This window comes from Gigantopelta aegis, chromosome 3 (assembly GCF_016097555.1).
Source record: "Gigantopelta aegis isolate Gae_Host chromosome 3, Gae_host_genome, whole genome shotgun sequence".
NCBI classification, from domain to species: Eukaryota; Metazoa; Mollusca; class Gastropoda; order Neomphalida; family Peltospiridae; genus Gigantopelta; species Gigantopelta aegis.
The window spans coordinates 14,133,314-14,205,402 of record NC_054701.1 but is presented as its reverse complement, the minus strand read 5'-3'; the positions used below and the strand labels follow the sequence as shown (position 1 = coordinate 14,205,402).

The 72,089-nt window shown below is 37.1% G+C and overlaps 2 protein-coding genes across 3 annotated transcripts in view; one reads left to right on the top strand and one right to left on the bottom strand.

The window, feature by feature from the left end:
- The window catches only part of LOC121368507, a 16,595-nt gene extending 10,521 nt beyond the window's left edge, over nucleotides 1-6,074 (top strand). The window contains exons 10-13 of the mRNA XM_041493244.1: nucleotides 1-69; nucleotides 947-1,038; nucleotides 5,249-5,369; nucleotides 6,025-6,074. The exon at nucleotides 1-69 is cut by the window's left edge and continues 30 nt beyond it. Coding sequence (XP_041349178.1) covers nucleotides 1-69; nucleotides 947-1,038; nucleotides 5,249-5,369; nucleotides 6,025-6,074 — 332 coding nt within the window. The remainder of the gene's footprint in view (nucleotides 70-946; nucleotides 1,039-5,248; nucleotides 5,370-6,024) is intronic.
- Nucleotides 6,075-17,908: 11,834 nt separating this feature from the next.
- Nucleotides 17,909-65,170, bottom strand: LOC121367556. Of its 2 annotated transcripts, none has more exons than XM_041491807.1 (10): nucleotides 65,060-65,170; nucleotides 36,931-37,561; nucleotides 36,144-36,222; nucleotides 34,478-34,619; nucleotides 33,912-34,024; nucleotides 32,036-32,138; nucleotides 31,570-31,662; nucleotides 28,539-28,687; nucleotides 22,804-22,944; nucleotides 17,909-18,414 (listed from the first exon to the last, which is right to left on the bottom strand). In XM_041491807.1, exons 2-10 carry the CDS (start codon nucleotides 37,542-37,544, stop codon nucleotides 18,289-18,291), a joined length of 1,560 nt encoding a protein of 519 aa, XP_041347741.1. In that variant the 5' UTR covers nucleotides 37,545-37,561; nucleotides 65,060-65,170; the 3' UTR covers nucleotides 17,909-18,288. The 2 variants fall into 2 exon arrangements, with proteins under 2 accessions (XP_041347741.1, XP_041347740.1); XM_041491806.1 differs by lacking the exon at nucleotides 65,060-65,170 and adding an exon at nucleotides 38,949-39,079.
- Nucleotides 65,171-72,089: the final 6,919 nt, after the last annotated feature.

Sequence of the window (72,089 nt, the reverse complement as noted above, 5' to 3'; positions counted from 1 at the left end):
AAATGCCGAGATACTGTCTGTTCGGAGAAACCATCAGCATTGCTGCCAAGATGGAGTCATTGGGCAAACGTATGTACTTTTTTTTTCTTTCCAGTATAATTTTAAAAATTAGAAACGTTCCATTTACACCTAAAAATATATTAGGTTCATATATGTTTCAAGTCTGTAATGTGAAGCTTAACAAGTCCATTCTACTTTTGTATTTAAACAGGGTCTAGTGGACAATTATTTTCTGTGAACTATCTTCCCATCATATGACAGTTTCCACTGTATCGCAATATTTATATTTTGGTTAAGACCAATACGGACACACCACATGGCAGCAACTTAAATTATATAAAACTGATGACAAATGGTACGTTGCCGTATCAATGAAAACAAATGAAATGATATCTATATTTTTGTTAAAAATCGCAGTTCCAACCAATGAGTTTGGTTCATCTACAATCATGTAATACATTTGAATAAAGTTACTACAGAGTGAAACAAAAGTCTGTGAGTTTGGAACGGGGAAATACCCTTAAAACTAGACTAGAGCTCGTCTCTATAACCGTTACGTCTCAGAGGTACATGCATTTAAAAAAAAAAAAAAAAAAAAAAAAAAAAAATATATATATATATATATAAAAATGCATTTCGCTGTATTGGAAACACCAGGATGACCAGAAACACTTCGGATACCGTAAACATTTCAAACAATACACCGTAGTGTTTAAAAATTAGTGTACGTCATTTTAATGAAATCATTTCTTTACTGTTTTTCATAAAATTATCAACAGTTTCTCGTACTTTCATATTATTGTCTCAAAATATCAAGTTATTAACTCTACATTTCAAACTATTAACTCTAAATTACGACTTAATGACAAGAAAACTGCCATTTATTTTGTTCGTTGGCGAGGCTCCTCCTTACACCAGTTACCATGGTTACCACTGTTTGTTGTAGCTGGCAAGATTCACATCACTGAGAAGACGTACGAAGGCCTACGACAATCAGACGGCTTCATAATCGAGGAACGTTTAGAAGATATTGTCAAAGTGAGTAGCTTTAGTATCCATATGTTACTGAGAGGCGTTACTAGGCGACCTGGCGTGATAATCAGCCCACTATGAGACCGCGGTCACTATGGTATTATATGACATGATAATAGATTGCTGTCAATTCTTAAACATATATGAATGTACTGAACTCGATTTAAAACGTCTAGTTGTGAAAAGGATAAGAGAAGACAACAAAACCCAATATATACTCTTAAAGAAAAGTAGGGGAACTCTAATAAGAATTTACAATTGCCAAAATTGTAAGGTGTATTAATTGTGGGAAATGGTTATATGATAATAGTGAATTAATTGGGCAAACATTAAAACCGGTAGTTCAGTATTACAGTAGGTTTTATGACCACCAAAGATCTTGAAGGACGATTGGGGTTAGACGTACAATTTGAAAGTTGACGTTGTTTCTCAGTAAATCGCAAATTCAAACAATAAATATGACTAAGAACAAAACAATAACAACTGTATGATCAACAGAATGAACAAGATTGACAGAAATAATGTTCCACAGTGATTAATGGACCTTCCTGGGAATTGTCAAAATCGAGAATGACACCCCACGCACGTGTACGGGGCAACTGCGTGATGCATGTGCAAACTATGGAGTATGTTTCAGTGTGTTGATAAACAGACCTGAACGTTCTTTACTAGGATATATGTGGTCAAAATGTATGTTTTAATATTTCAGGTTCCCCTACTGTTTTTAAAGAGTATATAACTGACTTTGTATAGATGTTTGTATTTTGGTAGGCCATAAAACACCGTAAGAATGGTTTAGGCCTATTTCGTGCTTGTATAGCATCCTCATACATGCGATAGCAATGGCAACTCAAAATTGGGCGGTGCATTGTAAATGGAGTTTTGTATATATATACTTAACAATACTGAAAGTCGTATTTAGCATATTACAATACTGAAAATTGTATTTAGCATATTACAATACTGAAAGTTGTATTTAGCATATTACAATACTGAAAGTAGTATTTAGCCAATTACATTACTGAAAGTAGTATTTAGCCTATTACAATACTGAAAGTAGTATTTAGCCCATTACAATACTGAAAGTAGTATTTAGCCTATTACAATACTCAAAGTAGTATTTAGCCTATTACAATACTGAAAGTAGTATTTAGCCCATTACAATACTGAAAGTAGTATTTAGCCAATTACAATACTGAAAGTAGTATTTAGCCTATTACAATACTGAAAGTAGTACTTAGCCCATTACAATACTGAAAGCCGTATTTAGCCTATTAAAATACTGAAAGCCGTATTTAGCCTATTACCATGCTGAAAGTAATAGCCTATTACAATACTGAAAGCCGTATTTAGCCTATTACAATACTGAAAGCCGTATTTAGCTTATTACAATACTGAAAGCCGTATTTAGCCTATTACCATGCTGAAAGTAGTAGCCTATTACAATACTGAAAGACGTATTTAGCCTATTACAATACTGAAAGTAGTGTTTAGCCTATTACAGTACTGAAAGTAGTATTTAGCCTGTAACAATACTGAAAGCCGCATTTAGCCTGTTACAATACTGAAAGCCGTATTTAGCCTATTACCATGCTGAAAGCCGTATTTAGCCTATTACCATGCTGAAAGTGGTATTTAGCCTATTACCATGCTGAAAGTAGTATTTAGCCTATTACCATGCTGAAAGTAGTATTTAGCCTATTACAATACTGAAAGCAGTATTTAGCCTATTACAATACTGAAAGCAGTATTTAGCCTATTACACTACTGAAAGTAGTATTTAGCCTATTACAGTACGGGAAGTAGTATTTAGTCTATTACAATACTGAAAGTAGTATTTAGCCTATTACAATACTGAAAGTAGTATTTAGCCAATTACAATACTGAAAGTAGTATTTAGCCAATTACAATACTGAAAGTAGTATTTAGCTTATTACAGTACTGAAAGTAGTATTTATCCCATTACAATGCTGAAACTATTATTTAGCCTATTACCATGCTGAAAGTAGTAGCCTATTACAATACTGAAAGCCGTATTTAGCCTATTACAATACTGAAAGCCTTATTTAGCCTATTACAATACTGAAAGACGTATTTGGCCTATTACAATACTGAAAGCCGTATTTAGCCTATTACAGTACTGAAAGTAGTAGCCTATTACAATACTGAAAGACGTATTTAGCCTATTACAATACTGAAAGCCGTATTTAGCCTATTACCATGCTGAAAGTAGTATTTAGCCTATTACAATACTGAACGCCGTATTTAGCCTATTACAATACTGAACGCCGTATTTAGCCTATTACAGTACTGAAAGCCATATTTAGCCTGTTACAATACTGAAAGCCGTATTTAGCCAATTACCATGCTGAAAGTGGTAGTTAGCCTATTACCATGCTGAAAGTAGTATTTAGCCTATTACCATGCTGAAAGTAGTATTTTGCCTATTACAATACTGAAAGTAGTATTTAGTCTATTACAATACTGAAAGTAGTATTTAGCCCATTACAATACTGAAAGTAGTACTTAGCCTATTACAATACTGAAAGCCGTATTTAGCCTATTACCATGCTGAAAGTAGTATTTAGCCTATTACAATACTGAACGCCGTATTTAGCCTATTACAATACTGAACGCCGTATTTAGCCTATTACAGTACTGAAAGCCATATTTAGCCTGTTACAATACTGAAAGCCGTATTTAGCCAATTACCATGCTGAAAGTGGTAGTTAGCCTATTACCATGCTGAAAGTAGTATTTAGCCTATTACCATGCTGAAAGTAGTATTTTGCCTATTACAATACTGAAAGTAGTATTTAGTCTATTACAATACTGAAAGTAGTATTTAGCCCATTACAATACTGAAAGTAGTACTTAGCCTATTACAATACTGAAAGCCGTATTTAGCCTATTACAATACTGAAAGCCTTATTTAGCCTATTACAATACTGAAAGAGGTATTTAGCCTATTACAATACTGAAAGCCGTATTTAGCCTATTACAATACCGAAAGCCGTATTTAGCCTATTACCATGCTGAAAGTAGTAGCCTATTACAATACTGAAAGCCGTATTTAGCTTATTACAGTACTGAAAGACGTATTTTCCCTATTACAATACTGAAAGAGGTATTTAGCCTATTACCATGCTGAAAGTAGTAGCCTATTACAATACTGAAAGACGTATTTAGCCTATTACAATACTGAAAGCCGTATTTAGCCTATTACAATACTGAAACCCGTATTTGGCCTATTACAATACTGAAAGTTGTATTTAGCCTATTACAATACTGAAAGCCGTATTTAGCCTATTACATTACTAAAAGCCGTATTTAGCCTATTACAATACTGAAAGTAGTATTTAGCCTATTACAATACTGAAAGTAGTATTTAGCCTATTACCATGCTGTAAGTAGTATTTAGCCTATTACCATGCTGTAAGTAGTATTTAGCCTATTACCATGCTGAAAGTAGTATTTAGCCTACTACAATACTGAAAGCCGCATTTAGCCAGTCTAATTAAAATTAGCTCCACTATACCACGTAGGGCTAATTTTAATCAGATTGGTATTTAGCCTATTACAATGGTAAAAGCCGTATTTAGCCTATTACAATACTGAAAGTAGTATTTAGCCCATTACAATACTAAAAGTAGTATTTAGCCTATTACAATACTGAAAGTAGTATTTAGCCTATTACAATACTGAAAGCCGTATTTAGTCTATTACAATACTGAAAGTAGTATTGGAACCAGAGTTCATTTGTTGAAACGTGAAGTTAACTTAACTATTGGTTAACGTAATTTGTCAAAACCATTGACTAAACGAAGAATAATAATAAATGAAAACATAATGTGGAGACTTGGTTTGAAAGAATCAAACGATCAATACAAGATCAAATGAAATGTTTATTTTGTATTTATGAAAACATAATTAAAACGAAAACCAACCCAGGTTTAATTTAATTATGATTTGAACAACTGGAACTAGTGAAAGCAAATATCGGAGCAAAATAATGAAGTCTTCTACAGTAGGTCAAAACAGAATACTTTTAAACTAGCAGACATGTTTGTGTCTGGATACATTGATATTTTAATTATAATACATTCATTGCAAGCAGTTAACAGTGACATTTTCATTAAAGTGTGTTTTAATAGATTGTATTTGTAATACCGGTACATTTATTATTAATGGTTTTACACTTGTTTCCAACACGAAGTATGAGCTGGGTGTTTTTCACACGGGGGCACTGAAGACCTACTGGATACACAAGCCGAGTGACTCGGACGTGGAGACTCAGCCAGAGGCACATGACAATTCAGTGGACAGTGATGACGAAGGTACATCATTTATTTGACGTGTTCATGATCGAAAGTGAGGATGTACACAGTTCTGTGTGTAAGATAGTGATGTAACAGAGGATGCAGGCTGTGTTAATGAAACTCTGCACCTTTCAATCGACTTTGGATTATAAAGTCTGTTCATATATCTATAATGAAGTTAGAAATTATTAGAACTTAAATCAATTTTACCAAGATAGACAGTACAAATTTCGCAAAAAAAAAGAAAAGAAAAGAAAGAAGTTTTTATTCAATATCTTATTAACGAAAATCCAACAGATTTCACATATATTTTATTCACATTTAGACAATTACAGTTAATATATTTTCATTAGAATCGATTAAGAATTTCAATTTTACTAATGCAACGAAGTATCAATCTATAGTTGTTCCTTTTCAACCTGTTTGCAACAATAAGTAATGTAAGCTGTCCTCTTTGCGAGAAGGTACATACCAAGTCTGACCAAGACAGTTATTCCAAATAATATCTCAGCACGAGGCATCTAGTCACAAGAAAGTTCTCACAAGGTCATGACAGAAGGCATTTTAACTAGAATTAGAATGTTCTTCTTTGAATTTGTTTAATTATTTTATGGGTACGAATGTTGTTGTGTATGAACGCATTTAGTAATTAATTTTCATTCCTGTTTTGCAGATGACCCGGATGACGTGCACGTGCGAGGGAAATCCACGGCTATCATGTGAATAGTGATAAAATGCTATCAGATGCGAGTTTGCCATAACATGTTTTCTTATCCTGGGGAAGTTCATAAAACCATTCGAACACTTGTTGGTGGCTAAACTGCGTTCAAATTCTGCCCTCTCTCCAGTCCTGATGGTTGCAAGCATCAACACCTTGCTAAATTTAGAGTTGATCAGAGAAATCTCTAAGCGATTAACACGATGTTACATAATTTGATTGTGGAAGATATTGTTCGTCTATTACCTATACTGTTCCACTTTAAAGACGCATATTGGAGTTGTATTTGTTTTCGTTTGCATTAGATGTCCGCCAATTAATGTGGTCAAATTAATGGTGTGTAAAAGAAACTATTGAAAATGTGTTGTTTTCTGGGGTCCCTGTTCAAACTGTTGCTACTCGGTGGAAAAATCACCGAAACACATGTTTTGACGATCATTCCTTATGCAATGATTCTCAAGAACATATTAGTCGACTGTTTCAACCACACCACACTGTGTCCGTAACATGCGATGATAACACCTCATTGGTAGGATGCGATCATCGGCTACGATGTCTGATAGATGATTTGACGAATTGGAAAGACTGAGACAGATCAGAGAAGACGTTTACAGTGGGAGAAATGAACGTTTTAGAACGTGTGTTTCTACGTCATCATCATTTTGGTCGTGGCAGCCTTGTGGTGTGGCGATCCACCAATGCTCATTTTCGGGGTGAACTTGTTTTCATTACCCATCTTACTTACGTTGACGGTGTTCCGAGGAAAATCTACAGCCACTCCTTCAACATTGCCAACGCTCACTTGACAATTATACAGCATGACAATACTGACGGAGCAGCCCTTATTATGTGTATCACTACAACTCAACGCCACGCCATTCCGATGTATGCGCCAGATAAAATAGTGACCAAGAGATACTGACCTTACTGACAGTGTCCCCCAACAGGCACAACGGAAGTAGATATATATTGGATAGGAGGGGGAGGGCTGACTGAGATCGAGAGCGCAAAGCAAAGTTTCTATGCTGTTCGGAGGAATGCTTCCCCGTAAAATGTTGAAAACTAGATGAAATGCAATTCTTTGCATTCTACCAGTAACATTCATCTCTGCCTTACGATTTACTACCAATAATATTTTTGATTTAGAATTATTGGGGAGGGGGAAGGAGGGGGGGGGGGTCTCCCCTGCTCCGCCATGACTGCCAAACATGCCGCTCATAGATCAGTATTGACGGATTTCATTTTTTGTTTGACATCGAATATTAAATACTGATGTCACCCCATGACATTACAACGAAAAACGGTTGAAATGAAAGGCGATATTCATTTTGAAAGTGGGTCAGGATACTACAGTATTTCTGTGGAATGTCAGCATTGTCTTTCTGAAACTCGTCATCTGATTCTCCAATAGAATTATTAAGCATTCTACCTTTCTTTTGGGTATATTTAATTGAGAAGCTATCACTGACGTTGACAAAGTGTGCTAATTTCTGATCCAATAAATGGGGAGGGGGTATATCTCCACCCCAACACATTTACTCCCCTCTGTAGTAAAATAATAGAAAAGCTGAACGTATAGGCCAAAAATACAAAATGACAATGCTAATAAACGTATAGTTACAAAATATGTTGCTGCTGACTATTTCCTTTAATGTATAGCCTGTATCACTATTGCTGTTCGTTATTCCAATAGTTCATTGTATTAACGATAACAAACAGTTTTCATATGTTTTATGCTGATGATGGTGATTTCCAAACTGATAATTATTGTGCTATACTTTTAACTACATTAAAGTAAACAAAACAATTACGAATTTCATCCTACAAAACACAGAAACGTATAAATATATTTGTTATTTTTCACAAATGAATCTGTTATTAAGTCCAGAATATTATTGTTTACATAAGCACGTGGAGTTATATATTTTACAACTAGACAGGGAAGATATTTCTGTATAGTATGTAAACTGGATATCCTGAACTGTACTGAAAGTTTTGTTGTATGGCTATGAAGTTTAGGTTGGGTTGGGGTTTTATTATTATTATTATTATTATTTATTTATTTATTTATTTATTTATTAGATTTATTTATTTTATTTATTTGTTTATTTGTTTGTTTTATTTGTTTATTATTATTATTATTATCATTTAAATATCTTACGTTGAAAGTTTACAAATCAATGAATACAATTGCTGACAAGTGGTATATAGAATGGTATATGTAGGACCGGTGTGTTGCCCAATTTATCTTTCAGAAGTTGACCAAATTCTAGTTATTGTTATGTCAGCTACTATTAAGTGATTATGTAAATGGAATATACGAGTATGAACACACAATGGTTAATGTTTATACAGTGTATTGTAGATGACGTTCACTGGTAAGATTTATAAAAGCTATTTTGGATGAGGCTGAATATGGTTAGCTATTGACGTAATAAGAAATGCACGCTTGTCAAAACAATTTCTACAAAAGCGGAAGTTTATAAATTCAAATGTAGCCTCGTTGCAAACGGTTTAACACGAATATTGTGTGTACTGTTGTAATTATTATTATTATCGTGCTGGGTATTGTTAAACATTCAATTATCCCTTCATAATAACTATAATTTCCATTACTGTTATTGTTATAGTTTTTGTTTTGTTTTTGTTAATGTTATTAATTTCTGAATACATTAAGAAATAATAGTGCACACATTTGGATACACCACAGACATATTGGACAATGAATTTAATATTTAGGATTTAAAAGGTATTAATTCCATACATACTGGTATGTTTTAGTAAAATTATGAAAACTTTCAGGATAATTTTGATTTCAGTAAATATGAATCTTTCTAAACGTGTTGTGTGAAATCATTTAAGCGTTCCACTGTAACAATAAGTGTATTCATATCAGTGTTCTTCTAAAATAGCTGTTGTTGTCGCTGCTGTTGTGTGAATACATATAAATATAGTGTTGTGAATAGATATAATTGTGATTATTGTGAATACATACAACTGTTATTATTGAAAATAAATACAACTGAATCCTTTTTTAATAAATATTGAATCAGATTAGTATTGTGTATGTATCTAAACTGTCATATGCGAGGATCTTTGTTTTACCTTATTGATATAAATGTATAAACCGTCAAGTCGTGTCTTGCAATATTAACTTTAATTGAACGTTTACTTGTACTTCAGTTTTGGTAATACAAATAGTGGTTTAATGATGGAAAAGCGTTAGGTTAAGATTGTTTTCATAAAAAAAAAACATTTAAAGAGAAAGACTTCCATTTGGATGCGGTTTTACAATAATGCAATCACTTTACGCACATATTCCACCATTCTGTCAACTTGCTTATTGTCTAGACTACTGAACTTCACTTTTTCATCAGTTACTGTGAAATCCTTTATTTTCGTGGGCTTAACTTTTCGTGGTTTTGCTCTAAAACACATTTCGTTGGCTATATAAATTCGTGGATCGAAACGGTAGTATTATAAAGCAGTATACATGCATTATTAGTTTCATCGTGTTCTTACATTCTTTGACTGCACTAGTCCACAAATTACACGAACTTTGAACCACCACGAATAAAAAAGATTTCACAGTAATATAATTTTAAGTCACATTTATAATTATTATTTTACTACTCTGTGATTTGTATTGTCCATCGTGTATGATATCTATATTGCTGTTTTAACATTTCATCCTACTTTGTGTTGCGTTCATATTAGTGTAATAAATCTACTATTTACAATATGCAGTTGGCCGTCATATATTCATGGTACATAACATCCTAAAAGTACTAAATTAAAAAAGGGATAGTAGGCCTAATACATCATTATCAACAGCACTTCAAAATCTTAAACTAAACTGATCCTTTTACAACGTTGTATTTTATTTCTGTTTAAAGTATAGTGTTAAAGACACATTTAATAAAAAAATTTACCTGATTAATGGTTTTCACGACAATTTGATATATTTTATACATGTCCGAAACATATTCTTCATTCAGATCGTCATTTATTCACATCTATATATATTGGGTACCACCAGTGGGGCAGGATATGCGTATATTCTTCATTCAGATCGTCATTTATTCACATCTATATGTATTGGGTACCACCAGTGGGGCAGGATATGCGTATATTCTTCATTCAGATCGTCATTTATTCACATCTATATATATTGGGTACCACCAGCGGGGCAGGATATACTTATATTCTTCATTCAGATCGTCATTTATTCACATCTATATATATTGGGTACCACCAGTGGGGCAGGATATGCTTATATTCTTCATTCAGATCGTCATTTATTCACATCTATATATATTGGGTACCACCAGTGGGGCAGGATATGCGTATATTTCGCGAACACCTGATACCGTTACTACTGTTTTACTTTTTACTGTGCTCGTTTGATTTTAGTAAACTAATCTTAGGTGGCAGTCCTCTTTGCGGCGGTCAAAAGGATGTTCCAATAAAGCATCTTTTCGGGAGTGGCTGTCCTCCTATAGACGAGGCACCAGATAGAGATTAAAAGAATCAACCATTATTTTTCAAAATTCCCCATTCGATTCTATATTGTGCAGATATGGTCTCAATCCAAAATGTTCAAATATAGCTGATTACGAATGAATGAATGAATGAATGAATGAATGTTTAACGACACCCCAGCACGAAAAATACATCGGCTATTGGGTGTGAAACTATGGTAATGCAAACAAATAAAGTGATAATCAACATCAATATAAAAATTCATGATTTAAATAAAAACAGTGTAAAGAACTGTGCAAAAATACAAATATCACAGACAGATACCGACTTTTACTCAAAATTTCAATTGTATCTCGAAGAAAACAAGGGGATTTGTGCTGTATTGGCCATTCTCAAAGAGAATGTTACACCCCTGCACCACGGTGAGGTTACAGCACGCGCAAGGGTAGCTGATTACGAGTGCTGGTACTCATTTGCACTAATTGTCACAGTCCCTTACAATTTAATACTGACCGAAGTGGTCGGTGTGTACAGGTCGCTCCCCTAACCGAGGTTCAAAACAATACTTTTTCTTGTCCTACTATATATCTATCATACTATATAAAAAGAAAAATGGTTTGCTTATTCCTCCATTGTAGCATATGCACCTCCCTCACCATTTCATATATCGTTCCTACGGCAAATCGTACGTACAAACCCCCATTCAAAAACCAGTTCAAGAGTGTGCATCTAAATTATGTGCGCACCACACAATCACGCCAAGACAAATTAAGGAAGAAACTGGTTTAAAAAGATACAAAGAAATACTTTATTTAACGACAAACTCAACAGATTTTAATTTACAGTTAAATGGAGTCTCACATGTGAGAAATGGAACCCGTTGCCACGTGCTACTCTTTTCGATTAGCAACAATGGCTCTGTTATCCGCACCATCCCACAGATAGAACTGTACTGTAAAACCACTGCCATGCTTACACCAGTTGTTGATTACTGGCTGGAAAGATAAATAACCCAATACACCCAATGACGAGGATCGATCTTAGATCACTCACGCACCAGGCGATCGCTTAACCATTGGGATGTATCCCGCCCAGACAAACATTAGGCCACCCTAGAATACACCAGCTGAAGAGAAATGAATATTCTAAAAACTTTCTACTTTAGCACTTGTTAGAAGTGTTCAGGGGAATGCTTCCCTGAAACAAATTGAATTTCAGATGCTAAAAGACGGCATTACCAGCCTTCTGAGCAGAGTAAGAGGAAAAAGTTGGGGGTGTGGTGGACAGGAATTATACCTCCATACACGGACAATCTGAAACATACTGTATGCAATCGATAAGTTTAGGTACATTGTTATAACTGGCAGATGTCATTACACCCGTTCAAGTATAATGATAGCAATATAACTGTTGGCGTTTTAACACGGCTTCATCTTCAGTTATATTTCTGTGTCTAGACATCTGGCACTGCAAGCTCTTTTACCCACACAACATATGAATTCTAGTGATGCTTAAAATTCTCAAATCCCTTCTGTTTTCTTGTTTCTATGGAGACTGTCTGATTCTGCCAAATGTGTCCACACTGTCGGTATATCTTCAGAGGCTTGACCTTCCTGTGAACAACACTATGTTCAAGTTGCCGTGCACTAAATGAGAGACATCTGTGTAATAAGAAATGTACAGCTACATATTTACCCAGTAAGTCAACTGCAACTGTGATTTTAATAATATGCCACAGAGTTTTAATATTTTGTGCAAATATGTTCATAAATTAATTAATATACTCTCAGTGTAAATGTGTTATTTAATGTAAATTAAGGTTGAAACGAGTTTAGGATACATAAACATTATTATTTAGAAATGAGGGTTGCCAAAAACAGCATTGATTAAATATCTTAAATTCTATGACACACCATATTTTCCTGTAGGTAGATTTAAACAAGGGGTGGGAATTAGTGAACTGTAAATAAAAGGAAATCCAGAGGGGTCCGGGGTTGTGAACTGTAAGAAAAGAGGAAATCTAGAGGGGTCGGGGAGCAAGGACGATTAAAATGCGAGGAAAAGCAATGTTCCATGAGAGGAAAATCGCGGATCCGAGGAGAATTCCCACCCCTGTTAAATAGGTAGATTTTAAAATATGTACTCAGGCGTGGATCCTGAACATTTGAAAAGGGTGCAACTGGTTTTCAGTATCAATGAGATCCCTCTTCCCTCACAGATAAAATGAAACTCTGAAGCTATACATAGTCAATTTCTGGTACACATAAAACGTTTTACTAGTAACGAAGATGGGTGCATGATTGTTCACATCTTCCTTATGAGCATATAATTTGGCGGAAAGTAACTTTGTTTATGGGAAACCAATCAATTCCCGATATAGAAGCAAATATACTTGCATGTACTTCCGAAGTTTAGATATGAAAATGAAAGAAAATGTTTTTCAACATAACGAATAGCTCAACACAAATGAAGAGGCCAATTGACCACAATTAATATCGTACACAATATCATAAAGTTTTTCACAATTTTTGTTTAAAAAATACGGTTATTTCCTTTTACGTTAAACCAACGTAAAATTATTTTAAAACAAACTCTTAGTGGACCCTGGGGTGGGCTATACACAATCTGATTAAAATTAGCTCTACTGGTCTAGTAATTAACCAGTGGAGCTAATTTTGATTAGATTGGGCTATACAATGTTTCCATTCCAGAATGTTTTTCGGAAATGTTGACATTCTACATTAAATACATTCTGGGTGGGATGTAGCCAAGTGGTAAAGCGCTCACTTGATGCGCGGTTGGTTTAGGATCGATTTCCGTCGGTAGGCCCATTGGGCTATTTCTTGTTCCAGTCAGTCAGTGCACCACGACTGGTATATTAAAGGCTGTGGTATGTGATATCCTGTCTGGGGTATGGTTTATATAAAAATCCCTTGCTGCTAATGAAAAAGTCGCGGGTTTCCTCTGTCAAAATTTCTAAATGTTTCACATCCAATAACCGATGATTAATAAATAAATGTGCTCTAGTGGTGTCGTTAAACAAAACAAACTTTCTTTAAAGACATTCTTTAACATGGTTTGACAACCCCGAAGACTCGGTGTAAAACGAACAACAAACAAATATGTTTGAGCAAGATGTATTTCTTGTAGCACTACAATAATCAATCACAAATGAAGAGACATCAGAATCAACACGTAATAAACAGAATCTTTTCATGTATTTTATTTTTGTAAATAACCAAGTATTGCAGTTTGGGGTAAAAAAGTTTAAGAAATGTTACATAATAAAACATTTTTATGTATGCCAGTAACAAAATAAATGAACAATATTTACAAATGTAGAAAAATGCAAAACTATAAAACTCATGATGCATATAAATAAAGGTAAACTATTTAACAACTGGATGAATCTTATTAAACAAACAGGGAATGTATTTAAGGACACAGTGCCACTAAGGTGTGTAAATAGGTCATCTGATTAAATGTTTAAAAAATAATCATATAAAACTACCATAATAAAGTGTAAAGCTCATTGAAGGGAATATACCAGCAAATCCAATCACACAGACAACAGTAGTAACTTATGTGGCTGAAACAACTGCATGCATCATTGCAATCCACATACACATAACGGATGCAAATACTATACCATCCCTCATTCTTAGTGTGAATAGGAATAAACTGGAGGTTAAGGTGCTTGTTTTAGACATAATGGGAAGCACCGTTGAATTCTCCAGTTCTACATAAAAATAGACATCCTGTTTTCTTAGTAAGGACCCACATATTTTTCAGCACTAGTTCATACTAAATTACAGGAATTTACTGTCCAGAAAACAACATTTTGTGACAACAAACACCATCACATTTATTACCAATGGCAGGATCGGTAGTGTTAACTGTCAAATGAAACATTGGATGTACTTTGAGCTTTTAAATAGTATTTGGTGTATTGCTACCTGAAATGGATGTATGACGTTCATTATGCAGTAGAACAATGTGCCTGCAATATTCTCTAACGGAAAGAAAAGAAAGAAATGTTTTTATTTAACGACGCACTCAACGCATTTTATTTACAGTTATTTGGCATCAGATATATGGTTAAGGACCATACCGATATTGAGAGATGAAACCTGCTGTTGCCACTTCATGAGCTACTCTTTTCGATTAGCAGCAAGTGATCTTTTATATGCACCATCCCACAGACAGGGTAGTACATACCACAGCCTTTGATATACTAGTCATGGTGCACTGTACCACTGGGCTACGTCCCGCCCCCTTTCTGTAAAGGTACCTAAAGCAAACTACCAAGCAATTATTCCTGCCAAATTTGATATTGGATTTGTTTTCTTTCTTCACATCCTCTACCTCCCCTGCAGACACCCATGTTAGAAATAATGATTGGTGTTTAATATTCTGACACTGTGTTGTTTGCCAGTTTATAAACAACTTTCTAAGACTGTTAATGCCAATTAAATTATAAATATATATTAAAATATTTCTCACAACCTTGCAATTAGGCTTTCCACTAAATATACAGATAATACAACCATAGGATTAGACAATACATGTACAAATATATAAAATAGTAGGATTGAAAGAATGAAATTGATGGCAAGTCATAATATAAATATTGCAACATAATTATGAAACAGATAAATATGATAAATAGTTTTAATTAAGCTGTGTTTTGGGTCAGCACCAAACAGTGTAGGATCTAAAACTGTGGGAATCAATTGCAGTCATCACTTATGAACCAAGATCTCTTAACAAATTCCATACAAAATCTAACTAGCAATGTTTAAAAACAAAACTTTTGTGTAACACATGCACAGCGGTTTGGTAGTGGGTTGCTGAATGGCAAGCATTTTTTACTTTTACTTTTCATATACATTAAATAAAAACTAAAGAATTTTTTTAAAATAAAATAACACAAAACAAAACAAAAACAAACATTGTGAAAATAAAATATTGGAATTTGTTAAAATCAATTAACACTACAAAATACATGATTCACAACCTTGGGATTATATAAAATACAGGTGTAACAAAACTTGGGTATGCTAATATTAAATATAAAATCATTCACAACCAGGGGATTACAAAACAGCACATGGACATTGAATGTAAACTACAACTGTATAGATAAATACATGTAGATTACATCTTGCGAATACATAAAAGAAATTAACAATAAAAATAAAAACATTTACATATTCTATCAGTGTAAGGAATATCGTACAGAATTATATTCAGTGTATAAGACTGACACAGTAAATGGTACACACATTATACTAATGCAGGCCTCGAAACTTGACTGAGACAGTAAATGGTACACACATTATACTAACGCAGGCCTCGAAACTTGACTGAGACAGTAAATGGTACACACATTATACTAACGCAGGCCTCGAAACTTGACTGAGACAGTAAATGGTACACACATTATACTAACGCAGGCCTCGAAACTTGACTGAGACAGTAAATGGTACACACATTATACTAACGCAGGCCTCGAAACTTGACTGAGACAGTAAATGGTACACACATTATACTAACGCAGGCCTCGAAACTCACGTTATCCTGTAACGGCACTTTAATGCAGATAACAACAAAGTAAATAGCCAATAATGATAAAAATGACCTTGCAGATCAATTTTACAAGTTTTTTTGCAGTGACACTGCTGGTTGCCATTGGGAATTTCAAGGGCTGCTAATTTATCACTTATTGCAATAAAAGTTTTGATTTAGAACTGTTTTAATTATTGAATGAGAGAGCTTTCAAAGAGGTATGAAAGTCTCAATACACAAAGAAGAAACAGAAAACAAAAATAACATTAAAAATTATTTTAAATTATCTAAATAGCAAACTCATCAACCCATGGCATATTTAACGAGCATGTAAGATGACTGTCTTTAGGAGATCTGCCACAAGTTTGACAGATCTCAACTACAAAGCTGCATATCTGTACAAGACAGAGCTCAGAGAATATCTAGTTTACTAGACAGTACATGTATTACAACAGTTTACAACTAATTGTAAGTTACAAAGTATTGTATTTATCAATTTTACAACATATGTTTTTCTAGATTTTACAGCTTAATTTATTATATTGTACATTGTATAACTTACTGCATTTTACAATGTTGGATGTTTTTGGATTTTATAACATATTGCAATTTACAACTTATCCAATTTCTAATAATTTATTATATTGTATAACTTAATGCACTTTACAATGTTGGATGTTTTTAGATTTCATAACATATTGCAATTTACAAATTATCCAATTTCTAATAATTTATTATAGTGCATAACTTACTGCACTTTACAATGTTGGATGTTTTTGGATTTTATAACATATTGCAATTTACAACTTATCCAATTTCTAAATTTAAAAGATTCGACTAAATCTCAAAATTATATAGCTGGTTTTTATGTTGGGGTTTTTTCTTCAAGTTCAAATGTATTTTTTGATTTTTTAACATACATGTATTTAACAAGAACAATAAATGGTAAAAAATATACATTTTCATGAATTTGTTTTATTTCAAATAGCTAAAGGGACAGACCTAGTTTTTAAACATTACAGCATATTTTCCACTATTAGAGCGGCTTATGATCACTGAAATCAAACAGTACTTATATTTTATTCTTTAGATTATCCATTTCCGTACAACCGAAAGTGTTTCTGGTCATCCTGGTGTTTGTAGTACCAAACAATTGCATTTTTCATATTTAAAAAAACAGTAGTGATTTGTTGATTCGAGTTCTAGTCTATATTTAAGGATATTTCCTGTTTTAACGTCACACACTCTTCTTTCACTCTACTGTAACTTTATCCAAATGAGTTACAGGTTTGTAAAGTAACTAAACTTAGTGTGCATTTTTTACGGGTTAAAACTAAGGTCTTTAAAATAGTTTGACTGTAATGTATAAATTTATAAAAAGGTTTATAACAAAATGCTGGTTAGCATCAGATGAACAATGAAAAACAAACAGCGAGCAATTACATGCACTTGTAAAACCCTTCTGTCAAACATATTTATGATGTGTAAACACTTTAAAGGGACATTCCTGAGTTTGCTCCACTTTTTAAGATGTTATCGACTAACAGATACTTTTTAACGAATGTAATTACATATCAAATATATTTTTCTGCATAAAATATTAGTGGCTGTATATTAAACATGTGTTTGATTGTTCTAATATTTGTACTAGGTTAAATTTAATTTTATTTCCTAAAATATCTATTTTTCGTACGTACAAAATTAATTGAAGACAAAACCTAGTTTGGGCTTGTTACAAATATTAAGACGACCAGAAACACATTGAATATACAGATACTGATATTCTAAACAAGAAAATATATTTAATATGTAAGTTTAATCGTAGACATATTTTATTAGTCGGAAGCATCTTACAATGCAACAAACTCAGGAATGTCCCTTTAAAGTATAAAATGTATGGTTTCTATAAAAAGGAAACTTACATGGATTTGGAATTACAAAATCACAAAAATGCACCACATATACACATATAACTGTATAATTTACCAATAACTTTACTATAAAAAAATAGAAGTCTGAATTTATCGTAATATAAAATGTATGAAACATTCATTTTTTAAATTGTAAAATATTAAAATAATAATAAATATTTTAATGTCTCAGCAACATACATGTACGAATGTGCATAAAATGATGAATAAATAAAAGATAACTGATTTTGTATCCAGTCTATAACTGATGGAATTCGTCCAACTTCCGTTGAGTAATCTGTACAGCAGAGTGATCTCCCATCTGTATCTGACAGTTACGAAGGTAAATCAGGAAAGCCTTTTCATTGGGTTTCAACTCAAAACCCTGCAAAAATAATTGTAATTTTAAGCCCAGGATCCAGGTTTCATAATTTTATATCCATTCTGTAACAGTAGATTTTATTAATGCATTAACATGATCCTTGAAAATATTCAACAAGTCTTGATTTTAATGTTTTATATTCATCTCTGACAAAAGATTGATGAATGCAGATATATCACATATATCTCAACTGCCCAAATACATTACAACACAGAAAACAGTTAAGAAGTGTCCTGTTTGAAAGAGTAATATGGATAATTAAGTTGTTACGTGACCTAATTTAGTGATTACAGCCAAGGGTTACTATAGATGCAAAGTTAGAAACTGATAGCAGGTCAAATGCCACTCAAAATCAGCTTCTGAGGCAGCTTTAGCTTTCCATCTTCATTTTGACAGTATTTCAAATATATCGAGATTTCTCCATTTTCAGTAGCAATAATACACATACAAATCAGAAACTTTTATCCAGGTTTGTCACCTGCATTTTTGTTAAAACATGTTAAACTATAAGGCCTGATAAGAAATTTAATTTCAAATACTTGCTTCCAAATTAAACTTAAGTTTTAAGATGTTATTGACTAACAGAGACTTTTTAATGATTGTAATATATATCAAATATATTGTTCTGCATAAAATATTAGTGGCTGTATATTAAACGTGTTTCTGATCGTTCGAATATTTGTACTACTGGGTAGGTTAAATTTCATTTTATTTCCTAAAATAAAAATTTTCATACGTACGAAATTATTTGAAGACAAAATCCAATTTGGGCTTGTTATAAATATTAAGACGACCAGAAACACATTGAATATACAGACACTGATATTCTAAACAAGAAAACATATTTAATAAGTAAGTTTAATCGTAGAAATATTTTATTAGTCAGACACATCTTACAATGCAGCAAACTCAGGAATGGCCCTTTAAGAAGCATAGACTGCTTCTCACTTCACAAAATGTTTTTCACCAATCTGCAACAGATCTTGTAACACATTTACATTGTGAATCAGTTGAAACAGGGGTGGGACGTAGCTCAGTGGTACCGCCCTCGTCTGATGCATGATCCATCTAGGATCTTCCATATATCTGACACCATATAGCCCTAGGGTGGGACGTAGCTCAGTGGTACCGCCCTCGTCTGATGCATGATCCATCTAGGATCTTCCATATATCTGACACCATATAGCCCTAGGGTGGGACCTAGCTCAGTGGTACCGCCCTCGTCTGATGCATGATCCATCTAGGATCTTCCATATATCTGACACCATATAGCCCTAGGGTGGGACGTAGCTCAGTGGTACCGCCCTCGTCTGATGCATGATGCATGATCCATCTAGGATCTTCCATATATCTGACACCATATAGCCCTAGGATGGGACGTAGCTCAGTGGTACCGCCCTCGTCTGATGCATGATCCTTCTAGGATCTTCCATATATCTGACACCATATAGCCCTAGGGTGGGACGTAGCTCAGTGGTACCGCCCTCGTCTGATGCATGATCCATCTAGGATCTTCCATATATCTGACACCATATAGCCCTAGGGTGGGACCTAGCTCAGTGGTACCGCCCTCGTCTGATGCATGATCCATCTAGGATCTTCCATATATCTGACACCATATAGCCCTAGGGTGGGACGTAGCTCAGTGGTACCGCCCTCGTCTGATGCATGATGCATGATCCATCTAGGATCTTCCATATATCTGACACCATATAGCCCTAGGATGGGACGTAGCTCAGTGGTACCGCCCTCGTCTGATGCATGATCCATCTAGGATCTTCCATATATCTGACACCATATAGCCCTAGGGTGGGACGTAGCTCAGTGGTACCGCCCTCGTCTGATGCATGATCCATCTAGGATCTTCCATATATCTGACACCATATAGCCCTAGGGTGGGACCTAGCTCAGTGGTACCGCCCTCGTCTGATGCATGATCCATCTAGGATCTTCCATATATCTGACACCATATAGCCCTAGGGTGGGACCTAGCTCAGTGGTACCGCCCTCGTCTGATGCATGATCCATCTAGGATCTTCCATATATCTGACACCATATAGCCCTAGGGTGGGACGTAGCTCAGTGGTACCGCCCTCGTCTGATGCATGATCCATCTAGGATCTTCCATATATCTGACACCATATAGCCCTAGGGTGGGACCTAGCTCAGTGGTACCGCCCTCGTCTGATGCATGATCCATCTAGGATCTTCCATATATCTGACACCATATAGCCCTAGGGTGGGACGTAGCTCAGTGGTACCGCCCTCGTCTGATGCATGATCCATCTAGGATCTTCCATATATCTGACACCATATAGCCCTAGGGTGGGACGTAGCTCAGTGGTACCGCCCTCGTCTGGTGCATGATCCATCTAGGATCTTCCATATATCTGACACCATATAGCCCTAGGGTGGGACCTAGCTCAGTGGTACCGCCCTCGTCTGATGCATGATCCATCTAGGATCTTCCATATATCTGACACCATATAGCCCTAGGGTGGGACGTAGCTCAGTGGTACCGCCTTCGTCTGATGCATGATCCATCTAGGATCTTCCATATATCTGACACCATATAGCCCTAGGGTGGGACGTAGCTCAGTGGTACCGCCCTCGTCTGATGCATGATCCATCTAGGATCTTCCATATATCTGACACCATATAGCCCTAGGGTGGGACCTAGCTCAGTGGTACCGCCCTCGTCTGATGCATGATCCATCTAGGATCTTCCATATATCTGACACCATATAGCCCTAGGGTGGGACCTAGCTCAGTGGTACCGCCCTCGTCTGATGCATGATCCATCTAGGATCTTCCATATATCTGACACCATATAGCCCTAGGGTGGGACGTAGCTCAGTGGTACTGCCCTCGTCTGATGCATGATCCATCTAGGATCTTCCATATATCTGACACCATATAGCCCTAGGGTGGGACGTAGCTCAGTGGTACCGCCCTCGTCTGATGCATGATCCATCTAGGATCTTCCATATATCTGACACCATATAGCCCTAGGGTGGGACGTAGCTCAGTGGTACCGCCCTCGTCTGATGCATGATCCATCTAGGATCTTCCATATATCTGACACCATATAGCCCTAGGGTGGGTCCATTGGGCTATTTCTCGTTCCAGCCAGTGCTCCACAGCTGGTGTAACAAAGGCCGTAGTATGTACTATCCTGTCTGTGGGATGGTGTATATAAAAGATCCCTTGCTGCTAATCGAAAAGAGTAACCCATGAAGTGGTGACAGCAGGTTTCCTCTCTCAATATCTGTGTGGTCCTTAACCATATGTCCGACGCCATATAACCATAAATAAAATGCTTTGAGTGTGTCGTTAAATAAAACAGTTCCAATCAGCATTTCATCACTATCATTGGTTATAAGCTGTTTGCAGCACCTCTCAACTTTTGATTATATCAGTTAAAATATATATGATCTTAGGAAGGATATGAATTAATAGGACTATGCACCTATTGTCATGTCTCCAAGAACAGACACTACACATTTCATTACATTTGGAAATTAATGTAAGTTTAATCGTAGAAATATTTTATCAGTCGGAAACGTCTTACAATGCAGCAAACTCAGGAATGTCCCTTTAAGAAGCATAGGCAGCTTCTCACTTCACAAAATGAATTTCGAGACGTATTGAAGAATATAAAATTTGCATCTAAGATAGTGGGAAGCTACCCTGTAATAATCATAATACTGTATGTACTCTGTAACAATCAAATATGACAGAAAACCCATTATTCATGTCTAGGCTGCTTATGATATACTGCTGAAACACACACGTGTATTAAAACAGCAGTTTTGTTTGCAGTTTGCATTATGAAACAATGATATAATTGTGAATCCTGAAAATCTACACTTTATGTTTTCATTATAAGATTGGGTGGAGGGTGCAGATCAAAACTGCACTTTTTATCTACACAATGTATCCGTTGTCACTCAGACTGATATGGTTGTTTATCTACACAATGTATCCGTTGTCACTCAGACCGATATGGTTGTTTATCCTGCAACCACCGTTTCTATTGACAGAATATGATGACGGGTAAAGCAAACTCATATTCTGCTACTATTGGGATATGACTTTTGACGTCACTCATGTGACGTCACATGCATAGCCTACATTATAAACTCGCTCATTTAACCTCTAGGTCATCATACAATGTGACTGCAATAACAGAAATAATAGCATTCCCACTTAATGTTTATGGTCTGCGGGATAAAGATAATAACTAGTAAATGATGTTGGATATCTGCTTTATCCTGTTCAGGTCGAATGAGAAATTCCTTTCAGCAGAGCCTCGCGGAATTTCCCATTCTTACCATCACAGGATAAAGCAGATATCCGATGTCATTAACTAGATATTACTGAATATTTTACCTTCTCAAAAAGTGAAACCGCTTCAGAAAATCGTCTCTGCTTGAAGAGGAATGTGCCGTATTGTGCGTAGACATCCCATGCTGTGGGATTCTGTTCTAGTGCACGAACAAAGAGAATCTCAGCTTCCTCATACTGGCCAATCTGTAACAGAAAGGTTACTCATAGAAAAAAACCTCACATTCTGAACCAGGAAATGATTGTCTTTAGACATACTGGGCCTATTGCAGGATTTTTCGCAGAAAGAATTAAGTTTAAAACAGGCACCTACAATATTCAAATGTAGACTAACATGCATAACAGTCTTCCCAAGAAGCACGTAACCAACAATGCTGTATTACAAGTCCACCATGAAAAAGGAAATATTAACTTCATTGTATTAATATATTAAACACTGGATTTTCAGGGCACTTCAAACTTCTGTGGGTGGGGTGCAAACCCATAACAGCATCCTCCTTGATCTGCACCTATGAATCTCTAATAAAGTGGTGACATATACTGAACAAAATAAGAAACTTCCACTAACTTTGCTTGAACATAACTTGATGAAAACAAACTGGGGGAATAATTGTTATATATGCGTTTAAAGAGTGTTCCATGATGCATCGTTTGGTGCAAAAATCATGGCCATAGGTTAACAGAAACTGGGATAAATTTTGACCAAGTGTGGTAGGGGTTAAAAAGAAACCCACCCACTTAATAACGGGTATGACCACCTCTTGAATTGACCACTGCAGTGCATCGCAGGCGCATAGAATTGACTAAAGTGTTGATTTCTGCCTGTGGAATATTGTTCCATTCCTGCTTGACGAAGTTCATTGACGTTAGCGGGTGGGTTGGGATGACGCCTCAGTCGTCTGTCCAGACTATCCCAGACATGCTCGATGGGGTTCAGATCAGGACTTTTAGTGGGCCAGTCATCAATGAAATCAATGTTATTTGTCCTAAAAAAATTTACAGTGTCTCTAGCTGTATGAGAGGTGGCATTATCATGCTGAAAAATCGAGATGTTGGCGTTGTTATGGAACAGAGGAATGACGTGATGAGCGAGAATGTCATCGTGGTAACGTTGAGCATTTAAATTGCCATCAATGACGACTAGTGGTGAACGATAACCATGGGCAATGGCTGCCCAGACCATGACACAACCCCCACCCCTGAAACGATCTCGTTCAAGAACACAACAGTCAGCATAGCATTCATTTCTTCTACGGTAGACGCGCACCCTGCCATCACCACGTTGTAAAGAAAATCTGGATTCATCTGAAAAAAGAACAGTATTCCAGCGTCGCCGTATCCAACAAGTGTGTACACGTGCCCAATTAAGACGATTTAGACGATGATGTTGGGTTAAAACGCATCCAACGTAAGGACGTCGTGCATGTAAACCGTTCTCCCGCAGACGATTATGAACAGTTTGCCCACTGATTCGGTTATTATGAAGCCCAGTTGTGTTAGCAGCAATAGCAGTGGCATTTGCGCATTCATGAAATAGCGGTCTTGACCAAGCGTTGTAACACGCGGACGTCCATTACGTGGCAAGTCGTTGGTGCTTCCTGTCATTCGAAATCTTACGTGAAGATTTCGTATTGCTCGATTAGAACACCCAACATGCCTTGCAATGTCTTCTGTCAACATGCCAGCATCAAGCATGCCAATCGCCCGTTCGCATAAATTATTGGGTATTCTTGGCATACTAAAAATGCTACAATGTAAAAAACTGTAATTTTTTTACAAATTTTTAAGGGTTTTCGTTGCTTGACAACAATGTCAGTAAGACAAGTAAAACAAATTGACCGAATACTACACGGGACATGTCGAACCATGCATGCACATGCAAATTGAATTTCACGTTGTCGACGAATAACAGTGCAAAAATAATCGATAAAATTCATGAATCCTGATAATACAGCTCAAGGCTAATACTACCTATATAGTTTCATTACACAATGAATTCTTTAGCACAACAAATACTATATGTACAAATCGGAAGTTTCTTTTTTTGTTCAGTATCTATGTATATTGTAAATAAAAAATACAGATTGTAAAACAAAGAGCAAGAAAGGAATGAATGAATGAATGAATGTTTAACGACACCCCAGCACAAAAATACACATCGGCTTTTGGGTGTCACAAGTGTTGACAGGGGTGCACAAATGTGAAATTGTGATAGTTGCCCGGTGGGCAACCAGTAGCTGAAGTTTGGTTGCCCAACATCATCTCTTGGTTGCCCACATATTTCATAAAACATTTTATGAATATAATTTTGAACTGTCTTTAAAATGAAACTGAAATTTAAAATGTTTTTATTATTATCATTACTTATCAGTTTAGTTTTATTTCTTTTTTAACATTATTTATCTACAGCTCATCTTCGCTTAGGCTGAAAAAAAGTTTGTTTTGTTTAACGACACCACTGGAGCACACTGATTAATTTATCATCGGCTATTGGATGTCAAACATTTAGTAATTCTGACTCGTAGTCATCAGAGGAAACCCGCTACATTTTTCCTTATGCAGCAAGGGATCTTTTATATGCACTTTCCCACAGACAGGAAGGCACATACCACAGCCTTTGTCCGGTTGTTGTGCACTGGTTGGAACGAGAAAGAACCCAATCAGCTGAATGGATCCACAGAGGTGGTTCGATCTCGCTTGGGCTGTCACAGTCATAATACTTGATTAAAAATACCTGTTGCCAAAAAAATTGCCAAATGGAATTTTTATTTGCTATAATGAAAATGTTTTAGCCAAAATTGTTTTGTGTAGTACTGTATAGAGTATTTATATATGAATATGAAACTTGTATTTTTTTCAGCTAATTATGTACAAACTAGAATACATCTGAATAACAAAATTATCCCCAATCAAAATCAAAGACAGCAATGGGGTTAGGGGCAGTTAATATATTACTTTGATTTTTCAGTGGGTGAGGGGAGATATGCAGAGTTGGAAGCCAATGCCCTCTGCAAACACACCCAAAATTCTAAGGCCTATGGCATTAAGCAAAATCTGAGAGCCAATACTCTGCTTCTTTTTTAAAAAAGTGCTCATTATTTCTGTAAAATAGCAATCTTTATTTTGGTTTGAACTGCTTTTAATTGTATTTTAAAATAACCCAGTTATTCCACACCCCAACAATTTCGTAATTTGCAACATTTAGTTGATTTCCGCGTCGTGTTAAATGCTTGTTGTTGATTTCAGCTTGTAAAATACGTAGCCTAAGAATGCTGACTTCACGTTATGACAACTATCCATTTACGTCAAAAGGTTTTGATTACAAAGATAATGAATTCAAATTTTACGGTCTTTTTAAAATCTAGCTAACTTTTGAGATGTCACCTCCCAGTCAACAAATTTATATAATATTTTATCTAACAAATATCATGATTATTGTAAACTAATTGTATTCAGTGTACGTTTAACCACAATTTGTATAAATACTGCATGTTCCTTTCCCGAAATCGCAAAATGCATGAGTGTGAAATTAACAAAGACAACGGAAATAAATAAACGAAACAGCAATTAAGTATTCATAAATTTACATCAAGATTTACTTGCGTGTAATCGTATTGTTTAATGTCTGCAACAATGTCTTTTGACACGTGCAAGTCTCGGCTGACCGTCAAGCGTGACCTATATGCACACTGAGAACAGCCAACAAATGTTTTCCAAACGTTTGCGAACTATGCGATCGGTTCCCGACGTGGACAGTGGGTTTAACGTGAAGTTCATAAACCAGTTTAGCGGACGTTTTTGTTTTGCTCGGTCTACCTGAACTCGGCCCTAGCCTACTTGTCTTTGGCCCTGAACTAGCATGTGTATTGAAACGGACACGCAATTTCGGTCTGTTTTTATTACTTTTGCCATTAAAATTAATAACTGTGATTATTAAAATAAGCAAACATTGTTATGCTGAATTCTTGATGACACCGCTTCTCATTACCATTCGTGAGACCCCTGTTAATATTTGGTATTATTATTATATGTTAGGTGTCGGATAGATTATGTAACCAATTGTTCACATCGGAAGATAGAAAATGGCTCAGAAGTGGATGCTTGTTGGTGTAGTTTGTGGCCTTTCACATGTCTTGTGCCCTTTGCTAATAGCCACTATTCTGAAACATATCTGTCTGCATTGAACTCGTCAAAATCATGCACGGTGGACGCCGAGTGGATGGCAGCGTTAGGGTGGATATTTATATTGCCTGTCAGTCAAGTTTCGATACTTTTGAATTGCCTGTGACTGTCCAAGTGTCGGGAAGTTTTGTTTTTCATTTTGCTTATGATTTTTTTGGTTGCCCGCCAGGGCAACTGTTTGACAAAGAATGGTTGCCCGCAACATATTTTGGTTGTCCCGGGCGCGCGGACAACCGATTTGTGCACCCCTGGTTAAGTATATGAAAAAGCAAGAAAGGATTATCTTGAGCTCACAGCTTCCCTGGACTAGTGAATGTATAAACAAAATGTCAAACATGATGTTAGAGAGAATTTCCCTTTAAATAATTGATACAGAGTTGCATCCTGAAAGGATATCTGGTTCAAATCCTCTTGATGGAGGTTGATTTTTTTTCTTGCAAACAGAAATTAAATATACCTATTAGTTGTTATCTTAATTTTTAATGTACACAGATGATTCATCATGAGGATGTTTTAATGTGGGACATAGAGATATAGAGACACTTTAATGTGGGAGATATAGAGATATTTTAATGTGGAAGATATAGAGATATTTTAATGTGGGAGATATAGAGATATTTTAATGTGGGAGATATAGAGATATTTTAATGTGGGAGATATAGAGATATTTTAATGTGGGAGATATAGAGATATACATGTAGAGGATTTGTCACAAGTGTTTTTAATATGGAAAATATCAACAGTGTCTAGTTAGTCGGTATTTGCCTAAGCAGACTGTTGATCAGTATTTGCTGAGACAAATACTGATTAACTAGACAAGGTTAATAATTTACATACAAAAAACATGAGGAGCAAATCCTAATTATCCGATAACACTTTTAAATTACAATATTAATATGACGTCACCACAATTAGCATAAAATTAATGTAGTTTGACATCACACACTTTTAACTAAACTTTATGAAAATGTTATGCTCCGGTATATACAGGTCTTGTTGGCTTGTAAATACACATGTAGGTGACCCATTGACATCACACACTTTTAACTAAACTTTATGAAAATGTTATGCTCCGGTATATACAGGTCTTGTTGGCTTGTAAATACACATGTAGGTGACCCATTGACATCACACACTTTTAACTAAACTTTATGAAAATGTTATGCTCCGGTATATACAGGTCTTGTTGGCTTGTAAATACACATGTAGGTGACCCATTGACATCACACACTTTTAACTAAACTTTATGAAAATGTTATGCTCCGGTATATACAGGTCTTGTTGGCTTGTAAATACACATGTAGGTGACCCATTGACATCACACACTTTTAACTAAACTTTATGAAAATGTTATGCTCCGGTATATACAGGTCTTGTTGGCTTGTAAATACACATGTAGGTGACCCATTGACATCACACACTTTTAACTAAACTTTATGAAAATGTTATGCTCCAGTATATACAGGTCTTGTTGGCTTGTAAATACACATGTAGGTGACCCATTGACAACAAAACATTATTAACTGGGTCAATAATGCAAAATACTGAATAGGTTTGTGACATGGATATTATGTGTAAGTTATAGGATGAAGTACTACCTCAGCCTGGAAGTTGGCTAGGTTAATGAGAGCCAGAAGGAAGAATGGATCCTTCTGTAGGACCTGTTCAGTGTGGTGGATTCCTTCACCAGGCTGGTTCATCTCAGTAAAGAGGATTTCTCCCAATCTCATCTCCCACTCTGTGTTATCTAAAACAAACAACACAGACATATGTGACTGCATCTGTTAAAAAGAGTTCAATCACAGAAAATATTTGGAATTTTGTCATGTTGAGTGTCCATATGAAACAAAATTTGAACACTAGCTTGTTGCTTGGATATAAAAGCATCCATATTGTATATACAACAAATGTATTGAATCAAAATATAAGCAATCTATTTATTACATTTTAATGATGAAATAATGATTCCCCATAATTTAATCACCCAAAATACTACCATTAAACTCTTTGCCATGTGATACTTTTAAAATGGAAACAACTCTAAGCATAATAACATACTTAACATTCTAGTATTGAGCTAAAATATGTGAACTCTCTGGATATCAAAAGTACCAACAAATATTTTGCCATTGAGAGACATGGTCACAATGTTTTGTTTCTTATAAAGCTAAAATCACCATCACTCACTATAACCTTGTTTAGTATATGACACAACTACAGGAGACTTTAAAAATTATTTTTTATGCTTACCAAGAATTCACAAAAAGACCACTGTTTATGTTTAGTGGCAGAATTTCAACATCATAATTTTAATAATATCAAGTGAATTCCGCATTTAAGCTTACATGTATGTGTGGGATTTTTACCATGTGGTTACTTATATGTGGAATATATTCATTTGTAGTTAATTATGAAAATTTAATTGTTAAAAACAAAACCCCAAAAACGGAAATGTGAAATATGGCATTAGAAATACATGTATGACAATGCACCTTTAAGGCAGTCTGTACAGTCTGGTCAGATCTATTAGAGCCAGAAGGTATTATCTTCATTATCTGTTTAAATCTGGTAGGGCCTAAATAAACACAACACCATCTCGCTAGCACAATTAATGTATTAACCGGATGGTACTTTCCTTTAAAATAAAATGTGTACAGAATAAAATTAAGTTTACTAATAGGGCATTTGATATAAGACAGAAGAGTATCTATGTGTCATTTAAGTGCATTTAACTCAATTTTGTTTTATAAAATGGAGATAAAAGCTCTCTGTCTCTAATAGTAATAGGTCATTAACAGTTAGACGGAGTTTGTTTGCTACCCCAAAAATATATTAAAAGACTGGCCTCGGCAGTGTCGTAGTTAAGCCATCGGACATAAGGCTGTTAGGTACTGGGTTCGCAGCCCGGTACTGGCTTCCACCCAGAGCGAGTTTTAACAACTCACTAACCATTAACAACCAACCCACTATCCTGAACAGACAGCCCAGATAGCTGAGGTGTGTGCCCAGGACAGCGTGCTTGAATCTTAATTGGATATAAGCAAAAACATATGTTGAAATGAAAAAAAAAAATTGTTTTGTTTAATGACACCACTAGAGCACATTGATTAATTAATCATCAGTTACTGGATGTCAAACATATAGTACTTCTTACATGTAGTCATTAGAGGAAACCCGCTACATTTTTCCTAATGCAGCAAGGGATCTGGTGCAGTGGTTGGAACGAGAAAAAAACCAATTAGTTGAATGGATCCATAGAGGTGTTTGAGGATTAGAAATAGTACTGATGAGCTGCATCAGGCTCGACAATATGACTACAATAATGTTTGTTATATTGTTTATATTGATATCGTTATTTAAATATTAACAGGGGCGGGACGTAACCCAGTGGTAAAATGCTCACTTGATGCACAGTCGATTTGGGATCGATCCCTGTTGGTGGGCCCATTTGGCCATTTCTGGTTTCAGCCAGTGCACCATGACTGGTATATCAAAGACCGTGGTATGTACTATTCTGTCTGTGGAATGGTGCATATAAAAGATCCTTTGCTACTAATGAAAAAATGGTAGCATGTTTCCTCACTATGACTGTGTCAAAATGACCACATGTTTGACATCCAATAGCCGATGATTAATAAATCAATGTGTTCCAGTGATGTTGTTAAATAAAACAAACAAAGAGGCTCGACAATATGACTAAAGATCTGAATGTTTGTTATATTGTTTATATTGATATCGTTATTTAAATATTGAATACTGTAGAATACTTTATTTTCGCAGGATCAAATTTTCACATTTAATGGAAATGGGTCAATTCGCGAACATTTATTTTCACGAATCCCCCAACCCCCATCAATAAAAAAACGAAGTACAGATGTCAATAATTTTGTTTTAAAAATGGAATTTAGTTTTGCCGGTTGTTACGCTAATCTGTAGAACTAATCCTACATGTACACACGAGTGCTATACACATAAAACAATAGTTTTCCTGCTTTAACCAATCAAGACTTTATTGATTACAAGTTAATAAGCTTACAGAAGGTGCTTACCGCGTGCAGTTTTTCTTAATCCTTATAATTGTTATAAAAACAAAAACCGAAAACAACTGAAACCGAAGTTTGACTGAAACAATATTTATTGCCGTCAAAATACTAGTTCAAAACGGTTTGTGATTGGCTAATAGGCCAAAAATAAAAATAAAATTGTGAAACATCTGAACATAGCCCAGTCCGGATTTTTTCACTTCCACATTTTTAATATACTGTGATAATGCACGTTTATTTACGTCGTTGAACACGTGTAGACTCTGTCCGATGAACTGATTGTTAGCACATGCGAAGGAAAACAGCATAAAGCTTTTTAGTGTTAGTATTGTTTTATTATCATGTATGTACTTACAATCGTGTTTTGTGGTTTGTTCCGTGACAGGAGGGAGCACCACTTTGTTACTACTAGCCTCGTACATCGGAAACTAATGTGGTATAGTTGAACGAGACTACATATTTGTTTTCTTTTTTGTCGGCCTTTATAAAAAGTTTATTTTCGCGTGGAATATATTTTCATGAATTTCATTCACATGCAAAAAACGAGAAAATAAATTACACGCGAAAATAAAGTATTATACAGTACCAGGCAGAAGGCTGTGCAGAGTCTTGATACATTCAAATCTTCTACTAGTTCTACTAGGTACTTCACTGGATTCTTCCTTGCTCAACTGGGTTTCTAAACACAAAAATAACCAAAGCTAAAGAGGCCACAAATATGTTTTAATGTGTCTGTTGCCTATCATGGAAAAATATTTTAAAATTAAAATATACATACAAATTCCTTTATATGCATCTTTTGCATATATTAATTAAACATACACACAAAAAACCCAACAACAAAACAAAAAAGCCACCACTCAGCTTGTACTAGAGTAGTTTATATTTTTGTTAAAACAGATTCAAAAGAGTGTGCACATGCTAATTGTCAACTCAAAATGCAAACATTTTCATTTAACTGAAAATGTTTTATGGCAGTTATATTTTAAAAAATTAAAAAAAATTTGTTTGTAGCATTATACATGAAAACTTACTACCATTCTAAGACAAACCTTCATATTGTAGTTTCATTTCAGGTAGAGTAGCCTCTTTCTTCTGAATGCCGACTGCCACTGTGTCACCAATGTTAATAGTACCATGATACATTCCTTCTGGCTAAAAATAAAGCAAAACCACTGTTTATGTTCAACATAACGTTAGTTTTAAACAAGAGTACCCATGAGGTACATAATACGCCCATCAGGAGTTTGATGGAAGAAGAAGGAAATGTTTTATTTAACGACGTACTCAACACATTTTATTCACAGTTATATGGCATCAGACATATGGTTAAGGACCACACAAATATTGAGAGGAAACCCACTCTCACCACTCAATGGGCTACTCTTTTCAATTTGCAGCAAGGGATCTTTTATATGCACCATCCCATAGACAGGGTAGTACATACCACAGCCTTTGATATACCAGTCGTGGTGTACTGGCTGGAACTGACCACGCATTGAGCGGGCACTTTACCACTTGGCTACGTCCCCCCCCAAGTTTGATGGAAAACCATATCTATAATAATATGTTACGTGTATAATTCAAGTCTAATTATGTGATATTTTTGCAATAGGATGGACGAACAGTTTGTTTTGGACCAACCACCATCCCAAGTTGTTCCTACATGTGGTTTGATGGTCCTGTGTGCATCTGCATACAAGATGTGGACAAGGATTTACTGTTATGTGCAGTAGACCGTTAAAAGTAGGCCACAGTGACCTACATGTAGTAACAATATGCGACACACCGCCATCCCAAGTTGTTCCTATACATGTGAGGTATGATTGTCCTTTATGCAAGATATGGTCCAAACAAGGATTTATTGTTAGGCCTATATGCAATAGACCGTGAAAAGTAGGCCACAATGACCTAGTAATAGTACACGACACACCGCCATTCCAAGTTGTTACTACTTGTGAGGTTTGATGGTCCTGTATGTATCTGTATGCAAGATATGGTCCGGACAAGGAAAAGTTGACAGATGAATGTACGGACAGACGGATGGACAATGTCATGCCATAATACGACCCATAGATGGGCATATAAAAACACTAAGCAAATATCAATGTATTGCACACATGTATTTAAACAAATTTTAAACATTATATCTAAAGACAGTTCTAGATGACACTAAAATCTATGGATATATGGCTTAAATGGAAGCACAAAATTAAAGATATGGCTAAAATGGCATTACAAACCAACTGGAAACTGACGTGTCAACAGCACCATGCATGGGAGGTCCTGGACACAGCAATGTGTGAAGGGCCACCTCAGCCCCCAACACCAGCTCCTGCTTTGTGACTCCAGTGCAGCCACCGACTTTACAGGTGGCCCCCGTTGAGCCGCCAGCCCGACAAGGGGCTGTTGGCAAGAGGAAGGCAGACAACCAGCTAGGTGCCTCCTCTTCCTGGGCAAGACCAGTTGTGGTGGTAGACGAGAAGCAAGATTGGATGCTGTAGGGAGGCAAGCTCAACCCTTGCTACGCCAATCTTGTGAAGACCAACATTAACATCAAGGACACCACCAAGAGGTTATTCACTCCAGTGAATCGGATTCTGTTTGAGCCTATGGTGGATCATGAAATTCTTTATTTTTGGCAGTCCATCTAAATTGCTCTAATCACCTTTAAACTTTGGATGAGCAGTCTAATTTTTTGTTTGGCCTCAATTTTGACCAGACATGGTTATTCTCAACTTCTCAAATTCCGCCCACCTCAAACTTACCCTCCCCCCCACCCCGGAATTGGTCACTGGTGATGTCAGAGGCTAAGTCCAGGGTGGGCGTGCCTGAACCTTCGGGATATGGGCATGTAAAAAGAGTTCTCTCCCGTCACCAACTCTTCTAGTGTTGCTGAGAAAAACTAGCATGCACAGTGATGCTCACCAAGTAGATTATCTCCCCTGCCTGTTGCACACACTCGACGGGTTTCTGTGTTTCAGACAACACGGGGTACACTTTGCTGAACCAGTCGAGTTGAGAATATCCAGGATATACACCTGAAAACACATGCAGACACTTTAGTGATATGCATATAAGCTATACACAGATATGTATTTATGTATGCACTTCACCTATACATATACACAAGATACTCAAAAACAAAAACATTCACTCTATTTATCTCCCTCTCCCCCCATCTTCTCCTCTCTCCACTCCCTCTTAGTTCACTGCAATTCTCAGGCATTGACCAGATTAGAAACCTAAAGATCTGTATCAGGCCATCTTGTAAATCTTTAATAATTAGGATTAAAAACAAAATTATTATGAGGAGATAAATAAACGGAGAATACAGTTACTGTAACGTACTTAACATTGGGCTAAATGTCTGGACTCTCGTTGACATGTGGAAAGTCTCACCTATATTTTACCATCTGACCGCATCACAAATCATGAATGTCTCATAACATGTGCACTACTTGCTAACAAAGGTTTACCAAACTAATTATTACCACCAGGGGGAGCTGTTTCCTTGGAGTAAAGAAACCACCGCTTAGACCCATACACGACACCATTCCAAGCTTCGGCATGGTTGTGGAAGGAGACTCCACTGCCAGAACTTCCAAGAAAAAAGAAACTGTCATCTCGTTGTGGCTGTAATCAAGCAAATGTTTATTTAACACCTTACACACTGTTTAATCAGGACATACCTGCATGTATATGTCGCAGGTGTAATCGTAGTTGTGACACTTTGTCTAGAGCAATCAGTGTGCCGTTTGGACCAATTACATATGTAAGTGTTGTAATGAAATATATTGCAAACCTTTAGAATAGCAGAACAACTAGTGGGAGAGATATGTATATACTGAAGAACAAAAGAAATGTTACATCAGTAAATTAGTAAAATATTTTTATCATTTTCGATAAAGAGAGATTTATTACTTTCTCCAATGCGTATGTCTTATCTGCATGAAACAGACATGACAACCTCGATTCACAATCAATAGAGGCAGTGCTAACTAAGAAAGATGCACAAGTGAGTTTCATGACATTCATCATGCACATGCATCCGATTTTGATCGCCATTTTGGTAGAAATGTTTGTTAGGATACCTTGAAACAAAAAAACATCAAATTCCTTTTTGGAGAAACCGTACAACAATGCCACGTCTTGACAACAGTACCAGGGAACGAGCAATTGGTAAATTGGAGGCTGGTGCAATGTAGGTGGACGGATCACCATTTCCAGGCTATGGCAGCGATATTTGATGACCAACATTACTGCTGACCGAACAAGATTAGGTAGACCTAGGGTGACCACACTGAGACACGACAGATTCATCCGGTTATGTCATCTACTTAATCGCTTCGAAACGCCTTCGCATACTGCATGTGTGATCCCTGGTATGCGCAGGATTTCTCATAGAATGTACGTCATCTGGCTGACGCAGGCCTATGCGCAAGAAGACCCTACCGAGGACCTATGCTGACTCAATGTCACCGCCAACAACGTCTGGAGTGATGGCGACGTCACCTGCGATGGAGGATTCATGACAGGCAGGAAGTCTTGTTTACAGGCGAATCTCGGTTTACTCTACGTCATGCTGACAGCCGCGTCCGAGTATATCACTAATACTTTTTAATCCTTTAAAATACTGTAGATCCTGAAATTAACGTGTCCCTATAAATTAACGCAAGTGACGGTGGGCAGACTATAATGTGACATGAAATTAATGCGAGTGGTCTCCCTATGAAATATCACTTTCCTAATAACACACGTCTGAGTACTTTTCGGTTAAATCAGAGTTACAGTTGTCTTCATTGAGACTAACTCCCTAACATGTCAGGGTAGCTGAGATCAATTAACCTGTTCAGTCCCTAGTGTTTTTGGTGAGATCAACTCAAAGCATATATTTGCAGCAAGGATTTACCTAATAATTTGCATAGGAATTAAGGTATTGTTTACTAATAGCATGTTTTTGCCACTGGATTAAAAAATGCTGTCATAGGTTGAAAGGATAATTCTTGGTTTTTATATATTTATTAAAAAAATTACTGGATAAAAATTGCTTTTGGGCAGGATGAAAATTGTGTTAAGTGCAAGCTCTGAAAGGGTCTTACTAGACAGTGGTCTGTGTTAAAGAGGTGCATGCAGGTTTTAGTATACTATGCTACTTACACGGATGCTGAGATATTCAGGTGGGTTTAAGGTGTTCAGAAGGTGTGAGTCTTGAATGAATGCTCGGTCGAAAACATAACTAAAAACAAAAGCATCACAATTACATTGAAATATACTGATGGAAAGAAATAATGGATTGCACAAATAGTAACTGCAACAAAATCCCTCAATCGATAGTTATATTAATTAGAGATGTGCATCAAAATTTTAAAGGCCCACTATTTAATTTTTGGATGTAAATTTCAAAATTGTCCAGAGACAGGCCCCGGGATGGACATGCTCGAAACTCTAGTGGTACATTTGTATATGAGCATGTAAAAATTATTCGCACTCGCACTCAATCAACAGTGTTCGAAATTTACAGTACTATACTTGCAGTCAATTCGACACTACTGACATTTCAACTTTGTATGCATACATGAGTACAGACATTAAGTAACTACATACTAGTAGTAAATTAACTTTAATCAACAATTCCATTTGTTCCCTCCATCAGTATATATTATTATTTTATAACAGATAAACATTAATGAAAAAGTTTCTAAAATTAGGATTCATATATTATGTTCATATCTGTTACATCTAAACTTCTAGAGATTATTCAGACAAGCATGCTAACATGGACTGTGTGTTATTTATGAAAACATTTTGTTGCCAATTAATGTTTCAATTCCTGTACAAGAAATTGGTTCCATGAATTTACCAAAATGCTACCAAACCACAACTGGAAATGATCGTTTCCATGAAACCCTGTGGCCTGAATCAAGTTTGACTCAAATTAACTTACAAGGGTTCGTTTTGTTTATCAGACTTCGCTGCCTGTATACTGTCAATGAAGTCGGTGACTGTCGTTTCCACATATCCATTTCCACCATTCTGCACAATCTCCCTTGACACACCAACCATCAAACCCTGCGGCCCATGGGAATGTCTTAACCCATCTACAGACCACAACTCAGGCTGCGTCCAACCCCTAGCACCGTTTCTGAACTTTATAATCACAGGTTTCTTATTCTGATACTCCCTCTCAAACTGGTCTACAGTAATTCTGTCTGCAAACACTCGATCCACTAGACATAAACTGGAGTCATACTTGTGCAGAATGTCCTCCTCTGCAGTTCTCCATCCTCCTTTAAGAGGTGCTGGTCGTGGTTGTGAAAGCTCGCTGTGATGGAATGTGGTGCGGTGGTCGGGTTCTGGAGAGCGGGACAGATAGCCCATGTCATGCAGGACAATGGCTGCCCCAGACAGGGCTAGGAATGTGACGATACACACCTTGGTCACGGAGACTTCACCCACCCATGGAACAGAATGTCTGGTGTTCACACAGTGTTTATTACCCAACTGTGCAGATTTGTGTGAGAGATGTTCCTTCTCCTTATGAGACTTGTGTCTCTTCATTTCAGTCTTGTCCTGTCCTGGAAGAAGAAAAGAGAATTTAATGTTCTAAACACACCTGTTGCCGTACTTCAAATACATAACTCATCAAGTCTTAATTATTGTGATCGAGAGGAGTACAAGAAAAGTCTAAATTCTGCAGTCTAAAGACAGACTAATGATAGGATTTTCATGTTTTTATCTGGACTTACCTCAAACCCGTTTCTGTTCAGCTATAGTATACATGTAGCTACAGTAGAATTGGATTCATTTGTCACAGGGCATTCACAAAGTATGTATGCTAAGTGGGTGTGGATGGACACTGGTTCATTGTGTATGAAGAACATACAGAGGGGATCATCCCAGATGGGGCTTCATGGACAGATTCATTCATATGTTCCCAAACCTGCACCAGTGTTTTGAATTTATAGCTTACTGAATCATAGTTTTAGTAACTTTCACTAAAGGGACATTCCCGAGTTTGCTGCATTGTAAGATGTTTGACTAATAAAATATTTCTACGATTAAACTTACATATTAAATATATTTTCTTGTTTAGAATATCAGTGTCTGTATATTCAATGTGTTTCTGGTTGTCTTAATAATTGTAAGAAACTCAAACTGGATTTTGTCTTCTAATATTTTTGTATGTACGAAAAAACATATTTTAGGAAATAAAATGACATTTAACCTAGTACAAATATTAGAATGATCAGAAACACATTTAATATACAGCCACTAATATTTTATGCAGAAAAATATATTTGATATAATGTAAATACAATCGTTAAAAAGTCTCTGTTAGTCAATAACCTCTTAAAAATTGCAGGAAACTCAGAAATGTCCCTTTAATAATTGTACGTCCTGAATTTCATGGTGGAAAATGTAAACAATTCCAGCTCCTATAAGTAGTCAGTGAAACTTGTCTATACCGGATCACATCGGTGACCTAATATTTATCTGATTTAGACAGGATCCAGTGTTTAGAGGGTTGCGTTTTAAAACTTAGAATTACCAGGACCATGGAACTCTGCCGGTTTTGACAGGACTGTGGTATTTATTCAGGGTTCCAGTATAGACAGGTTTCACTTTATAGCATTGAATATTTATATTTTTCACTGTGGAGGATCTTCGATTGCAGGGGAAGCTGTGTAAACATTTTCAGGTTTTCACATATTGTTTTACATACATATGTCAACTGTACTGTATGACAATTACTTTTAGTTAGTGCATTATTACTACGCTGTATCATATCATCACCACACTGCACCCTATTATATGTTAAGCTCCATCCATGATACTGGTGAACATGTTCAACAGTTTGTCCTGGTAGAGACACTGACAGCAGGTTGTAGTCTAGCTGTGTGTGATCAACATGATGGTGATATAGCTACAGCTTGGCTTTGTTGATAACACTGCTAGAATTACGTTTACGGACTACATGTACAGGCGGTGTGCAAGCGCTCGTGTTGTGACAGGACAGTCGCACGATGACCATCCTCTACATCATCTCAATGAAGGACCCAGCAGCAGGTTGCAGCACTGCAGTGTGATGCTTCAGTGGCTCCCCGTCTGTGGAATGTCAAAAAGTAGACAAAAAATGTCATCTCAGAAATAAAGTTAAAGTTTGTTTTGTTTCATGACACCACTAGAGCTCATTGACTTATTAATCATTGGCTTTTGGATTTCAAACTTTTGGTAATTTTGTCATACATGTATAGTCTTAGAGGAAACTTGCTACATTTTCCCATTAGTAGCAACACTAGAAAGGGAACTTTTATATGCACCATCCCATAGACAAGGTAGCACATACCAATGCCTTTGATATACCAGTTGTGGTGCACTGACTGGAATGAGAAATACCCCAATGGGCCTACTGACGGGGATTGATTCTATATAGACCGACTGGAATGAGAAATACCCCAATGGGCCCACTGACGGGGATTGATTCTATATAGACCGACTGGAAAGAGAAATACCCCAATGGGCCCACTGACGGGGATTGATTCTATATAGACCGACTGGAAAGAGAAATACCCCAATGGGCCCACTGACGGGGATTGATTCTATATAGACCGACTGGAATGAGAAATACTCCAATGGGCCCACTGACGGGGATTGATTCTAATAGACCGACTGGAAAGAGAAATACCCCAATGGGCCCACTGACGGGGATTGATTCTATATAGACCGACTGGAAAGAGAAATACCCCAATGGGCCCACTGACGGGGATTGATTCTATATAGACCGACTGGAATGAGAAATACCCCAATGGGCCCACTGACGGGGATTGATTCTATACTCTTCAAAAAAAGAAACGCAAAAGGGTACAAATGGGTTATAACTCCGATTTTATGTTTCCTACCGGTTCATGCTTTGTGAATATAAGGTCATTGCATGTCCCAAACACATTCCCACGGTTACATTCGATAAAACGCAGCTACTGTACAATAAAGTTCCAAAATGTGAATATTCGCAAAAACGCAGCCACGTGCAAACCATGTCACCACTGCACGTGCGTTGTCTGCACGTGCAACATGAACACCGACAGTATAAAAGTGCAGGGTGTTCGCTTGCCTGGCCTCTGTATCTGGCCGACAGTTGACAATCCAGGACATGCCACGTCTCGGTGAACCGCAGAGAAACAATGCCATCGGCCGACTAGACGCAGGCGAATCCAGAACGGCCGTTGCCAGGGCATTCCATGTGTCCCCAAGCACCATCTCCAGACTGTGGGACCGTTACCAGCAACATGGATCAACACGTGACCTCCCTAGATCCGGTCGACCACGGGTCACTACCCCCGGGCAGGACCGCTACATCCGGGTACGCCACCTTCGGGAACGATTGACTACTGCCACCTCCACAGCCGCAGCAATACCAGGTTTGCGCAGGATATCCGACCAGACCGTACGGAACCGCCTACGTGAGGTAGGAATTCGTGCCGGACGTCCAGTTCGAGGTGTCATCTTAACACCACAACACCGTCGACTCCGACTGCAGTGGTGCCAGATTCATCGACAATGGCCTCAACTGCGATGGAGACAGGTGTGGTTCAGTGACGAGTCCCGATTTCTGCTCCGACGTCATGATGGAATATGTCGCGTGTATAGGCGTCGTGGTGAACGTTATGCGGCAAACTGCGTGCAGGAAGTGGACAGATTCGGCGGGGGTAGTGTCATGGTGTGGGCAGCCATCTCACACACTGGCAGAACTGACCTGGTCCACGTGCAGGGCAACCTGAATGCACAGGGCTACATTGACCAGATCCTCCGGCCACACATCGTTCCAGTTATGGCCAACGCCAACGCAGTGTTCCAACATGACAACGCCAGGCCTCACACAGCACGTCTCACAACGGCTTTCCTACAGAACAACAACATTAATGTCCTTCCTTGGCCATCGATATCACCGGATTTGAACCCAATTGAGCATCTATGGGACGAGTTGGACCGACGCCTCCGACAGCGACAACCACAGCCCCAGCCCCTGCCCGAGCTGGCAGCAGCCTTGCAGGCCGAGTGGGCCACCATCCCCCGGGACGTCATCCGTACTCTGGTTGCTTCAATGGGCAGGCGGTGCCAGGCAGTTGTCAACACACGCGGAGGCCACACCCGGTATTGACTCCAGATGACCTTGACCTTGGTGGTGTGTCCTATCACTTACTCACAATGGACTAGAGTGAATTGTGAACAATCCTGCAACATTTGGTAATTATCGGACTCACCATTCAATAATTAAATCAATTCTCCAAATGTTACGACAATGTGGTTTTGCGTTTCTTCTTTTGAAGAGTATATATAGACCGACTGGAAAGAGAAATACCCCAATGGGCCCACTGACGGGGATTGATTTTATATAGACCGACTGGAATGAGAAATACTCCAATGGGCCTACTGACGGGGATTGATTCTATATAGACCGACTTGAATGAGAAATACCCCAATGGGCCCACTGACGGGGATTGATTCTATATAGACCGACTGGAAAGAGAAATACCCCAATGGGCCCACTGACGGGGATTGATTCTATATAGACCGACTGGAATGAGAAATACCCCAATGGGCCCACTGACGGGGATTGATTCTATATAGACCGACTGGAATGAGAAATACCCCAATGGGCCCACTGACGGGGATTGATTCTATATAGACCGACTGGAAAGAGAAATACCCCAATGGGCCCACTGACGGGGATTGATTCTATATAGACCGACTGGAAAGAGAAATACCCCAATGGGCCCACTGACGGGGATTGATTCTATATAGACCGACTGGAATGAGAAATACCCCAATGGGCCCACTGACGGGGATTGATTCTATATAGACCGACTGGAATGAGAAATACCCCAATGGGCCCACTGACGGGGATTGATTCTATATAGACCGACTGGAATGAGAAATACCCCAATGGGCCCACTGACGGGGATTGATTCTATATAGACCGACTGGAATGAGAAATACCCCAATGGGCCCACTGACGGGGATTGATTCTATATAGACCGACTGGAATGAGAAATACCCCAATGGGCCCACTGACGGGGATTGATTCTATATAGACCGACTGGAAAGAGAAATACCCCAATGGGCCCACTGACGGGGATTGATTCTATATAGACCGACTGGAAAGAGAAATACCCCAATGGGCCCACTGACGGGGATTGATTCTATATAGACCGACTGGAATGAGAAATACTCCAATGGGCCTACTGACGGGGATTGATTCTATATAGACCGACTGGAATGAGAAATACCCCAATGGGCCCACTGACGGGGATTGATTCTATATAGACCGACTGGAAAGAGAAATACCCCAATGGGCCCACTGACGGGGACTGATTCTATATAGACCGACTGGAAAGAGAAATACCCCAATGGGCCCACTGACGGGGATTGATTCTATATAGACCGACTGGAAAGAGAAATACCTCAATGGGCCCACTGACGGGGATCGATTCTATATAGACCGACTGGAATGAGAAATACCCCAATGGGCCCACTGACAGGGATTGATTTTAGACTGACTGCGCATCAGACAAATGCTTTACCACTTGACTACATCGATCCCGCCCCTCTCAGAAATATAGCATGTAGCTTGTAATGTAAGATGATGAACACAAAATGTAAGGAAAGGAAAGGTATATGTCAATTCAGCACATTCCATTACCCCAGTAGGGTGACGAAGTGCTGGGTATCAGAGTTTAATTATCGATCATTGGTTAGAATTGGTTTGATTATGCCATCAGTTAGAATTATATGAAGTTAACAAAGATTATTATTATTAGGGCCATGCATGCACCTATTGATGTGTTCACTGCAATATATATATCCTACAAATCACTAATTTTGCCTTTAATATCTGTCCAGTATTAGTTTTCATTATATACACATGCAAACAAACCCAAACCCCAGCCAGCATATATGTACATCAATTCCATGTCTAAATTATAGAAACACTTAAGTTTTCAGTTTCCGTTCATAACTGATTATGAAATTTTATAATCAATCACATTGGTAGAACCTAACTGATCAAATCTCGATCATAATCATTCACTGCAATATCACTAGTAAAAAAAGAGGTAAATGTATGTGTGTATCCTTCAAATTACATGTATATTTACATATTTGCACTGTAATATTCCTATAGAATATAATAATTTATTAGCTTAAAAACATGTACAGACTATCTATTGCGATTAATACGGAGGTCAGAGGTCACAGCTTGGGTGAAAACACATGAGAAGTTGCTCTCCCACAAAAGTCTGTTTTTGCTAAGAACAAACTATATTATAAAGACAATTTATATATGAGAAGACTCGTGTTCCTAGCTGGAATTTGGTGAGAGAACTCTTATTTTTGAAAATAACTTTATTTACTTGGTTGTCTTGTACATATATAAAGTCATGTATTAATCAGTGTTACAGCCCCCAAGCCAAACCCTTGATAATTGAGTAGTGTTCACCCAATGAACTAGATGTCTCACTGTGCTTGACAATGTGCTGTACAAGGATAGCTTGGTCTACAAGAGTATGAGTTCAGGTAATGACCGAAAACGAATGATAAGCAGTGATTCATGTGAGTCACCACCAAATGCAGATACAAGATAAACTCAAGAACTTATAGTCAGACAAGACAAAAAAAAGACAAAATCGCATATATCAGCTACTTCATTGACAAGTACTCAAAAAGATATGGATCCAGTGCTAGCTGAATTACACAAAATAACTGAGCAACAAGCTGAAATAAACAAAAAACTTGATCTTACAATAACTAAAAATGATTTATAAGCCAGTCTTGCTCAAATAAAACAGGACATACTTTCAACACTTCAAGAAAAACTTGATAAACTGGAAGAAAAACTTTTTCAGGTACAGCTCAATAATGATCAACTAAAAACGGATAATGTGAAGTTGAAAAAAGAAACCGTGGAACTAAAAGAAGAAATAAAAGCCGCAAACCTATCAGCAGGTATAGCACTTATCCGAATAAACAACATGGAGCAGCATACGCGTAAAGACAGTATTCGTTTGTTCGGACTGAAAGATGACAACAAGGACGAAAACGTTACAGAAACAATTAAAAAAACCGTGAAAGTGTTGGAAAAAATTGGTATGAACATTGCAGAGGCAGACATTAGCATTGCACACAGACTAGGCCCCTTTAATCAGTCGCGGTGTAGACCGATCATTGCAAAATTTGTGTTGAGAACGCAGAAATTAGAAGCCTTGAGAAATAGGAGAAAATTAAAAGGTACTGGTATAGGGCTGAGCGAAGATCTGACTAAAGAAAACTATCAAAAACTGCTGAAAGTAAAATCTCACGAAAACATAGAAAGTGCATGGACAAAAGACGGAATGATCTTTGCAAAACTAAAATCGGAGGAAAGAATAAACAAGATACTGGAAATGAATGATTGTCTGCCTGCCTCATGAACGTGTTTCCAACATCTCGACGATGGTTTAATTTTTTTGTAAACGCTATGTATTCCCGAACTACCTATCGCAGAACACTAGCTAACTTAGTTCTTTATTCACCAATATATATATATATATATATATATAATTGACACTTTGTGTGTATGTTTGTAGATCTGTGTTTTCGTGTACATATCGGTGGTGTGTGTGTGTGTATGTGTGTGTATGTGTGTGTGTGTGTGTGTGTGTGTGTGTGTCTGTGTCTGTGTGTGTGTGTATGTGTATGTGTCTGTGTGTGTGTGTGTGTGTATGTGTGTGTCTGTGTGTATGTGTGTATGTGTGTATGTGTGTATGTGTGTGTGTGTATGTGTGTGTGTCTGTGTGTGTATATGTGTGTGTGTGTGTATGTATGTATGTGTGTGTGTATGTGTGTGTGTATGTGTGTGTGTGTGTGGGGGGGGGTATATGCATGGCTGTTAACAAAAGTAAAATGTTGTGACTGAAATTTCAAGGTACAGGGTATTGCCCTGGTTGGGGGTTTAGATGGCGGATGTCAGTGCCATGATTATATCACCATTCAAAATGGTAGTGTTTTATATGACAATTGTAGTCCACTTTAAACATGTATTTCTCCCAAATCAAACCCTGTTTGTTTTTTGTTTTATTGGACAAAAACATTAATTTGATGGGTCCTGCAGTGAACCTATATTAATAAAAATAGTCCTATTAGGCTGACATTTGCTGGGGTGTTCTTTCACAAGCTACGGACATTTTTTTTAAAGTTTGCATTATTACTTGATATTATTTATTTAGGCTTGACCGCCAGCTAATGGACGGCAAATAAAATATTCAAATACATTTACATCGGGTCGCCGTAGTCTTATTGCAAATTCATTATGGTAGTTAAAAATTGGGGTAAAAGCCAATGTCGGATACTGCATTACGCTAACGTTGAATAGTCCTCTGTTGATCTTTGTGTCCATTTAACAATACGTAACGCAAAATCTTGCAGTTTTAATACCCCTCTCGCTCGTGTAACGTTTTGTGACCATGTCATATTTTACTTTGGGGTCTTTAGTAATACATATATGTTAAAATAAAACGGCAATCACTGGTTGCATACTTTATTAATTAACATTACGTTGCACAATACCCCCCCCCCCCAATTACGTTTTGTCACACATCCCATAATTCCTACTCTCCTTAGTGCACGTTGAGTAGTTCTCGAATGACCCCATTATTCAATCGTAAATAATAAATAATAAAGAAGTAACATTTTTAAAAAGTTAATTTTTCACCGTATCAATTTTATTAAGTCTCAATATCTATAATACGCAATCTAATAATCTCCCAACAGAACTATTACATTGTAACAGTGTTCAAACTCGCACGTGCTGTTCGTTACATGGTGTGACATCGGGTACGGCCATTACTTCAAAGGGAGTGAGTAGCACATTTAAATTAGAGGGGTTTTTTCACTTAATTTACAACTACTGTAGTAACGTGTTTTTTTAGGGGGGGGGGGTATTTACAAAAACCGTACCAAACATGATTTTAATTTTTTTTTAAATAATAATAATAAAATATCTGAAAAAAAGAGAGTACGAAACATATGTACACACCTTTTTACAAAATAAGATCGTCTGCTTAAAATAGCACAGCAAATGGTAGTGCAGGATAATACTTTTACTTTCTACGTCCGTAAATAGCGGATTGGACGTGTTGCGATAGATCCCAAATATGTGTTAACGCAAATGGATGGATTAAAACAAAAAGTTATATTCTTCTACCAAAAATATATTATATCAGACAATGTAGGCATTATTACTAAAAACTACGATACAACAGACTATCAAAACAGGATACACCTAATTTGCATATCCAGGTCAGAGTTGTTCGTCATGTGTTCATAATCGATCGGAAAACCAAAACGAAACTTTTTCGATGTCATTTTTTTTTAAAATATACAATTAGCTAAATTTGTAAAAAAAAATATGAGTTCAAGTGTCCACGATAAGAGCAACCTTGGGAATCTTTATTGGGAAACTGTTGGGTTGAAGGGTCTAATTGGGGAAAAAGTTTGATATTGGATTGGGAATTTACGTTAGGGGAATGGGGCCGGTGAACGGTCCCAAAATGTATAGTAGTTTATACCCTGGGATGGGTCCCTAAAGGGGGTCAGTGGGGCAAAGAAAACGTCCGAAGCGATCGGGTTGACATTACGGAAACCGAAAACGGCCGAAGTGATTCTCATTAAAAAAAAAAAAAAAAAAAACCTGACTGAAAAAATAATTTCCACAATTTCTCTGACGACGGAAATCCGTCTCACGACGGACAGTTAACAGCCATGTATGTGTGTGTGTGTGTGTGTGTGTGTATGTGTGTGTGTGTATGTGTGTGTGTGTGTGTGTGTGTATGTATGTATGTGTGTCTGTGTGTGTCTCTGTGTGTGTGTGTGTGTGTATGCATGTTCATGGGTGAATGCTCGTAAGATAATTGTGTGTGCTGATGTTACTATACTGTTATATCTGTGTATACGCGCACTTGGGTGTGTATGTATGCGTCCGCACCCGCACCTTTGCAGGGTATACTAGTTATTTACCCATGTGCACTTGTCTATGTTTATAATTATGTGGGGTTTTTGTGTGGGGTTTTTTCTTCTTTTTTTATGTATTGGCATGTGCATTGTGTGTGTGGGGGTGTGTGTGTGTGTGGGGGGGGGTGAGTGTGTGTGTGCACGTACATGCATGCGAGTGTTAATATGTGTCCTTTTGGGTCAATATAATGGAGGTAATCCCATCAGCTAAAAGAAAAACTAATTTATATACTTTTTTGCACAGACTATACTTAATCTATTAATATCAGCCCCAAAAGGGAACATTGATACATATATAAATGTAAATGGAGAAAGTCGGATATGGTGATGGTTCCGTATAATAACTTAAATTACTGTTTTTATCCGATAGTATTAGGACCATCTCCATTATTATCTTTATTAATATTATTACTACTGAAAACGGTCTTGCATCTGCTTATAGCTATTAATGGATATGTGGTGACTGTTCACTTATTCTTTTTTTTAATTTTTTATTTGCTATCAATATGATCAAGGGTTAGGAGACTCTCTAATTGGCCTACATGGTTATTTTAATGTCAATCTAATTAAAATTAGCTTCACTATTACATGTGGATCTAAAGACAGCCAGTTGGAGCTCATGTCCACCAATCAAAACCTTACTTGCAGAATCCTGCCAGTGATTTAAAACTAACAACACTGCGTAGTCCCCAATGTCCAGGTAACATTTCATCTGTAAATAATAATTTAAATATTGACCAATCACACATACAAATTCTAAAAATATCGGGAGAGTCTATTTTAGTGGCCGCAGTACAGCGAACCATACCAATACGTACGGGGTGGGTTATCAGTTTTCAATTTTACATTAAAAATTATTTATTTATAAAATTAAAAAAAGCTAAATCAGTCTTCAGTTTTACATTACAAATTATTTATTTTATAAAATAAAACATGTTTTAAGGCATTCGTAATTCACATGAAACATGTCGTATACCCTCAGTATAATTCGGAATGTTTTCAAATTATTTTTAAATCACTGACAGGATTCTGCAAGTAAGGTTTTGATTGGTGGACATGAGCTCCAACTGGCTGTCTTTAGATCCACATGTAATAGTGGAGCTAATTTTAATTAGATTGTTTTAATGTTTAATTTACTTCTTTGTCCTTTACTTTTCATTCCCTCTCTCTTATTTGTGATTCTCTTTTTTACAAATTTTTCTCTCGCTAAATCTCTGCCTTGTTCAAAAGCAAAAGGGTATAAAAGTTACTTATTTCATTTCTGTCCTCTGAAAATTTCATTTTCAAGCAAGCTTTATACAACATCATTAAAATATATATACAATCATATTAACCAAAATGTAACATGGCATATTTACAAATCATGACATTGAACTGTCAGGGACTCGGAGATCCTGAGAAACAAAAAGATGTTTTGAACTATCTAAAATGCAAACACTTTGATATTTACTGCTTACAAGATACACACTTTATTCAGGATTTAGAACCTTATATAGAAGCTCAATGGGGATACAAATGTCTGTTTAACTCTTTCACTGGTAAAGCTAGGGGAGTTGCAATAATGTTAAATAATACATTCGAATACAAAATACATAAAATAAAAACAGATAATTCAGGATACTTTATAGTACTGGATATAACGGTGAACAAAGAGCGAATAACACTTATTAATATATATGGACCAAATAACGATAACCCGGACTTCTTTTCTAAGATTTTATTGAATATAGAAGAATTTGATAATGAGTATTATATATGTGGTGATTTCAATTTAGTACTTAATCAAGATCTTGATACGAAAAACTATTTACATTGTAATCATCCTAAAGCACGTGAAAAACTCCGAGCAAATATAGAAGCATTTGATTTGAAAGACCCTTTTAGGGATTTATATCCAGTGCTAAGAAGATATACTTGGAGAAAATCAAACCCATTAAAATTGGCAAGACTAGATTTTTTTCTCATTTCAAATAATTTAATACCACATGTTGTAAAGGTTTTAACTGACAATAGCTACAGGTCAGACCACTCTGGTGTAATATTGTATTTGAAACTAAATACAATCCAAAATGGTAAAGGGTTATGGAAATTTAACAATTCACTATTGACGAACAAAGATTATGTAACAATTATTAAGGAAGTAATAAATAATATAATTTCGCAATATGCTGTTTTAATTTATAATGCAGATAACTTAAACTCTATTCCAAAAGACGAAATACAGTTTGTAATAAATGAGCAACTTTTTCTTGAAACACTGCTGATGGAAATAAGAGGGAAAACAATATCCTTTTCAGCGTTTAAAAAGAAGAAAAATAATGAGTTAGAAACTAAACTTTGTGAAGATATAAAAGAATTAGAAGACATAGATAACACTAACTTTAAAGTATTAGAAGAAAGAAAACATGAATTAACAGAGCTAAGAAAAGAAAAACTCAAAGGACATTATATCCGAGCATGGACAAAATGGATCGAAGACGGGGGAAAAACCAACTAAATATTTTTGTAACATGGAGTCTAGAAATTACCATAGCAAGCTAATATCAAGATTAGAATTAAGTAATGGAACAGTAATAATAGACCAAAAACATATTCTAACTGAAACTAAGTGTTTTTATCAAAAACTATATTCTGCGTCATCGGAACAACTACACACTAATATAGTGGAAGAGCTATCAGTTTATAATTTTAACAGGTTAACAAATGAAGAAGCACAAGCTCTAGAAGGAAAAATAACATACTCTGAAGTTTTAAATGTTCTTAAAAGTATGAAGAACGAAAAAAGTCCCGGCTCAGATGGATTTACAGCAGAGTTTTTCAAAAACATTTGGACAGACTTAGGGTATTTTATAGTTCGGTCAATAAATTATAGTTATACTATTGAGGAAATGTCCCAAGTACAAAAACTAGGTATAATCACTTGTATCCCCAAGCAAAATAAGCCTTAATAATTTTTGAAAAATTGGCGATCCATAACTCTTTTGAACTGCACTTACAAAATGGCTTCTGGCTGCATTGCAAATAGAATTAAAACCGTCTTAGATAAAATAATAAATAAAGATCAAACAGGTTTTATTAAAGGAAGATATATTGGAGAAAACATACGATTGATATATGATATAATGCAATACACTGATACATACAATATACCTGGTCTGTTAATACTTGTGGACTTCGAAAAAGCTTTTGATTCTGTATCTTGGTCCTTTATCGAAAAAGCATTAGATATATTTAATTTTAAAAGTTCAATAAAGAGCTGGATTAAAACATTTAACAAAAATTCAATGTCCAGTGTATTACAAAATGGTTATTTATCATAAACTTTCAAATTAGAAAGAGGTTGCAGACAAGGTGACCCCCTGTCGCCATATATTTTTCTAATTTGTGCTGAAATTCTCGCAACTGTGGTTAGGAATAAAACAAATAACAAAGGCATTACTATTAATGGTGAAGAATATCTAATTTCTTAATATGCCGATGATACTACTTTCACTCTTGATGGATCTCCTGAGTCTCTGTACAATACAATGACATTACTTGATTACTATTCTGATATCTCCGGTTTAAAAATAAATTACTCTAAGTCAAAAGCCATCTGGATAGGTAGCAAAAAATATTGTAAAGATGTCTATCACCATACATGTTGGAAACTGGAATGGGGTGAAAACCAGTTTACTTTGCTTGGTATTAACTTTCCCATAAATTTAAAAGATATTATAGCATGTAATTTTGGCTCTAAGATCAAACAAATTCTGAACTTGATAAAACTGTGGTCATTTAGAAAACTGACTATCCTAGGAAGAGTTACAATTGTAAAAATGTTATTAATACCAAAAATTACATATCTACTAATGTCATTACCAAATCCATCAAAAACAATTATAAATAAAATGTTTTTCCAATTTATTTGGCCAAATAAACCAGAAAAAATAAAACGAGAATTATTAACTCAAGATTATAGATATGGGGGTATAAAAATGCCAGATATACAACATGTAATGACATCCTTAAAAATATCATGGATAAGAAGACTTTTTTATAATAATAAATGGGTCAACCTATTTCAGTCTACTACTGGTTTAAGTACAAGGGACCGAATTATATATGGAGACTATTTCATTATATTTAAAAAAGAAAAGATCAAAAACAGTTTCTGGAAAGATGTATTATTCAGTTGGGTACTATTACAAGAAAAAGAAAGTCTAAAAAACGACAGAAGATATACAAGGACTCAATATTTGGTATAATACCAACATCTTAAAAAGTTACAAACCGTTTCTATATAATGAATATATAAAAAAAGGAATAATTTTCATAACTGACATACTCGACAATGAAGGGAATATTTTGGTATTTGAAACGTTTAGAAGAAAATATGACATAAAAACTAATTTTTTAAATTATGCATCATTAGTAAATGCTGTAAAATCTTTCCTACGTTCATTAAACAATATTAATGACAAAACATTCACATCTGTTAAAATTCCAATTTTACCTTTCAAAATGAAAATTCTACTGAACACAAATGCAGGATGTAAAGATCTGTACAATACATTGAAAAAAACCCCCATAACTCCAAAGTCACAGATAAAATATGCAAACAAAGGATTGACATACGACTGTTGTACGTGGGAAAAATACTATGCTCTACCTTTCTATTGTTTAAAAGATACAACTTTAAGGTGGTTTCAATACAGACTGTTACACAGAATTCTGCCTACTAATACTTTTCTTCATATGATACATTATGTTGATTCAAACAAATGCTCTTTTTGTAATAATGAACCAGAGACATTGCAGCACCTTTTTTACGACTGCATTGAAGTAAGAAACCTTTGGGAAGCAGTTACAAAATGGATTTTTGAAAAAACTGGTCTTTGCATCCCACTAAGCAAAAATGCAGTTATGTTTGGAATGACAGATGGTGATCTAAGATACGTAGTAAACTGGATAACTGTCAATATAAAATATTACATTTACAACATGAAAATACTTAAACAAAGTTTGCACAAAAAGGCCATTGAAAATATCCTGATAACTAAATTCCAAATAGAAAGATGTATCTATTTAAAAAATTGCCAGTATGACAAATTTAATGAACATTGGGAGAAATGGTTGAATCTTTTTGCTTGAAAATCGGAGAATTAATTGATACTACTTTCTTCAATCTCATAACTGCACATCTTATTAACCTAAAGGAAAATCTGGGCTTGCTTGGATATACTAAAAATTCTGTAGAACCAGAAAACCAATCTTAATCTACAATACAGTAAAGAGTAAATAAATAATACATGCTTCTTTCTCTATTTTTTATTTTCTGTTTATCTTTTCTCTTTTTTACCCCATTCATTTCATGTCCATTCTCTATCCCCTGTCCCCCTCAGATCAAAACCATTATTGTATTCATATTTATGTATTGTTTTTAACAAATTCAAATGTATGTAACTAGAAGGTATGAATATATACATGTATTTTTGTAAGGCAATGATTCAAGGCTCCCCAACCTTGACACTGTCAACTGATCTGGGGGCAATAAAAATCATTAAAAAAAATTAATAAAAAATAAATAAAAATAATAATCTATTGCATATGTATTGTTTAGTATCTTCCTAAAAGGATAAACAAAAAGACTATGTTCACTTCAAAATGCACCGTGCAACAGCCTTGTACTATATAAACAACGTACAAACATGTAATATCCTTTCCAGAATATGTATGAACAGACTATGTTCTGTATAGTGTTACAGAGGCGAGTATAATACCATTTAGAATATAAAGAAGATTTACACAGTACGTACTGCTAGAGCAATACAAGTTCCCTACTGAGCCCAACAAATTATCTTATATTCTAAATTCAAAGGCCATTGATTAAATCGCCATGAAAGTCAAACTTTTGTTTTTTAACTGTTTATTTTTTCTTGACCATTCCCTTGTTGACAAATATCAACCCCAGCAATGAATGAAAGTCAAACTTGATCTGTAACAGTACATGATAAAGCTATATACAAAATTTCAGTTCAATATATTTAAAGACATTGTCGAAGAAAAAAAAAAACATCTGGGAAAACTAATGTTCATATCTCCTAAGTTCAAGGGCTATAAATAACTATGTCAAAAATAGGTAAGTGACCATGAAAGTCAAACTTGATCTGTAACTGGATATGATAAAGCCATGCACAAAATTGTAACTAAATATCAAGCATTACAACAAAGAGATCTGGAAAACTATATGTGGGACAGACCGACAGACAGACAGATGTACAGAAAGACGGAGATGAAAACTCATAGTCCCCTCTGGTTGGACCTGTATCCTACAAGGCGATCAGTAACAGACTACTTTCTGTGTACTATAGTAGGCCTACACATGTATGTATACATGTGCTTTGTATAGTTCCCTGTTAGAATATTACATTGGACAGACAATCTATGGCATAATGTATAACATGTGCACAGTATAATATTCTGGCAGACTGTAACAAAAAACAGAATGTTTTGGCAAGGTTCATAATTACCAGGGTTGTTATAATATGATAAATGGTGCTATTATCTAAAATGGTAATTCAATGATAACAATCACTGCAAGTCTCATCTAATCTACAATCCATGTATGCTATTAATCTATCAGTGTATACCGGAAACACATATAATCAACATCAATATGAAAAATAATTAAAAAATCACTGACTTCCAAGTGATGTTGATAGTAAGTAGAAATGCATGTACATGTACGCAGGCAGTTGCTAAGGAACTAATTACAGATAGTGTTGCTAACCTGTCATTTTTGCCGAGGTAAAATTAAGCAGTATATACAATGTCATGTATACATTGCTAACATATAACAACATGCATGGGTTTCGAAGTAAACTGTAAAACCATATATGTTTGACTTTCAGTGAAAAGACTGAACACCCAAAGGAATAGCAAAAAGACATATCATAATTCAATTCATTAACCAAATGGCATGTCCATTATTGTAGGTTTAAAATAATTAAAAATATACTCTTCAAAAAAAGAAACGCAAAAGGGTACAAATGGGTTATAACTCCGATTTTATGTTTCCTACCGGTTCATGCTTTGTGAATATAAGGTCATTGCATGTCCCAAACACATTCCCACGGTTACATTCGATAAAACGCAGCTACTGTACAATAAAGTTCCAAAATGTGAATATTCGCAAAAACGCAGCCACGTGCAAACCATGTCACCACTGCACGTGCATAGTCTGCACGTGCAACATGAACACCGACAGTATAAAAATGCAGGGTGTTCGCTTGCCTGGCCTCTGTATCTGGCCGACAGTTGACAATCCAGGACATGCCACGTCTCAGTGAACCGCAGAGAAACAATGCCATCGGCCGACTAGACGCAGGCGAATCCAGAACGGCCGTTGCCAGGGCATTCCATGTGTCCCCAAGCACCATCTCCAGACTGTGGGACCGTTACCAGCAACATGGATCAACACGTGACCTCCCTAGATCCGGTCGACCATGGGTCACTACCCCCGGGCAGGACCGCTACATCCGGGTACGCCACCTTCGGGAACGATTGACTACTGCCACCTCCACAGCCGCAGCAATACCAGGTTTGCGCAGGATATCCGACCAGACCGTACGGAACCGCCTACGTGAGGTAGGAATTCGTGCCAGACGTCCAGTTCGAGGTGTCATCTTAACACCACAACACCGTCGACTCCGACTGCAGTGGTGCCAGATTCATCGACAATGGCCTAACTGCGATGGAGACAGGTGTGGTTCAGTGACGAGTCCCGATTTCTGCTCCGACGTCATGATGGAAGATGTCGCGTGTATAGGCGTCGTGGTGAACGTTATGCGGCAAACTGCGTGCAGGAAGTGGACAGATTCGGCGGGGGTAGTGTCATGGTGTGGGCAGCCATCTCACACACTGGCAGAACTGACCTGGTCCACGTGCAGGGCAACCTGAATGCACAGGGCTACATTGACCAGATCCTCCGGCCACACATCGTTCCAGTTATGGCCAACGCCAACGCAGTGTTCCAACATGACAACGCCAGGCCTCACACAGCACGTCTCACAACGGCTTTCCTACAGAACAACAACATTAATGTCCTTCCTTGGCCATCGATATCACCGGATTTGAACCCAATTGAACATCTATGGGACGAGTTGGACCGACGCCTCCGACAGCGACAACCACAGCCCCAGACCCTGCCCGAGCTGGCAGCAGCCTTGCAGGCCGAGTGGGCCACCATCCCCCGGGACGTCATCCGTACTCTGGTTGCTTCAATGGGCAGGCGGTGCCAGGCAGTTGTCAACACACGCGGAGGCCACACCCGGTATTGACTCCAGATGACCTTGACCTTGGTGGTGTGTCCTATCACTTACTCACAATGGACTAGAGTGAATTGTGAACAATCCTGCAACATTTGGTTTATCGGACTCACCATTCAATAATTAAATCAATTCTCCAAATGTTACGACAATGTGGTTTTGCGTTTCTTCTTTTGAAGAGTATATATATCCCACTTCCCCCTTCCCTTTCAGTGTTTCTGCCAGATGGAAATTTTTTAGTATGGCACTATGAAATTGAATATTTACAATGTGTGTGCTGAATGCAACCACAGTCAATAGAGGTATAGGGGGCCTCCCTCAGAAATAAAATGGGTTAGGTTTAGGGTTAGGGTTAAAAAAAATCATACAGCAATGATAAGAGTAATTAATTTTGTTAAAAGGTCAGCTTAAAAAATAAAATCTGCCAAAGAATTTGGGTATATGACACCATACCCAATTTACCCTCTGGCAGAACCCTGCCTTAAATTACATCCTTCGGAAACCCATTTCATTTCTTCTCAACCTGACTGTTGCTCCCACCTTTCAGCTTTTAATTAAAAATAAAATTATCCACCTCTACATCCCAGTTCTTGTCTTTCCAACTAAGATAGCTACATGTAGGTATATTTGTACTTGTGTCTATTGATGACAATTTTTTTTAGATTATATAATACTTGATGATACTAATTATTAAATGGACCTGATGCAATCTATACTAGTTTAGATATCTCAAGAATAGGTGGTGGGATGATCTTGATGGTACAGAACACTTATCTGGAGTGTGCTGGGCAATTGGATCGAATCCACATAGTGGAGTTAACTGCATGTTCTTTTTAAAGTGACATCCATTGCACTTTGATGTCGTTCATTCCTAAATATTTCACACACCATGGGCGTCGATCGGTGGGGGACAGGGGGGATGCGTCCCCCTCACTTTTCAACGCCGGGGGACAATCTATATAAGTGTCCCCCACCACCAACAAAAACAACAGCAACAACAAAAAAACCAACAAAAATTAAGTTTAACCACTAAAGTGTAGCTTTATGATTTTCATTTACATTCCTCTCTCTCTCTCTCTCTCTCTCTCTCTCTCTCTCTCTCTCTCTCTCTCTCTCTCTCTCTCTCTCTCTCTCTCTCTCTCTCTCTCTCTCTCTCTCTCTCTCTCTCTCACTCACTAACACATCCCCCCTCCCCCCACCCCACACTTTTAAAGCCAGATTGACGCCCATGCCACACACGTTAGTTGATGTGTTTTTCATGCTGGTGTTATAACATTCATCCAGCTTCCCTTGAGTACATGTACATGCTTCACAATCACTGAGCTTAAAGGAGCTCAGTCACGGATTTAGTGGGCCTTATTTCTCTAAATATGCATTATAAATGGAAATTACATTCATTTGGAATACCAAACCTAGTTATTGTATGATCCTAAACATTTTAATTGAACTACGATTGAGGGAATTCCATGACACGATTCAGTTTTAAAATTTGGAACTCTTCTTTAAATGGGACATTTAAAATACGGAAAAACAGACTTGTAGTGATGAGGCTATATATACGACAACCGTATAATGGATTTTTGCATTTTATATAAAAGATCACTGTGTATAGAGACTTGGCAAATGAGGGCCGGCTATATATATGGCAAATAATAAAAAGTTGGAACATGAACTCACCATTTATTATTATTATTATTATTATTATCAGGCGCGTGTGCAAATTATTTTGACTGGTTCGCAAAGTGGTATTTCAGTTTTAATATATAGCATAAAAAACCCAGTGTACTGTTGCATGTTTTGTCATCCAAAGGTTGGCTACTTATTACTTAACCCAGTTGAATCCAGTTCTATATGCAGGGAGAAGTTCAATCTGCCATCTGTGCGTGTGTGCACGCATGTTAATCTTGCATTTTTATAGCCAAAACTCCTCCAGATAAAACACCGCCCCTCCACCTCAAAAAGGTAGTAGTAGGCTAATAATAATACTAATAGTAGTAGTAGTAGTAGTAGTAGTAGTAGTAGTAGTAGTAGTAGTAGTAGTAAAAATAATTATAATGTTGGTAAAATCACGTCGCGGTGGGGTGATTGTTACAGAAACATTACATAAATTTAGAGGGGGACCCGGGCGTGGTCCCTTGCAATTTTGAGCATTTGAAATGTGTTTAAATACAGAAAAATAACCTTTTAGTCATATTTATTTTTGCAACTTTTGAGCATTTTTTTTGTGTTTAAATACCGAAAAATAACCTTTTCGTCAAAAATATTATATTGGGGGGTGCTGTAAAAAAATTAATATTTACTGTTTTTTTTTTTTTTTTTTTACGTAGGCCAAAATGTTAATTTGAAAAATTAATTACGGTTTTTTGTTTCCGTACGATCTCATTCACATGCCTGGACTTAAAATAACATTGGGTAGTAAAAATGTAAACAAAAAACATTTTATTTTGGAAAAAATAATTTTATTTATGGATATTAAATAAAGGTTTCCCTTGACTACCGGTATCCTTATCTAGAAAAGGGACACCTCTGCAAAAATGTGTACTTAGAAATGCATTATGCGGCAAAAAACCAACAATACCATTCATCAGTCAACAGTTTTCACCTCTACAGTGTTTTCCCTAGAAATGAAGTAAGGCATTGGGTACCGAAGTGACGTTATTGGTGGGCATATTTTATGTTTTTTCAGACTTATTTAAAAAAAATAGGGCTAAGGGACTTATAGCCGAGATCGACTTACAGGCGAAGATATACGGTAATTACTTTTTTTTTCCATTATAATAATTTTATTTATGGTATTTCAAAAGGATCCAAAAAACCCTGCATGTTAGAAATGCATTATGCAAACCAACAATACCATTCTATTTTCTATATCAGTGACGTTTTGGGGGCATATTTTATGTTCATAAGGGATTTTTTTTTCCATTATAAATTTAAAAAAAAGCCATTTTATTTTCTATATCAAAATAACTTAATTAGTACTATCCACATAGGTGTGTTTAAAGGCTTGTTTTTACATGGGCAACTTATACATTTATAAAAGGCAAGACATTTTGATTTTGAGGGCAACATGGTGCTAACCTATCTGTGGGAGAGTACATACAAAAGACCCCTTGCTGTTTAATAATAGGCAGAAGGTTTACTCTCATACTAACACATAACTTCTGTACTGGTCCAGGACAGACTTGGGCTGGTTGAACCTTAATTGGATAGAAACCAGTAAATAAGTTATAACAATTTCTTTTAATGAAAACTGAAAAGAAGGGTTCTATATTTATCTGTCCAACAATAACATTTAAAAAAAATGTTATGAATATTATCTTTCCTAGTGTATCTAAGAAATGGTAGACTTGCCAATTTTATAATTTGCAATGTTAGTTTTATTCTGTATGCATCCAGTATTAAAGTACACACGTGGTTTGAAGCAGTCAATTGGTCCAATAAATAGAAATGCAGTACAAATGCTCAGGATGCTCAAACGAATGTTGAAAAGTAAAGTTTGTTTCATTTAACGACGCCACTAGAGCACATTGATTTTTATCTTTAATATCATCGGCTATTGGACGTCAAACACATGGTCATTCTGACACTGTTTTTAGAGGAAACCCGCGAAGTTCCCAGTGACCCAGTACAAAAAATAACGAAACGCATCGAGATCTTACTGACATATTTAATCATTTGTGATAGTTTTGGAATGTTTTCGTGGAAATCGTTGTTATATTAAAAAAACATTTTTGGATATATACAAAAAAAGTTTTAGGGTCGGCAGGTTCAAATTAGGGTCGGTCGGGTAACCGGAAACAAACAATATTTTATGATACGCCTAAGCAGCCTCAAAATTGCAATCAGTGAAGGTAGGGTCAACTCAAACAAGAGCCTTATGTGTTGGAAAGATGCATACCCGGACCACCAGCATATACTGACACTTTAGCAAATGAAAAACGCGTAATTTTAGAGTTAATAAAAAACCATCATTATTCCTGCTAACTGGGGGCAGCCATTTTGTTTCGTTTTTGTGACGTCCGGTGGGATAGCTTGGGGCGAAGTGACATCAGCTCCTGACCATCTCCTGTATGTACAGTGTAAACAAAAGCAGTAATTTTCGACAAGGCGCTTCTCTTTGATCAACCGACCGGCCTCAGTGGCGTCGTGGTAGGCCATCAGTCTACAGGCTGGTAGGTACTGGGTTCGGATCCCAGTCGAGGCATGGGATTTTTAATCCAGATACCGAGTCCAAACCCTGAGTGAGTGCTCCGCAAGGCTCAATGGGTAGGTGTAAACCACTTGCACCGACCAGTGATCCATAACAGGTTCAACAAAGGCCATGGTTTGTGCTATCATGCCTGTGGGAAGTGCAAATAAAAGATCCCTTGCTGCTAATCGGAAGAGTAGCCCATATAGTGGCGACAGCGGGTTTCATCTCAAAATCTGTGTGGTCCTTAACCATATGTCTGACACCATATAACCGTAAATAAAATGTGTTGAGTGCGTCGTTAAATAAAACATTTCCTTCTTTTTTCTTTGATCAACCTGACTTGTAAAACAGCATAAATGACATAATAATATAATAAACTATTTAACTAAATATATTTCAAGTTGCTTTAACGGAACAAAATGGGGTTATAGTATTTTTCTCTGTTAAATAATCCAAAGGAAAAATGTACACTATTAGGCCTATTGATATGCTACGATGGAGCAAAAACGACAACCCACGATACCCAAGTGATAATTTTCTTTTCTTTGGGACTACGTAATTGGTCAATTTCTGTGGTTTTAGATGGAATAGTCTACTTAATCAGTAGTTTTACAGAACTATTTACAGTAATAAACCATGTCCATAACAATTTTAGGGGCGACAGGTAATATTCCACAATACCGGTATGTATTTTTGTGTCTAGACAGCGTCAATTAATTGGCTCATCTGGTTACCAATCAAATACACACCTGCCAATTAGGAATCACAGGTAGAAGCGACTAACAGCATAGACCAATTAACTAAAAAAACACCCCGTGTATCATTTCAGTACGTATGTTAATGCATGGGCAAAACATTGTTAATTATTTCGATTTGTTGTGTAGCCACTTTGACAATGGTATTTTATTTTGTATTGAAAAATAATATATGTATATATTGATATACTTATTGCTGGTTTACTGGGATGTGTATTATTACAGAACATTGCAATGTATGACTATTTATCATCCCGCAAAAAACAGGTAGATTGTGTTTCTCTAGTTCTAAGGCTCATTCCTGACGTTACGCATTAAGTATTACGTAACCACCAGCTCGCCAGAGGGCGTACTCACTGAGAAGGTACAAAATGGCTGCGTCTGTTATATATAATAGCCATCACATTTAACCGTTTTATTAATTAACTATATGATTATACGTATGGATATTAAGCAATGATGTGCATTATATATCGTTGAATATGCATACCAGGCCAAATGCCTTAATTGTCCTCTTAGTTTCGCTTTCAGTTAATCTACCTCAGCAGCTGATAATTTGTAATTGTCATTTTTATTTACTTATTCATTATTATTATTAGTATTAGTATTAGTATTATTATTATTATTAATTTTTTGTTAGTACTTTAGGGACAACATGACGTTATTCATATATCTATGAAAAACGTACACAAAAGGGTGCGCTAAATTCATATACTCACCCACCCCCTCTCCTTTTCAGAAAATGCACTGTTCGTATGATACTTAGTATGTATTCCTCCTGTTCCAGATGATTCAGTAATATGGATCAATCAAATAGATGTACTTATTTACCGCCTATATACAGTTTAGCTGTGAATATAGCCAGCCCTCGTTAGTAGTGGCTATATACACGGCCTTCGTATATATAGTCACATCGTATATAAACACTGTCTAGTTCAGAGTATTCTTTAAAAATGTAACAATTCCTATCTCATGTCAACTGTTATGGCATATTTTGCATAATATTGAATTTGACAAGGTGGAAAATGAAGGTGCTCATGATCCAGATATTTAGAGTTTTTCGCATATGAATTTACCTATAGATGCAAAGGCCTAACTAGTCGGGATTGTCGACATTTAACATGCTTCTGTTACTAAAAAAATTAATGTATCAGCTTATTATCATTCAGTACATGTTTTTATTATTTTTTAATAACTTATTTTCATTGTTGTTGTTTTTCTATTTACCCTACGTCGCAGAGGATGGTCAAGCGTTCTCGTTACAAGAGTTTGGTAAATCGTTTTGTCACTGCGGTTATTCGGGAAATGCCCGTCACGTGACTCAAAATAATACGTCATACCTCTGCTCTCCAAATATCCATTATTTTTCTCAAAATTATGAACCGTACCCATAATTCAATTATTTTTTATAAAATATCAATAATAAGTGTGATATGGTGGTTATGTAGATGGTTCAATAAAGTACCTTTAGGTACAAATCAAATGTATATATAATACCTTGTTAGGTCAATAATTAGGTCAACCATCTGTGAGAGAGAGCGCATTTAAACTAAATAATAATATGTTTTCCAATATTAATATTTAATATTCAAATTTTAACAAACCAATCGAGTTACATGCCAGTTCATTAATTCACTTTTTCATGCAAATTAATAGACTAGACAATACATTAAACAATATACCATTATTATCTGGGTCAGTAACAAACAAAAAAAAGAAGGGAAAAGGAGCTCATTTCATACACTAGTATATATATCTGATTCAGGAAACATTTTGTTCAGTATCACGTCATGGTTTGCTATGTAAATGTCAGAGATTGCTACAGACACAATTCTGAAATGCTAAATAGCAATTGCTAAAAGTACTCAATGTTCAACTGATCACCAATTGTTGCCAAAGGTTTTTAATTAAAATGTTCCATGCATAATATATATCAAATTAATTTAAGACATGCTTTTTTTAATACATGTATACTGGCAAACAAAAATAAAATTAGTAGAAGAAAAATGCAAAAATACTTCAATGAACTTGGGATTTGTGCATATACGTGCATGTGTGTGTGTGTGTGTGATAAATTTAGTACTAATATTTACTTCAATATATGTACAATTTTCTTTGTACATTAAATCACATTTACAATTTATACATAAAAACAAAATATATTTACCTTTCTGTCCTATAGATCACATCCAGAATGCTAATAAGTATATAACACATATCAGATTCACACTGCTGCTATTAACACTGATCTTTCAGTATGTAGCATATATCACAGCTCAATAAACACTACTGTGTCCACAAAACATAACTTTAGGGTCTTGAAAAATAGTTACTGTGACGTTTTCCTAAACAAATTACAGGAACAGTTTTCTGATGATGCTAAAATTCAGAATTCTGCCAAAAATCCTTTTAAGATTTTCATCTCTTATATCACATACATGGTACATGTACAGCACAACAGCTACACACCTGTGGCTGGAGCAAGTTTCACAGCTAGAAACTGCATGTATATTGGTACCAGGTAGTACGACATCATAGCCGTTAGTTAACATTCCCAGGAGAAGAACTGGTTTGATGTGGGGAGTCCGTGACATAACTGCATCACAGAACACTGACTGTACAGAACATGTGTTTTGTTTAGGAACCAGTGTAATTAACTCAAGAACACCAAGCCACTGGCATGTGTAGCTGATATAGGGTGCTGCAAATCTTCATTGTAGGGCTTCGCTCAACATGTGTGGGCATTTTCTTAGCTGGCTTATCACATTAGTCTGTCAACAACTTTTACACCATTAAAACTACATCTACAGATACAGAGGGTATCATCATTCCAGTATTATCTAGTACAATGCCAGTGAAAAATCTGACAGACAAGTTAAGAAATACAACTACCAGTCTAACAGGTGATCTGTCTTTTTTTCTGACTGACTTTTTTTTTGGGGGGGGGGGGGGGGGGGGGGGGGGGGGGGGGGGGGGGGGGATGCACTTTGAATCTGTGACTGCATCAGCCATGCCAGAAATCCAAACCAATGGTTCAGAAAGATGATAAACTACACAATATAAATTATATATATATATATTATATATATATAATATATATATATGTACTGCATTGACAATAGATGGCATTCCCAAACAGAGCCGGTCAAAGGTCAATACTTCCTACAAATGGCTTGTTTATGTTGATAGTATGTTGAATATATTGTTCTGTTAAATACTTGTGGGATGTCACTTAAATTTAGTAAATCTATATGAAACTTGAAACAAATGTGAAACCTTTGTCATTACCAGAATATTAAAACATTTATTGATTTGTTAATCAATGTTTGGGTCTTGATTTCCTTTGCCATTTGGTATTGATAACTTACCAATTCCTTATTAATGTTTTTGTTAATGTATTGTTAAACAATAATATATTGTTCTTTAGGCTGGCGGACTACTAAACATTCTGGTAGCTAGGCTAGTAAAGTTGGTTCTGGTCGGGCGGGCTAGTGAAATATTTTCCATTTCTGCACCCCTGATACATGATACATGTTTAAATAGTAATTAAAATGTCCCAGCCATTACAGTCAACAGACACAAATTATCTGAATATACGAAAACCAGTTTGAATCTTTATCACCATAATAAGCACTTTAACAAATTCCTAATCGAAGGGGAATGTTCCAACTGGTTTGGTTATTTATTCTGATCAATGCAATTTCTTTTAAAATGATGCCTAAAATTACCATGGGCAAATTTGTTTATGGAAAGAAAGAAAGAAGTGTTTTATTTAACGACGCACTCAACACATTTTATTTACGGTTATATGGCGTCAGACATATATGGTTAAGGACCACACAGATTGTTTTAGAGGAAACCCGCTGTCGCCACATAGGCTACTCTTTTATGACAGGCAGCAAGGGATCTTTTATTTGCGCTTCCCACAGGCAGGATAGCACAAACCATAGCCTTTGTTGAACCAGTTATGGATCACTGGTCGGTGCAAGTGGTTTACACCTACCCATTGAGCCTTGCGGAGCACTCACTCAGGGTTTGGAGTCGGTATCTGGATTAAAAATTCCATGCCTCGACTGGGATCCGAACCCAGTACCTACCAGCCTTTAGACCGATGGCCTGCCACGACGCCACCGAGGCCGGTATTTGTTTATGGATACAACTAATAAAATTCAAGTCAAAGTTCATGTCAAAACTTTCTGAGAATATGGACACCTTCCCATCTCACTTGAATTGGGACTTCGGATTATTCGCCTTTAATTTGGTAATTAATTCTAACTTGCGTTTAGATATTTGTGACCCTCACCTTTACAACATCCTGGATCCTCTCTGAGACCAATACATTTTTATGCCACCCAGATTATGTTTAGAGGCCGATCTAGAATTTTTAGAAGTGGGGTCATTATCTTCTATGCATGCATGCAGATCCACATAGCTTACTGAATGGTGTGTGTGTTTTGGTGTGGGTGTTAATCCCTCTACCACCCCCCCCCCCCCCCCCCCCACCCACCCCCACCCCCTTGAATCCGCCAATATTTTTTTCCTGGTGGGACTGCATTTTTCTTGCTGGCATCTACTTTTCTCAAACTCCTACTGTAAAACATGGTACATCCTGATAAAAATATGATTCGAGATTGCAGCTTTAATTTAAACAAAACTGGAGGCTGAAGTGAACTGACGAATGACACTTGACTCAACCGAGTCAGGTCACAAACTTTGCGACAAAAGGTATGAAACAGTAGCACGATTATTTTCTCTTAAAACTAAAAACAATACCTGTGTCAATCAACACGCTTCAAGTAAGATCAGATGTCACATCTTAAATGTCTTGTCCGTGCAGAGAATCAGAGGCTTTTATCTTGTCAACGAAATTTACGAAAAGTTGTCACATCGATCCAAGGGAACTAACTCTATAGAATTTGTGTTTGACACTAAAGCCCAGCATACACCACGCGTACTTGCAACTTCTGTGTGACGATATGCGAGATATGAAACGCTAACACTACAGACAATTCCAGTCGATTGTTTTAAATGTATAACAACCTTAATTATTAATCGTTTGAAAGCAGACAGTCAGACATGTATCAATGTTTAAATCAAATCGGAAAGTTACAAAATTGGCCTGTTCATATAGGTTTTCAGAAAAATGGGAGACAAAAAAGATCTATAGTTCTCCCCACGGGGAACGCCTTTTTCTTCATGTTATGGAATTTACTACAAGTTATTTATGTCTGAGCCGATTGTTTTCTAAATTGCATTCAAAAGCAGTATATTTTCTTTTGTTATTTCCAAAATACTTTTACTTTTCTTCTTACGTCAACCCAAACTGAAATGATTTACAAAAACGTTTTTGTAGAAGGATGGCACGGACTATTCGACCCCCACCCCACTCCGGTCCGGACGTAGCTACATCCTTGAAGTTCGACTAATGTTTTGCCAGTTCCAACTTTGCTCCTGAAATAACATCTTGCGTGTTTCTGTCACTACATATAATTATTATCTTGTCGTGTTGCTGACAGATCTTACGCGTTAATGCGTAAGAAAGTACACGGTCAAAGAATTGCCATATTAAAAACGAGAGCGGATCCAGATGAGGATCCTGGAAATAAACATCACTTCTCGAGTGCTGTTATAAAACTCAAACGACTAAAGAATGCATGACGAATTTACCAAAAACACAACTGAATGATTGAAAACAATGGTAAATATATATACTACTCAAAAGAATTTAAGGGTCAAAAATTTATAACCAAATAAGTTTCAGAGTGTATTAGATTGATGATGTAAACTACACCAAATTTTTTATTTATTGTTCCATATTTACAAAAAAACACAAATAAACGTCCACTGTATACAAGAAAGTCACATGACATGCTGTCAAAGTTGAAGGTTGTCAAACATGGATTTTACACATTAGAACATTCGTTTAATAGTGTGTGAATCCAGCCCTGGCGCGAATACACTCGACACATCGTTGCCTCATGCTGTTGATCAGACGTCTGAAGAACTCTTGGGGAATGGCCTGCCACTCTGCCATAAGAATTTGACCCAGATCATGAAGGTTGGCCGGAGGGGCATGGTTATCCCGAACTCTCCTGCCTAATTCGTCCCAGGCGTTCTCTATTGGGGCCAAGTCAGGCGAATATGCTGGCCAATCCATCCTGGCGATACCTTGTTGTCTGAGAAAGTCCGTTACCACCCTGGCGCGGTGGGGTCTGGCATTGTCATCCTGCAGAACTGCCCCGCCGCCAATCTGCTGAAGGCCTGGGAGAACCAACGGCCGGATAATCTCATTCAGATAGCGGATTCCATTCAGATTGCCATCCACCACATAGAGGGGGGTCCTGTGGTGGATAAAGATGCCGCCCTACACCATGACGCTGCCACCACCGAACCGGTGACGTTGTCTAACGTTAACGTCAGCGAAGCGCTCCCCAGGACGTCTGTAGACACGAACCCGACCGTCGTTGAACTAGAGACTAAACCTGGACTCATCAGTGAAAATCACTCGACCCCACTGAACACGTTGCCACCGCAGATGAAGCGTGCACCAGTGACGTCTGGCCGTTCTGTGACGTGGTAGGAGTGGTGGTCGAACAGCCTGGCGACGGCAGCGTAGATTATTGGCTCTCAGACGATTGCGTATGGTTTGATCAGACACTCGAGTTCCAGTCGCAGTCCGCAGATTGTCACGTAATTGGCGTGCAGTGGTTGTGCGTTGACGTAGAGCCATATTGGTGATGTAGCGGTCCTCTCTATTTGTAGTGCTTCGGGGTCTTCCCGAACGTGGACGATTTCGAACAGAATTCGTTGCTTGGTACCGTTGGCACAGTCGGCCAACGACACTCTGACTGACACCAAGTCTCAGAGCAACATTTCTTTGCGTATTGCCATCCTGAAGCCAAGCAATAGCCCTTCCTCGATCTTCGATAGTCAGTTGAAGTCGTACCATTATCGAATTTGGAGTGTGCACCGTACACGAACGCAAGCTCCAATTATACGGAAATTCAGCATTGGGAACATGGAATACACGTGCAAAGCGTGCAAATGAAGCGCTTTGTGAAAAAGCAAGTTATGGGCACTTAGCAGACCTTTCGCTTTCGCCCTAATTTACGTGCAAATGTAAGCATGTTTTCGCTATTAGAACTAGTCGACAGTGTCAATGACAGTGGATTTTAATTCATTTATGGGTTGCTTAGACCCACTTTCGTCAAAATGGAACAATACCATGCGTGACATTATGGTCTAGCTAATATAATTGACATTCAGAAAATAATGTCGAAAATATCGTCTGACCCTTAAATTCTTTTGAGTAGTATATATATACATGTATTTATATTTTTGTGGTTGACCACCAAATGTTTAAGGGTTAAAAATGGGGGGGGGGGGGGGGGTGTTAAAAAATCAAAGGTAAGGGCAGTGTTGCGAGTTTTAAGTGGAGTGGCATACGTAACATAATGTATTTATCTGCTTAGGAGAGCTGTGATTTTAATCCAAGTGATTCTTATAAGAGAATAAACAATCAAAAGTGTACGATTGTCTAACAATTTTCAACATTAATATCATAGCATTCAGCAAAATTTCCGTTCTGAGAAATCTTGAACCTGCCCATGAATACTTGGCAACATGTACTCTAGTACCTCCCCCCACCCCCCTCCACCTCCAACCCCACCCCACACACACACATACCTTATCATGACAACAAAGTACCTGACACCAGTCTTGAACTTTTCCTACACAGGTATTTATATTAATCGCCAGAGCTTACTAATAGCGCCTAACATTTATTGGTGTGTGATTAGTAACTACTTTATTGTATCCGGCGCGGATCACCTATAAGCCGATTTATGGTTGCCATGTAATTCGCGGTGACACACTCCCTCAAGCACAAATTCTAGCTGGAAGCGGCACGTCTAAGCAAGTTGCACTAAAAATCTGTGGACATGGAAGATTCACCGGCGGAATCTCAACCCCAGGAGAAGCCAAAACGAAGCAAACGACGAGTACAACCCGACAAAGAAGAAAAACAGGTGTGTCTGTGTGTCTGTGTGTCCGTTTGTCTTTTGTGTGCCCGCAGCGGGCTATGTAGAGTGGTAGAAAAGCGCTCAGATATAAGGCGTGTCATAAGACACACACACACCCCAGCCATCCTCCTCCAACCGTTTACAACCACATCGAGATTTCTAGTTCTACGCATTGCTCCGCGACTGGTATATCAAATTCAATGGCTGTGGTACGTTTGTTTTGTATGTAAACGAATAAAAAAAATGCATATGAAAGACCGTTTGGTGTCAATCAATAGGTTGCAGTAAAAGCTTTCTTAATTTTATCTGTCACCCAAATGTCGTGATTGCCATAAGCTACACACTTATGCTAGGATCAGACTGTTAAGCGTCACAATGAAGTTAGCCAAGTCGATGGTTGTATTTCTCCCAACTCCCGACTTACGACGGGTGCGCTCAGATTAAAAGCTAATTGGTCGGTAATTCACAGCGATCATCACTGAAAACAAGATTATACAAACCATGTTTACATGCATGCACGCACACAAGAACACACACACGCACGTACACACACACACACACACACACACACACACACACACACACACACACACACACACACACACCCCTACACATGCGTGTCATAATATTAAGACCATACTGGACACAAATTCTATTTTAACTTATTTTGATAAAAATGTTTTACTTTTTTTGTCTTTTGTCAAACTAAGTTTGTAACTGATATATACCTGGTATTATCAGCCTGTATTATATACTATGATTAATGTGTAAATGTTGTTCATGTGCGTTTTCTTTACAGATGTTTTATGAAATATATAATGTGATAATTGTCTTCAGGTTTGTTACGTTTTTAATTTCTCGTAGAATCGTATAGGACGAAATTCGAGTTGTAACAGCGCTCAGACTAGCAACTGAACAGTCGTTAAGTCATGATAGCAGAAAGTTGGCCAAATTTGTGCTGGTAGTTGGTAGTCTGGTTCTAGCATTAATAGCAACTCTTTGCGCTGAAGTATCGTTAAATAATGGGGCGGGATTTAACTCAGTAGGTTGAGTGCTAGCTTGAGGTGCTTGCGTCGCAGGATCGAACAATCTCGGTGGATCCATTCAAGTGATCGTTTTTTTCCCTCTCTTTCCAACCAGTGCACCACTACTGGACAAAGGCTGTGGTATGTGCTTTCCTGTCTGTGGGAAAGTGCATATAAAAAAAATTCTTGCTGTATTAGAAAAAATGTAGTGGCTTTCCTCAGAATTATTAAATGTTTGACATCAAATAGCCGATGATTCATTAATCAATTTGCTCCGGTGGTGTCGATAAATAAAACATACTTCTTCTTTTTTCCGTTAAATAATAAACACGCACTGCTTTCCTCTGTTTGCATTCAGAGTTTGCTATATGTGATACTACCATGCAGTGAAGCCCAGGAGAGGTGCAGAATGGATGGGTGCCGGCTGGTTGGGGTTGCCAAAATATGTTAATTCAGAACCTACCAGCTTGAAGTTCGATGGGTTAGGCCTAAAACCCGTGTTTCCGGGTCGTAGGTCGCCCCCTCCCTTTGCTGCTAGTATTACTACTCAGTGGCGTACCTATGGTAATGGCAGGTATCGCATGTGCCCAGAGCGCTACTTAAAGGGCGCGCCACTGAGCAGTTTCTATTAAAGTCAGACGTTATCTAAAAGATGGGTGTCAGATGTTTGGATAGGGGCATAATTTCAGTGCTTCCCATAGGCGCTATTTTTCATAGATACTACATACTACTACTACTACTACTACTACTACTACTGGGCCAGATAAAGTCTCTGTATACACTCTGTTCACCCGGGTCGGCCCTTTTCTCTAGGTAGAGTTGGGGTCCAGGAAACACATTTTTAAAAGTCTTAACCAGCACTGACCTGCCTAGGGGGAGTGCATATTTTTAAAAAAGCGAACACTTATTGCTTCTTCGGTACAAGTGCTTATGTGGCGTATCAGATTTCACCTTCCTCCCTCGGTCTCTCTCCGTCTCCGTCTCCCCCCCCCCCCCTCACTCTCTCTCTCGTTCTCTTCTCTCTCTCTTCTAAGTCTCTTTTCGTCCATCTATCTCAATCAAGTGTCAAAATAACCAAATGTTAGACACACACACACACACACACACACACACACACACACACCAAAAAACAACAACAACAACAAAACCCTTTCCTTTCGTAGGATAACACATTATGTTTATTACTAGATATAACCCGTGCTAAGCACGGAGAGAGCTTTAGATCGGGTGTGGTGGCCTTACACTGTACTTTTACCCACAAAACACGACCGCCGTATAGATAGTAAGCCTGCAGTAGTCGATGCTACATGCACATGACCGCCGTGTTTGTTGCCACTTCAATGTTAAGTGACAAATATGGCCGCATCCATTGACGTTGTATTTATGGAATGCATCTTCGTATGCAATATTCAGCACGCTTGTGTAGGCCTAATGGACCTGAGAGTAAAATTGTCCTTGCGAAGTGCGACACCGGGTAAACTACACAGAAGGCTGTCGGTAGTGAAGATTACAAGAGGACAAGCGATTAAACCAGAAACTGTCAACAAGGCCTTGCGTTTTATATTATAGATTCCCATTTTATTCTTTCAGGCTGCAGCTGAAGGCAGAGACACTCCTACGCCGAAAACACCCGACAAGCCTCGGACTCCTGTATCTGTCGTGTCGGAGGTACCCTCTCGCAATGTCTCGGCGAAGGGCGATCCGAAGACCGCCGATCCGTCTACGACTGTGAAAGTAACCGACGCGGACGAAGCAGAGTACCCGGTCATACCCGGCAGTCTTCCGGTTCCGTTTTCCACCCAGCAGACCGTCACCCTAGGAGGACTTACGTTTGCTCTGTTCACGAAATCCTTACAGACCCTGATAACCCTGCGGGACGTGGCGGATAACAACAAAAATGAGATCTATTACTCGCTGGTTGTGTTGTTGTACTTGGCCATGCTGCTGAACTTTCTCCACGCCATCGTTCTCGTGTGGCTAGGGGTCGCCAGGAAGGACGCTACGCAAGAACAACTGATTCGAGCGCAGACACTGATTCACATGTCGTCCTTTGTGACGCTTATCATGGTCCTTCTGGAAATCTGTATTGCAACATTACACGTCCACGTCATCGCTAGTTAGTCGCGGAGGTCGAACTTTTAGTATCAGAGGTCGAAATGTTACTACCAGAGGTCGAACTGTTAGTCACAGAGATCGAACGGTCAGTCGGAAAAGTCGAACTGGTCGCCCACGTGACTAAAAGTCATGTGATTTGCGACGTTTCTGACGTTATCAGCAAACAGTATGCCATGTTAGTAGCACGCCGAAATATGTAAAGCTTTACTGTATAACGTATGTTCTGTAAACGCTGGTTTTGTTAGCTTGTTTTTGTTTCTTTATTTGTTAATTTAATATCATATAAATATGTCCCGTCAACATGACGAATGTGTCAAGCGTTGGATAAAAGGGGGACTCTTTCATATTCTGATCTCATGTTTCTGTGTTTCAGTGAAGTTCAGTGTATGTTTTGTCACGAGTAGACGATAACAAATTAACCGGTTTTTATCCTTTAAACATTTTAAAAATAAATATTTAGCTCTTGAACATAATTGTTGATACCGTATAAATATTTAATATATTGTGATTCATGGCGAACTTGTAAGTCGGGCGGACGTCAGCTTGAATAAAATCTCAATATACACCAATGCACTAAACTAAAACTTGTTTGGTTTAAACTGGCTGTATTTGTCCATCATCTTGATTTGGGATTATGTAACA

Bases quoted from the DNA above. Each gene is read 5' to 3' on its own strand.
- LOC121367556 (XM_041491806.1), bottom strand. From the start codon at position 39,018: ATGGTCATCGTGCGACTGTCCTGTCACAACACGAGCGCTTGCACACCG. The intron at 22,945-28,538 runs GTAGTACTTCAT...TTTCTGTTACAG, and splicing joins TAGCCAACTTCCAGGCTGAG to ATTGGCCAGTATGAGGAAGC. The intron at 18,415-22,803 runs GTAAAATATTCA...TTATTTTTGCAG, and splicing joins CGGTTTCACTTTTTGAGAAG to GGTTTTGAGTTGAAACCCAA.